We start from the raw sequence: 70,085 nt of genomic DNA, 5'->3' as shown, positions 1-70,085 counted from the left end.
GCCTGTGAATTGGCTGCACAGGGAAGGTGAAGACCAGCAGCAGCTTTCATTGCTGGCCCCTTCTTTGTGGGAGAAATGGCCGGACGTTTGGTATTTCGAAAAAAGTCTCTGCCAAGCACAGGAACGGTAAGATGCTACATCTGTGGTAAAGCAGGTATCCCCAGTGCTGTCGTGCCTGAGAATAGGCTGCACAGGGAAGGTGAAGACCAGCAGCATCTTTCAGGTCTGGCCCCTTCCTTGTTGGAGAAATAGCGGGATGTTTGGTATTTCGAAAAAAGGCTCTGGCGAGAACAAGAACGGTAGGACGCTACATCTGTGGGAAAGCAGGTATCCCCAGTGCTGTTGTGCCTGTGAATAGTATGCACAGGGAAGATGAAGAGCAGCAGTAGCTTTCAGGGCTGGACCTTTCCTTGTGCGAGAAATAGCCGGACGTTTGGTATTTCGGAAAAAGGCTCTGCCGAGCACGAGAACGGTGAGATGCTACATCTGTGGGAAAGCAGGTATCCCCAGTGCTGTTGTGCCTGTGAATAGGCTGCACAGGGAAGGTGAAGACACGCACCAGCTTTCATTACTGGCCCCTTCTTTGTGGGAGAAATGGCCGGACGTTTGGTATTTCGGAAAAAGGCTCTGCCGAGAACAAGAACGGTGAGATGCTACATCTGTGGGAAAGCAGGTATCCCCAGTGCTGTTGTGCCTGTGAATAGGCTGCACAGGGAAGGTGAAGACCAGCACCAGCTTTCAGGGCTGGCCCCTTCTTTGTGGGAGAAATAGCCGGACGTTTGGTATTTCGGAAAAAGTCACTGCCGAGCACGAGAACGGTGAGATGCTACATCTGTGGGAAAGCAGGTATCCCCAGTGTTGTTGTGCCTGTGAAAAGGCTGCCCAATTACGGTGAAGACCAGCAGCATCTTTCAGGGCTGGACCTTTCCTTGTGGGAGAAATAGCCGGACGTTTTGTATTTCGGAAAAAGGCTCTGCCGAGCACGAGAATGGTGAGATGCTACATCTGTGGGAAAGCAGGTATCCCGAGTGCTGTCGTGCTTGTGAATAGCATGCACAGGGAAGATGAAGAGCAGCAGTAGCTTTCAGGGATGGACCTTTCCTTGTGGGAGAAATGTCCGGACATTTGGTATTTCGGAAAAAGGCTCTGCCGAGCACGAGAACGGTGAGATGCTACATCTGTGGGAAAGCAGGTATCCCCAGTGCTGTTGTGCCTGTGAATAGGCTGCCCAGTTAAGGTGAAGACCAGCAGCAGCTTTCATTGCTGCCCCCTTCTTTGTGGGAGAAATAGCAGGACGTTTGGTTTTTCGGAAAAAGGCTCTGGCGAGAACAAGAACGGTAGGACGCTACATCTGTGGGAAAGCAGGTATCCCCAGAGCTGTCATGCCTGTGAATAGGCTGCAAAGGGAAGGTGAAGACCAGCAGCATCTTTCATTGCTGGCCCCTTCTTTGTGGGAGAAATAGCCGGAGATTTTGTATTTCGGAAAAAGACTCTGCCGAGCACGAGAACAGTGAGATGCTACATCTGTGGGAAAGCAGGTATCCCCAGTGCTGTTGTGCCTGTGAATAGGCTGCACAGGGAAGGTGAAGACCAGCAGCAGCTTTCCGGGATGGACCTTTCCTTCTGGCAGAAATGGCCGGAAATTTGGTATTTTGGAAAAAGGCTCTGCCAAGCACTATAACGGTGAGATGGTACATCTGTGGTAAAGCAGGTATCCCCAGTGCTGTTGTGCCTGTGAATAGGCTGCACAAGGAAGGTGAAGACGAGCAGCAGCTTTCATTGCTGGCCCCTTCTTTGTGGGAGAAATAGCCGGACGTTTGGTATTTCGGAAAAAGGCTCTGCCGAGCACGAGAACGGTGAGATGCTACATTTCTGGGAAAGCAGGTATCCCCAGTGCTGTTGCGCCTGAGAATAGGCTGCACAGGGAAGGTGAAGACCAGCAGCATCTTTCATTACTGGCCCCTACTTTGCGGGAGAAATAGCCGGACGTTTGGTATTTCGGAAAAAGGCTCTGCCGAGCACGAGAACGGTGAGATGCTACATCTGTGGGAAAGCAGGTATCCCCAGTGCTGTCGTGCCTGTGAATAATATGCACAGGGAAGATGAAGAGCAGCCGTAGCTTTCCGGGATGGACCTTTCCTTCTGGCAGAAATGGCTGGATGTTTGGTATTTTGGAAAAAGGCTCTGCCGAGCACGAGAACGGTGAGATGCTACATCTGTGGTAAAGCAGGTATCCCCAGAGCTGTCATACCTGTGAATAGGCTGCACAGGGAAGGTGAAGACCAGCAGCAGCTTTCATTGCTGGCCCCTTCTTTGTGGGAGAAATAGCCAGACATTTGGTATTTCGGAAAAAGGCTCTGCCGAGCACGAGAACGGTTACATGCTACATCTGAGGGAAAGCAGGTATCCCCAGTGCTGTTGTGCCTGTGAATAGGCTGCACAGGGAAGGTGAAGACCAGCAGCAGCTTTCATTGCTGGCCCCTTCTTTGTGGGAGAAATGGCCGGACGTTTGGTATTTCGGAAAAAGTCTCTGCCGAGCACGAGAACGGTGAGATGCTACATTTCTCGGAAAGCAGGTATCCCCAGTGCTGTCGTGCCTGTGAATAGGCTGCACAGGGAAGGTGAAGACCAGCAGCAGCTTTCATTGCTGGCCCCTTCTTTGTGGGAGCAATAGCTGGACGTTTGGTTTTTCGGAAAAAGGGTCTGCCGAGCACGAGAACGGTGAGATGCTACATTTCTCGGAAAGCAGGTATCCCCAGTGCTGTCGTGCCTGTGAATAGGCTGCACAGGGAAGGTGAAGACCAGCAGCAGCTTTCATTGCTGGCCCCTTCTTTGTGGGAGCAATAGCTGGACGTTTGGTTTTTCGGAAAAAGGGTCTGCCGAGCACGAGAACGGTGAGATGCTACATCTGTGGGAAAGCAGGTATCCCCAGTGCTGTTGTGCCTGTGAATAGGCTGCACAGGGAAGGCGAAGACCAGCAGCATCTTTCAGGACTGGCCCCTTCCTTGTGGGAGAAATAGCGGGATGATTTGCATTTCGAAAAAAGGCTCTGGCGAGAACAAGAACGGTAGGACGCTACATCTGTGGGAAAGCAGGTATCCCCAGTGCTGTTGTGCCTGTGAATAGGCTGCACAGGGAAGGTGAAGACCAGCAGCATCTTTCAGGGCTGGCCCCTTCTTTGTGGGAGCAATAGCCGGACGTTTGGTATTTCGGAAAAAGGCTCTGGCGAGCATGAGAACGGTGAGATGCTATATCTGTGGGAAAGCAGGTATCCCCAGTGCTGTTGTGCCTGTGAATAGGCTGCCCAGTTAAGGTGAAGACCAGCAGCAGCTTTCATTTCTGGCCCCTTCTTTGTGGGAGAAATAGCCGGACGTTTGGTATTTCGAAAAAAGGCTCTGCCGAGCACAGGAACGGTGAGATGCTACATCTGTGGGAAAGCAGGTATACCCAGTGCTGTAGTGCCTGTGAATAGGCTGCACAGGGAAGGTGAAGACCAGCAGCATCTTTCAGGTCTGGCCCCTTCCTTGTTGGAGAAATGGCCGGATGTTTGGTATTTCTAAAAAAGGCTCTGGCGAGAACAAGAACTGTAGGACGCTACATCTGTGGGAAAGCAGGTATCCCCAGTGCTGTTGTGCCTGTGAATAGGCTGCACAGGGAAGGTGAAGACCAGCAGCAGCTTTGAGGGCTGGCCCCTTCATTGTGGGAGAAATAGCCGGACGTTTTGTATTTCGGAAAAAGGCTCTGCCGAGCACAAGAACGGTGAGATGCTACATCTGTGGGAAAGCAGGTATCCCCAGTGCTGTTGTGCCTGTGAATAGGCTGCACAGGGAAGGTGAAGACCAGCAGCACCTTTCATTGCTGGCCCCTTCTTTGTGGGAGAAATGGCCGGACGTTTGGTATTTCGGAAAAAGGCTCTGCCGAGCACGAGAACGGTGAGATGCTACATCTGTGGGAAAGCAGGTATCCCCAGTGCTGTTGTGCCTGTGAATAGGCTGCACAGGGAAGGTTAAGACCCGCAGCAGCTTTCATTGCTGGCCCCTTCTTAGTGGGAGAAATAGCCGGACGTTTGGTATTTCGGAAAAAGTCTCTGCCGAGCATGAGAATGGTGAGATGCTACATCTGTGGGAAAGCAGGTATCCCCAGTGCTGTCGTGCCTGTGAATAGCATGCACAGGGAACATGAAGAGCAGCAGTAGCTTTCAGGGATGGACCTTTCCTTGTGGGAGAAATGTCCGGACATTTGGTATTTCGGAAAAAGGCTCTGACGAGCACGAGAACGGTGAGATGCTACATCTGTGGGAAAGCAGGTATCCCCAGTGCTGTTGTGCCTGTGAATAGGCTGCCCAGTTAAGGTGAAGACCAGCAGCAGCTTTCATTGCTGCCCCCTTCTTTGTGGGAGAAATAGCAGAACGTTTGGTTTTTCGGAAAAAGGCTCTGGCGAGAACAAGAACGGTAGGACGCTACATCTGTGGGAAAGCAGGTATCCCCAGAGCTGTCATGCCTGTGAATAGGCTGCAAAGGGAAGGTGAAGACCAGCAGCATCTTTCATTGCTGGCCCCTTCTTTGTGGGAGAAATAGCCGGAGATTTTGTATTTTGGAAAAAGGCTCTGCCGAGCACGATAACGGTGAGATGGTACATCTGTGGTAAAGCAGGTATCCCCAGTGCTGTTGTGCCTGTGAATAGGCTGCACAGGGAAGGTGAAGACCAGCAGCAGCTTTCATTGCTGGCCCCTTCTTTGTGGGAGAAATAGCCGGAGGTTTGGTATTTCGGAAAAAGGCTCTGCCGAGCACGAGAACGGTGAGATGCTACATTTCTGGGAAAGCAGGTATCCCCAGTGCTGTTGCGCCTGTGAATAGGCTGCACAGGGAAGGTGAAGACCAGCAGCATCTTTCATTACTGGCCCCTACTTTGCGGGAGAAATAGCCGGACGTTTGGTATTTCGGAAAAAGGCTCTTCCGATCACGAGAAAGGTGAGATGCTACATTTCTGGGAAAGCAGGTATCCCCAGTGCTGTTGTGCCTGTGAATAGGCTGCACAGGGAAGGTGAAGACCAGCAGCATCTTTCAGGTCTGGCCCCTTCCTTGTTGGAGAAATAGCGGGATGTTTGGTGTTTCGAAAAAAGGCTCTGGCGAGAACAAGAACGGTAGGACGCTACATCTGTGGGAAAGCAGGTATCCCCAGTGCTGTTGTGCCTGTGAATAGTATGCACAGGGAAGGTGAAGACCAGCAGCAGCTTTTAGGGCTGGCCCCTTCTTTGTGGGAGAAATAGCCGGACGTTTGTTATTTCGGAAAAAGGCTCTGCCGAGCACGAAAACGGTGAGATGCTACATCTGTGGGAAAGCAGGTATCCCCAGTGCTGTTGTGCCTGTGAATAGGCTGCCCAGTTAAGGTGAAGACCAGCAGCATCTTTCATTGCTGGCCCCTTCTTTGTGGGAGAAATAGCCGGACGTTTGGTATTTCGGAAATAGTCTCTGCCGAGCACGACAACGGTGAGATGCTACATTTCTGGGAAAGCAGGTATCCCCAGTGCTGTTGTGCCTGTGAATAGGCTGCACAGGGAAGGTGAAGACCAGCAGCAGCTTTCATTACTGGCCCCTTCTTTGTGGGAGTAATGGCCGGACGTTTGGTATTTCGGAAAAAGGCTCTGCCGAGCACGAGAACAGTGAGATGCTACATTTCTGGGAAAGCAGGTATCCCCAGTGCTGTCGTGCCTGTGAATAGGCTGCACAGGGAAGGTGAAGACCAGCAGCAGCTTTCATTGCTGGCCCCTTCTTTGTGGGAGCAATAGCTGGACGTTTGGTTTTTCGGAAAAAGGGTCTGCCGAGCACGAGAACGGTGAGATGCTACATCTGTGGGAAAGCAGGTATCCCCAGTGCTGTTGTGCCTGTGAATAGGCTGCACAGGGAAGGCGAAGACCAGCAGCATCTTTCAGGACTGGCCCCTTCCTTGTGGGAGAAATAGCGGGATGATTTGCATTTCGAAAAAAGGCTCTGGCGAGAACAATAACGGTAGGACGCTACATCTGTGGGAAAACAGGTATCCCCAGTGCTGTTGAGCCTGTGAATAGGCTGCCCAGGGAAGGTGAAGACCAGCAGCATCTTTCAGGGCTGGCCCCTTCTTTGTGGGAGCAATAGCCGGACGTTTGGTATTTCGGAAAAAGGCTCTAGCGAGCATGAGAACGGTGAGATGCTACATCTGTGGGAAAGCAGGTATCCCCAGTGCTGTTGTGCCTGTGAATAGGCTGCCCAGTTAAGGTGAAGACCAGCAGCAGCTTTCATTTCTGGCCCCTTCTTTGTGGGAGAAATAGCCGGACGTTTGGTATTTCGAAAAAAGGCTCTGCCGAGCACAGGAACGGTGAGATGCTACATCTGTGGGAAAGCAGGTATCCCCAGTGCTGTTGTGCCTGTGAATAGGCTGCACAGGGAAGGTGAAGACCAGCAGCATCTTTCATTGCTGGCCCCTTCTTTGTGGGAGAAATAGCCGGACGTTTGGTATTTCGCAAAAAGGCTCTGCCGAGCACGAGAACGGTGAGATGCTACATCTGTGGGAAAGCAGGTATCCCCAGTGCTGTCGTGCCTGTGAATAGTATGCACAGGGAAGATGAAGAGCAGCAGTAGCTTTCAGGGATGGACCTTTCCTTGTGGGAGAAATGTCCGGACATTTGGTATTTCGGAAAAAGGCTCTGCCGAGAACGAGAATGGTGAGATGCTACATCTGTGGGAAAGCAGGTATCCCCAGTGCTGTTGTGCCTGTGAATAGGCTGCACAGGGAAGGCGAAGACCAGCAGCAGCTTTCATTGCTGGCCCCTTCTTTGTGGGAGAAATAGCGGGATGTTTGGTATTTCGAAAAAAGGCTCTGGCGAGAACAAGAACGGTAGGACGCTACATCTGTGGGAAAGCAGGTATCCCCAGTGCTGTTGTGCCTGTGAATAGGTTGCACAGGGAAGATGAAAAGCAGCAGTAGCTTTCAGGGCTGGACCTTTCCTTGTGGGAGAAATAGCCGGACGTTTGGTTTTTCGGAAAAAGGCTCTGGCGAGAACAAGAACGGTAGGACGCAACATCTGTGGTAAAGCAGGTATCCCCAGTGCTGTTGTGCCTGTGAATAGGCTGCACAGGGAAGGTGAAGACCAGCAGCAGCTTTAATTGCTGGCCCCTTCTTTGTGCGAGAAATAGCCAGACATTTGGTATTTTGAAAAAAGGCTCTGCTGAGCACGAAAACGGTGAGATGCTACATCTGTGGGAAAGCAGGTATCCCCAGTGCTGTTGAGCCTGTGAATAGGCTGCCCAGGGAAGGTGAAGACCAGCAGCAGCTTTCATTACTGGCCCCTACTTTGTGGGAGAAATGACCGGACGTTTGGTATTTCGGAAAAAGTCTCTGCCGAGAACGAGAACGGTGAGATGCTACATATGTGGGAAAGCAGGTATCCCCAGTGCTGTTGTGCCTGTGAATAGGCTGCACAGGGAAGGTGAAGACCAGCAGCATCTTTCAGGACTGGCCCCTTCCTTGTGGGAGAAATAGCGGGATGATTTGCATGTCGAAAAAAGGCTCTGGCGAGAACAAGAACGATAGGACGCTACATCTGTGGGAAAGCAGGTATCCCCAGTGCTGTTGTGCCTGTGAATAGTATGCACAGGGAAGATGAAGAGCAGCAGTTGCTTTCAGAGCTGGACCTTTCCTTGTGGGAGAAATAGCCGGACGTTTCGTATTTCGGAAAAAGGCTCTGCCAAGCACGAGAACGGTGAGATGCTACATCTGTGGGAAAGCAGGTATCCCCAGTGCTGTTGTGCCTGTGAATAGGCTGCACAGGGAAGGTGAAGACCAGCAGTAGCTTTCATTGCTGGCCCCTTCTTTGTGGGAGAAATAGCCGGACGTTTGGTATTTCGGAAAAAGGCTCTGCCGAGCACGAGAACGGTGAGATGCTACATCTGTGGGAAAGCAGGTATCCCCAGTGCTGTTGTGCCTGTGAATAGGCTGCACAGGAAGGTGAAGACCAGCAGCAGCTTTCATTGCTGGCCCTTTCTTTGTGGGAGAAATAGCTGGACGTTTGGTATTTCGGAAAAAGGCTCTGCCGAGCATGAGAACGGTGAGATGCTACATCTGTGGGAAAGCAGGTATCCCCAGTGCTGTTGTGCCTGTGAATAGGCTGCCCAGTTAAGGTGAAGACCAGCAGCAGCTTTCATTGCTGGCCCCTTCTTTGTGGGATAAATGGCCGGACGTTTGGTATTTCGGAAAAAGGCTATTCCGAGCACGAGAACGTTAGGACGCTACATCTGTGGTTAAGCAGGTATCCCCAGAGCTGTCATGCCTGTGAATAGGCTGCACAGGGAAGGTGAAGACCAGCAGCAGCTTTCAATGCTGGCCCCTTCTTTGTGGGAGAAATAGCCGGACGTTTGGTATTTCGGAAAAAGGCTCTGCCAAGCACGAGAACGGTGAGATGCTACATCTGTGGGAAAGCAGGTATCCCCAGTGCTGTTGTGCCTGTGAATAGGCTGCCCAGGGAAGGTGAAGACCAGCACCAGCTTTCATTGCTGGCCCCTTCTTTGTGGGAGAAATAGCCAGACATTTGGTATTTTGAAAGAAGGCTCTGCCGATCACTAGAACGGTGAGATGCTACATCTGTGGGAAAACAGGTATCCCCATGCTGTTGCACCTGTGAATACGCTGCCAAGTTAAGGTGAAGACCACCAGCAGCTTTCATTGCTGGCCCCTTCTTTCTGGAAGAAATAGCCGGACGATTGGTATTTCGGAAAAAGGCTCTGCCGAGCATGAGAACGGTGAGATGCTACATCTGTGGGAAAGCAGGTATCCCCAGTGCTGTCGTGCCTGTGAATAATATGCACAGGGAAGATGAAGAGAAGCAGTAGCTTTCCGGGATGGACCTTTCCTTCTGGCAGAAATGGCTGGACGTTTGGTATTTTGGAAAAAGGCTCTGCCGAGCACAGGAACGGTGAGATGCTACATCTGTGGTAAAGCAGGTATCCCCAGAGCTGTCATACCTGTGAATAGGCTGCACAGGGAAGGTGAAGACCAGCAGCAGCTTTCATTACTGGCCCCTTCTTTGTGGGAGAAATGGCCGGACGTTTGGTATTTCGGAAAAAGGCTCTGCCGAGCACGAGAACAGTGAGATGCTACATCTGTGGGAAAGCAGGTATCCCCAGTGCTGTTGTGCCTGTGAATAGGCTGCACAGGAAGGTGAAGACCAGCCGCAGCTTTCATTGCTGGCCCCTTCTTTGTGGGAGAAATAGCCGGACGTTTGGTATTTCGGAAAAAGGCCCTGCCGAGCACGAAAACGGTGAGATGCTACATCTGTGGGAAAGCAGGTATCCCCAGTGCTGTTGTGCCTGTGAATAGGCTGCACAGGGAAGGTGAAGACCAGCAGCAGCTTTCATTGCTGGCCCCTTCTTTGTGGGAGAAATAGCCGGACGATTGGTATTTCGGAAAAAGTCTCTGCCGAGCACGAGAACAGTGAGATGCTACATCTGTGGGAAAGCAGGTATCCCCAGTGCTGTTGAGCCTGTGAATAGGCTGCCCAGGGAAGGTGAAGACCAGCAGCAGCTTTCATTACTGGCCCCTACTTTGTGGGAGAAATGGCCGGACGTTTGGTATTTCGGAAAAAGGCTCTGCCGAGCACGAGAACAGTGAGATGCTACATCTGTGGAAAGCAGGTATCCCCAGTGCTGTTGTGCCTGTGAATAGGCTGCACAGGGAAGGTGAAGACCAGCAGCAGCTTTCCGGGATGGACCTTTCCTTTTGGCAGAAATGGCTGGACGTTTGGTATTTTGGAAAAAGGCTCTGCCGAGCACAGGAACGGTGAGATGCTACATCTGTGGGAAAACAGGTATCCCCAGTGCTGTTGTGCCTGTGAATAGGCTGCACAGGGAAGGTGAAGACCAGCAGCAGCTTTCATTACTGGCCCCTTCTTTGTGGCAGAAATGGCCGGACGTTTGGTATTTCGGAAAAAGGCTCTGCCGAGCACGAGAACGGTGAGATGCTACATCTGTGGGAAAGCAGGTATCCCCAGTGCTGTTGTGCCTGTGAATAGGCTGCACAGGGAAGGTGAAGACCAGCCGCAGCTTTCATTGCTGGCCCCTTCTTTGTGGGAGAAATAGCTGGACGTTTGGTATTTCGGAAAAAGTCACTGCCGAGCACGAGAACGGTGAGATGCTACATCTGTGGGAAAGCAGGTATCCCCAGTGCTGTTGTGCCTGTGAATAGGCTGCACAGGGAAGGTGAAGACCAGCAGCATCTTTCAGGGCTGGACCTTTCCTTCTGGGAGAAATGGCCGGACATTTGGTATTTCGGAAAAAGGCTCTGCCGAGAACGAGAACGGTGAGATGCTACATCTGTGGGAAAGCAGGTATCCCCAGTGCTGTTGTGCCTGTGAATAGGCTGCCCAGTTAAGGTGAAGACCAGCAGCAGCTTTCATTGCTGCCCCCTTCTTTGTGGGAGAAATAGCCGGACGTTTGGTATTTCGGAAAAAGGCTCTGGCGAGAACAAGAACGGTACGACGCTACATCTGTGGGAAAGCAGGTATCCCCAGAGCTGTCATGCCTGTGAATAGGCTGCAAAGGGAAGGTGAAGACCAGCAGCAGCTTTCAGGGCTGGACATTTCCTTGTGGGAGAAATGGCCAGACGTTTGGTATTTCGGTTAAGGCTCTGCCCATCACGAGAACGGTGAGATGCTACATCTGTGGGAAAACAGGTATCCCCAGTGCTGTCGAGCCTGTGAATAGGCTGCCCAGTTAAGGTGAAGACCACCAGCAGCTTTCATTGCTGGCCCCTCCTTTGTGGGAGAAATAGCCGGATGTTTGGTATTTCGAAAAAAGGCTCTGGCGAGAACAAGAACGGTAGGACGCTACATCTGTGGGAAAGCAGGTATCCCCAGTGCTGTTGTGCCTGTGAATAGGCTGCACAGGGAAGGTGAAGACCAGCAGCATCTTTCAGGACTGGCCCCTTCCTTGTGGGAGAAATAGCGGGATGATTTGCATGTCGAAAAAAGGCTCTGGCGAGAACAAGAACGGTAGGACGCTACATCTGTGGGAAAGCAGGTATCCCCAGTGCTGTTGTGCCTGTGAATAGTATGCACAGGGAAGATGAAGAGCAGCAGTTGCTTTCAGAGCTGGACCTTTCCTTGTGGGAGAAATAGCCGGACGTTTCGTATTTCGGAAAAAGGCTCTGCCAAGCACGAGAACGGTGAGATGCTACATCTGTGGGAAAGCAGGTATCCCCAGTGCTGTTGTGCCTGTGAATAGGCTGCACAGGGAAGGTGAAGACCAGCAGTAGCTTTCATTGCTGGCCCCTTCTTTGTGGGAGAAATAGCCGGACGTTTGGTATTTCGGAAAAAGGCTCTGCCGAGCACGAGAACGGTGAGATGCTACATCTGTGGGAAAGCAGGTATCCCCAGTGCTGTTGTGCCTGTGAATAGGCTGCACAGGAAGGTGAAGACCAGCAGCAGCTTTCATTGCTGGCCCTTTCTTTGTGGGAGAAATAGCTGGACGTTTGGTATTTCGGAAAAAGGCTCTGCCGAGCATGAGAACGGTGAGATGCTACATCTGTGGGAAAGCAGGTATCCCCAGTGCTGTTGTGCCTGTGAATAGGCTGCCCAGTTAAGGTGAAGACCAGCAGCAGCTTTCATTGCTGGCCCCTTCTTTGTGGGATAAATGGCCGGACGTTTGGTATTTCGGAAAAAGGCTATTCCGAGCACGAGAACGTTAGGACGCTACATCTGTGGTTAAGCAGGTATCCCCAGAGCTGTCATGCCTGTGAATAGGCTGCACAGGGAAGGTGAAGACCAGCAGCAGCTTTCAATGCTGGCCCCTTCTTTGTGGGAGAAATAGCCGGACGTTTGGTATTTCGGAAAAAGGCTCTGCCAAGCACGAGAACGGTGAGATGCTACATCTGTGGGAAAGCAGGTATCCCCAGTGCTGTTGTGCCTGTGATTACGCTGCCCAGGGAAGGTGAAGACCAGCACCAGCTTTCATTGCTGGCCCCTTCTTTGTGGGAGAAATAGCCAGACATTTGGTATTTTGAAAGAAGGCTCTGCCGATCACTAGAACGGTGAGATGCTACATCTGTGGGAAAACAGGTATCCCCATGCTGTTGCACCTGTGAATACGCTGCCAAGTTAAGGTGAAGACCACCAGCAGCTTTCATTGCTGGCCCCTTCTTTCTGGAAGAAATAGCCGGACGATTGGTATTTCGGAAAAAGGCTCTGCCGAGCACGAGAACGGTGAGATGCTACATTTCTGGGAAAGCAGGTGTCCCCAGTGCTGTTGAGCCTGAGAATAGGCTGCACAGGGAAGGTGAAGACCAGCAGCATCTTTCATTGCTGGCCCCTTCTTTGTGGGAGAAATAGCCAGATATTTGGTATGTCGGAAAAAGGCTCTGCCGAGCATGAGAACGGTGATATGCTACATCTGTGGGAAAGCAAGTATCCCCAGTGCTGTTGTGCCTGTGAATAGGCTGCACAGGGAAGGTGAAGACCAGCAGCAGCTTTCAGGGCTGGCCCCTTCTTTGTGGGAGAAATAGCCGGACGTTTGGTATTTCGGAAAAAGGCTCTGCCGAGCATGAGAACGGTGAGATGCTACATCTGTGGGAAAGCAGGTATCCCCAGAGCTGTCGTGCCTGTGAATAGGCTGCACAGGGAAGGTGAAGACCAGCAGCAGCTTTCATTGCTGGCCCCTTCTTTCTGGAAGAAATAGCCGGACGATTGGTATTTCGGAAAAAGGCTCTGCCGAGCACGAGAACGGTGAGATGCTACATTTCTGGGAAAGCAGGTATCCCCAGTGCTGTTGCGCCTGAGAATAGGCTGCACAGGGAAGGTGAAGACCAGCAGCATCTTTCATTGCTGGCCCCTTCTTTGTGGGAGAAATAGCCAGACATTTGGTATTTCGGAAAAAGGCTCTGCCGAGCACGAGAACGGTGATATGCTACATCTGTGGGAAAGCAAGTATCCCCAGTGCTGTTGTGCCTGTGAATAGGCTGCACAGGGAAGGTGAAGACCAGCAGCAGCTTTCAGGGCTGGCCCCTACTTTGTGGGAGAAATAGCCGGACGTTTGGTATTTCGGAAAAAGGCTCTGCCGAGCATGAGAACGGTGAGATGCTACATCTGTGGGAAAGCAGGTATCCCCAGTGCTGTCGTGCCTGTGAATAATATGCACAGGGAAGATGAAGAGAAGCAGTAGCTTTCCGGGATGGACCTTTCCTTCTGGCAGAAATGGCTGGACGTTTGGTATTTTGGAAAAAGGCTCTGCCGAGCACAGGAACGGTGAGATGCTACATCTGTGGTAAAGCAGGTATCCCCAGAGCTGTCATACCTGTGAATAGGCTGCACAGGGAAGGTGAAGACCAGCAGCAGCTTTCATTACTGGCCCCTTCTTTGTGGGAGAAATGGCCGGACGTTTGGTATTTCGGAAAAAGGCTCTGCCGAGCAAGAGAACAGTGAGATGCTACATCTGTGGGAAAGCAGGTATCCCCAGTGCTGTTGTGCCTGTGAATAGGCTGCACAGGAAGGTGAAGACCAGCCGCAGCTTTCATTGCTGGCCCCTTCTTTGTGGGAGAAATAGCCGGACGTTTGGTATTTCGGAAAAAGGCCCTGCCGAGCACGAAAACGGTGAGATGCTACATCTGTGGGAAAGCAGGTATCCCCAGTGCTGTTGTGCCTGTGAATAGGCTGCACAGGGAAGGTGAAGACCAGCAGCAGCTTTCATTGCTGGCCCCTTCTTTGTGGGAGAAATAGCCGGACGATTGGTATTTCGGAAAAAGTCTCTGCCGAGCACGAGAACAGTGAGATGCTACATCTGTGGGAAAGCAGGTATCCCCAGTGCTGTTGAGCCTGTGAATAGGCTGCCCAGGGAAGGTGAAGACCAGCAGCAGCTTTCATTACTGGCCCCTACTTTGTGGGAGAAATGGCCGGACGTTTGGTATTTCGGAAAAAGGCTCTGCCGAGCACGAGAACAGTGAGATGCTACATCTGTGGAAAGCAGGTATCCCCAGTGCTGTTGTGCCTGTGAATAGGCTGCACAGGGAAGGTGAAGACCAGCAGCAGCTTTCCGGGATGGACCTTTCCTTTTGGCAGAAATGGCTGGACGTTTGGTATTTTGGAAAAAGGCTCTGCCGAGCACAGGAACGGTGAGATGCTACATCTGTGGGAAAACAGGTATCCCCAGTGCTGTTGTGCCTGTGAATAGGCTGCACAGGGAAGGTGAAGACCAGCAGCAGCTTTCATTACTGGCCCCTTCTTTGTGGCAGAAATGGCCGGACGTTTGGTATTTCGGAAAAAGGCTCTGCCGAGCACGAGAACGGTGAGATGCTACATCTGTGGGAAAGCAGGTATCCCCAGTGCTGTTGTGCCTGTGAATAGGCTGCACAGGGAAGGTGAAGACCAGCCGCAGCTTTCATTGCTGGCCCCTTCTTTGTGGGAGAAATAGCTGGACGTTTGGTATTTCGGAAAAAGTCACTGCCGAGCACGAGAACGGTGAGATGCTACATCTGTGGGAAAGCAGGTATCCCCAGTGCTGTTGTGCCTGTGAATAGGCTGCACAGGGAAGGTGAAGACCAGCAGCATCTTTCAGGGCTGGACCTTTCCTTCTGGGAGAAATGGCCGGACATTTGGTATTTCGGAAAAAGGCTCTGCCGAGAACGAGAACGGTGAGATGCTACATCTGTGGGAAAGCAGGTATCCCCAGTGCTGTTGTGCCTGTGAATAGGCTGCCCAGTTAAGGTGAAGACCAGCAGCAGCTTTCATTGCTGCCCCCTTTTTGTGGGAGAAATAGCCGGACGTTTGGTATTTCGGAAAAAGGCTCTGGCGAGAACAAGAACGGTACGACGCTACATCTGTGGGAAAGCAGGTATCCCCAGAGCTGTCATGCCTGTGAATAGGCTGCAAAGGGAAGGTGAAGACCAGCAGCAGCTTTCAGGGCTGGACATTTCCTTGTGGGAGAAATGGCCAGACGTTTGGTATTTCGGTTAAGGCTCTGCCCATCACGAGAACGGTGAGATGCTACATCTGTGGGAAAACAGGTATCCCCAGTGCTGTCGAGCCTGTGAATAGGCTGCCCAGTTAAGGTGAAGACCACCAGCAGCTTTCATTGCTGGCCCCTCCTTTGTGGGAGAAATAGCCGGACGTTTGGTTTTTCGGAAAAAGGCTCTGCCGAGCACGAGAACAGTGAGATGCTACATCTGTGGGAAAGCAGGTATCCCCAGTGCTGTCGTGCCTGTGAATAGTATGCACAGGGAAGATGAAGAGCAGCAGTAGCTTTCAGGGATGGACCTTTCCTTGTGGGAGAAATGTCCGGACATTTGGTATTTCGGAAAAAGGCTCTGGCGAGAACGAGAATGGTGAGGTGCTACATCTGTGGGAAAGCAGGTATCCCCAGTGCTGTTGTGCCTGTGAATAGGCTGCCCAGTTAAGGTGAAGACCAGCAGCATCTTTCAGGTCTGGCCCCTTCCTTGTGGGAGAAATAGTGGGATGTTTGGTATTTCGAAAAAAGGCTCTGGCGAGAACAAGAACGGTAGGACGTTACATCTGTGGGAAAGCAGGTATCCCCAGTGCTGTTGTGCCTCTGAATAGTATGCACAGGGAAGATGAAGAGCAGCAGTAGCTTTCAGGGCTGGACCTTTCCTTGTCGAGATATAGCCTGACGTTTGGTATTTCGGAAAAAGGCTCTGCCGAGCACAAGAACGGTGAGATGCTACATCTGTGGGAAAGCAGGTATCCCCAGTGCTGTTGTGCCTGTGAATAGGCTGCCCAGTTAAGGTGAAGACCAGCAGCAGCTTTCATTGCTGGCCCCTTCTTTGTGGGAGAAATAGCCGGACGTTTGGTTTTTCGGAAAAAGGCTCTGCAGAGCACGAGAACGGTGAGATGCTACATCTGTGGGAAAGCAGGTATCCCCAGTGCTGTTGTGCCTGTGAATAGGCTGCACAGGGAAGGTGAAGACCACCAGCAGCTTTCATTGCTGGCCCCTTCTTTGTGGGAGAAATAGCCGGACGTTTGGTATTTCGGAAAAAGGCTCTGGCGAGAACAAGAACGGTAGGACGCAACATCTGTGGTAAAGCAGGTATCCCCAGTGCTGTTGTGCCTGTGAATAGGCTGCACAGGGAAGGTGAAGACCAGCACCAGCTTTCATTGCTGGCCCCTTCTTTGTGGGAGAAGTAGCCGGACGTTTGGTATTTCGGAAAAAGTCTCTGCCGAGCACGAGAACGGTGAGATGCTACATCTGTGGGAAAGCAGGTATCCCCAGTGCTGTTGTGCCTGTGAATAGGCTGCACAGGGAAGGTGAAGACCAGCAGCAGCTTTCATTACTGGCCCCTTCTTTGTGGCAGAAATGGCCGGACGTTTGGTATTTCGGAAAAAGGCTGTGCCGAGCACGAGAACAGTGAGATGCTACATCTGTGGGAAAGCAGGTATCCCCAGTGCTGTTGTGCCTGTGAATAGGCTGCCCAGTTAAGGTGAAGACCAGCAGCAGCTTTCATTGCTGGCCCCTTCTTTGTGGGAGAAATAGCCGGACGTTTGGTATTTCGAAAAAAGGCTCTGCCGAGCACAGGAACGGTGAGATGCTACATCTGTGGGAAAGCAGGTATCCCCAGTGCTGTTGTGCCTGTGAATAGGCTGCACAGGGAAGGTGAAGACCAGCAGCAGCTTTCAGGGCTGGCCCCTTCCTTGTTGGAGAAATGGCCGGATGTTTGGTATTTCGAAAAAAGGCTCTGGCGAGAACAAGAACTGTAGGACGATACATCTGTGGGAAAGCAGGTATCCCCAGTGCTGTTGTGCCTGTGAATAGGCTGCACAGGGAAGGTGAAGACCAGCAGTAGCTTTCATTGCTGGCCCCTTCTTTGTGGGAGAAATAGCCGGACGTTTGGTATTTCGCAAAAAGGCTCTGCCGAGCACGAGAACGGTGAGATGCTACATCTGTGGGAAAGCAGGTATCCCCAGTGCTGTCGTGCCTGTGAATAGTATGCACAGGGAAGATGAAGAGCAGCAGTAGCTTTCAGGGATGGACCTTTCCTTGTGGGAGAAATGTCCGGACATTTGGTATTTCGGAAAAAGGCTCTGCTGAGAACGAGAATGGTGAGATGCTACATCTGTGGGAAAGCAGGTATCCCCAGTGCTGTTGTGCCTGTGAATAGGCTGCACAGGGAAGGCGAAGACCAGCAGCATCTTTCATTGCTGGCCCCTTCTTTGTGGGAGAAATAGCGGGATGTTTGGTATTTCGAAAAAAGGCTCTGGCGAGAACAAGAACGGTAGGACGCTACATCTGTGGGAAAGCAGGTATCCCCAGTGCTGTTGTGCCTGTGAATAGGTTGCACAGGGAAGATGAAAAGCAGCAGTAGCTTTCAGGGCTGGACCTTTCCTTGTGGGAGAAATAGCCGGACGTTTGGTTTTTCGGAAAAAGGCTCTGGCGAGAACAAGAACGGTAGGACGCAACATCTGTGGTAAAGCAGGTATCCCCAGTGCTGTTGTGCCTGTGAATAGGCTGCACAGGGAAGGTGAAGACCAGCAGCAGCTTTCATTGCTGGCCCCTTCTTTGTGCGAGAAATAGCCAGACATTTGGTATTTTGAAAAAAGGCTCTGCCGAGCACGAAAACGGTGAGATGCTACATCTGTGGAAAGCAGGTATCCCCAGTGCTGTTGTGCCTGTGAATAGGCTGCACAGGGAAGGTGAAGACCAGCAGCAGCTTTCCGGGATGGACCTTTCCTTTTGGCAGAAATGGCTGGACGTTTGGTATTTTGGAAAAAGGCTCTGCCGAGCACAGGAACGGTGAGATGCTACATCTGTGGGAAAACAGGTATCCCCAGTGCTGTTGTGCCTGTGAATAGGCTGCACAGGGAAGGTGAAGACCAGCAGCAGCTTTCATTACTGGCCCCTTCTTTGTGGCAGAAATGGCCGGACGTTTGGTATTTCGGAAAAAGGCTGTGCCGAGCACGAGAACAGTGAGATGCTACATCTGTGGGAAAGCAGGTATCCCCAGTGCTGTTGTGCCTGTGAATAGGCTGCACAGGGAAGGTGAAGACCAGCCGCAGCTTTCATTGCTGGCCCCTTCTTTGTGGGAGAAATAGCTGGACGTTTGGTATTTCGGAAAAAGTCACTGCCGAGCACGAGAACGGTGAGATGCTACATCTGTGGGAAAGCAGGTATCCCCAGTGCTGTTGTGCCTGTGAATAGGCTGCACAGGGAAGGTGAAGACCAGCAGCATCTTTCAGGGCTGGACCTTTCCTTCTGGGAGAAATGGCCGGACATTTGGTATTTCGGAAAAAGGCTCTGCCGAGAACGAGAACGGTGAGATGCTACATCTGTGGGAAAGCAGGTATCCCCAGTGCTGTTGTGCCTGTGAATAGGCTGCCCAGTTAAGGTGAAGACCAGCAGCAGCTTTCATTGCTGCCCCCTTCTTTGTGGGAGAAATAGCCGGACGTTTGGTATTTCGGAAAAAGGCTCTGGCGAGAACAAGAACGGTACGACGCTACATCTGTGGGAAAGCAGGTATCCCCAGAGCTGTCATGCCTGTGAATAGGCTGCAAAGGGAAGGTGAAGACCAGCAGCAGCTTTCAGGGCTGGACATTTCCTTGTGGGAGAAATGGCCAGACGTTTGGTATTTCGGTTAAGGCTCTGCCCATCACGAGAACGGTGAGATGCTACATCTGTGGGAAAACAGGTATCCCCAGTGCTGTCGAGCCTGTGAATAGGCTGCCCAGTTAAGGTGAAGACCACCAGCAGCTTTCATTGCTGGCCCCTCCTTTGTGGGAGAAATAGCCGGACGTTTGGTTTTTCGGAAAAAGGCTCTGCCGAGCACGAGAACAGTGAGATGCTACATCTGTGGGAAAGCAGGTATCCCCAGTGCTGTCGTGCCTGTGAATAGTATGCACAGGGAAGATGAAGAGCAGCAGTAGCTTTCAGGGATGGACCTTTCCTTGTGGGAGAAATGTCCGGACATTTGGTATTTCGGAAAAAGGCTCTGGCGAGAACGAGAATGGTGAGGTGCTACATCTGTGGGAAAGCAGGTATCCCCAGTGCTGTTGTGCCTGTGAATAGGCTGCCCAGTTAAGGTGAAGACCAGCAGCATCTTTCAGGTCTGGCCCCTTCCTTGTGGGAGAAATAGTGGGATGTTTGGTATTTCGAAAAAAGGCTCTGGCGAGAACAAGAACGGTAGGACGTTACATCTGTGGGAAAGCAGGTATCCCCAGTGCTGTTGTGCCTCTGAATAGTATGCACAGGGAAGATGAAGAGCAGCAGTAGCTTTCAGGGCTGGACCTTTCCTTGTCGAGATATAGCCTGACGTTTGGTATTTCGGAAAAAGGCTCTGCCGAGCACAAGAACGGTGAGATGCTACATCTGTGGGAAAGCAGGTATCCCCAGTGCTGTTGTGCCTGTGAATAGGCTGCCCAGTTAAGGTGAAGACCAGCAGCAGCTTTCATTGCTGGCCCCTTCTTTGTGGGAGAAATAGCCGGACGTTTGGTTTTTCGGAAAAAGGCTCTGCAGAGCACGAGAACGGTGAGATGCTACATCTGTGGGAAAGCAGGTATCCCCAGTGCTGTTGTGCCTGTGAATAGGCTGCACAGGGAAGGTGAAGACCACCAGCAGCTTTCATTGCTGGCCCCTTCTTTGTGGGAGAAGTAGCCGGACGTTTGGTATTTCGGAAAAAGTCTCTGCCGAGCACGAGAACGGTGAGATGCTACATCTGTGGGAAAGCAGGTATCCCCAGTGCTGTTGTGCCTGTGAATAGGCTGCACAGGGAAGGTGAAGACCAGCAGCAGCTTTCATTACTGGCCCCTTCTTTGTGGCAGAAATGGCCGGACGTTTGGTATTTCGGAAAAAGGCTGTGCCGAGCACGAGAACAGTGAGATGCTACATCTGTGGGAAAGCAGGTATCCCCAGTGCTGTTGTGCCTGTGAATAGGCTGCCCAGTTAAGGTGAAGACCAGCAGCAGCTTTCATTGCTGGCCCCTTCTTTGTGGGAGAAATAGCCGGACGTTTGGTATTTCGAAAAAAGGCTCTGCCGACCACAGGAACGGTGAGATGCTACATCTGTGGGAAAGCAGGTATCCCCAGTGCTGTTGTGCCTGTGAATAGGCTGCACAGGGAAGGTGAAGACCAGCAGCAGCTTTCAGGTCTGGCCCCTTCCTTGTTGGAGAAATGGCCGGATGTTTGGTATTTCGAAAAAAGGCTCTGGCGAGAACAAGAACTGTAGGACGCTACATCTGTGGGAAAGCAGGTATCCCCAGTGCTGTTGTGCCTGTGAATAGGCTGCACAGGGAAGGTGAAGACCAGCAGTAGCTTTCATTGCTGGCCCCTTCTTTGTGGGAGAAATAGCCGGACGTTTGGTATTTCGCAAAAAGGCTCTGCCGAGCACGAGAACGGTGAGATGCTACATCTGTGGGAAAGCAGGTATCCCCAGTGCTGTCGTGCCTGTGAATAGTATGCACAGGGAAGATGAAGAGCAGCAGTAGCTTTCAGGGATGGACCTTTCCTTGTGGGAGAAATGTCCGGACATTTGGTATTTCGGAAAAAGGCTCTGCCGAGAACGAGAATGGTGAGATGCTACATCTGTGGGAAAGCAGGTATCCCCAGTGCTGTTGTGCCTGTGAATAGGCTGCACAGGGAAGGCGAAGACCAGCAGCATCTTTCATTGCTGGCCCCTTCTTTGTGGGAGAAATAGCGGGATGTTTGGTATTTCGAAAAAAGGCTCTGGCGAGAACAAGAACGGTAGGACGCTACATCTGTGGGAAAGCAGGTATCCCCAGTGCTGTTGTGCCTGTGAATAGGTTGCACAGGGAAGATGAAAAGCAGCAGTAGCTTTCAGGGCTGGACCTTTCCTTGTGGGAGAAATAGCCGGACGTTTGGTTTTTTGGAAAAAGGCTCTGGCGAGAACAAGAACGGTAGGACGCAACATCTGTGGTAAAGCAGGTATCCCCAGTGCTGTTGTGCCTGTGAATAGGCTGCACAGGGAAGGTGAAGACCAGCAGCAGCTTTCATTGCTGGCCCCTTCTTTGTGCGAGAAATAGCCAGACATTTGGTATTTTGAAAAAAGGCTCTGCCGAGCACGAAAACGGTGAGATGCTACATCTGTGGGAAAGCAGGTATCCCCAGTGCTGTTGAGCCTGTGAATAGGCTGCCCAGGGAAGGTGAAGACCAGCAGCAGCTTTCATTACTGGCCCCTACTTTGTGGGAGAAATGACCGGACGTTTGGTATTTCGGAAAAAGTCTCTGCCGAGAACGAGAACGGTGAGATGCTACATATGTGGGAAAGCAGGTATCCCCAGTGCTGTTGTGCCTGTGAATAGGCTGCACAGGGAAGGTGAAGACCAGCAGCATCTTTCAGGACTGGCCCCTTCCTTGTGGGAGAAATAGCGGGATGATTTGCATGTCGAAAAAAGGCTCTGGCGAGAACAAGAACGGTAGGACGCTACATCTGTGGGAAAGCAGGTATCCCCAGTGCTGTTGTGCCTGTGAATAGTATGCACAGGGAAGATGAAGAGCAGCAGTTGCTTTCAGAGCTGGACCTTTCCTTGTGGGAGAAATAGCCGGACGTTTCGTATTTCGGAAAAAGGCTCTGCCGAGCACGAGAACGGTGAGATGCTACATCTGTGGGAAAGCAGGTATCCCCAGTGCTGTTGTGCCTGTGAATAGGCTGCACAGGGAAGGTGAAGACCAGCAGTAGCTTTCATTGCTGGCCCCTTCTTTGTGGGAGAAATAGCCGGACGTTTGGTATTTCGGAAAAAGTCTCTGCCGAGCACGAGAACGGTGAGATGCTACATCTGTGGGAAAGCAGGTATCCCCAGTGCTGTTGTGCCTGTGAATAGGCTGCACAGGAAGGTGAAGACCAGCAGCACCTTTCATTGCTGGCCCTTTCTTTGTGGGAGAAATAGCTGGACGTTTGGTATTTCGGAAAAAGGCTCTGCCGAGCATGAGAACGGTGAGATGCTACATCTGTGGGAAAGCAGGTATCCCCAGTGCTGTTGTGCCTGTGAATAGGCTGCCCAGTTAAGGTGAAGACCAGCAGCAGCTTTCATTGCTGGCCCCTTCTTTGTGGGATAAATGGCCGGACGTTTGGTATTTCGGAAAAAGGCTATTCCGAGCACGAGAACGTTAGGACGCAACATCTGTGGTTAAGCAGGTATCCCCAGAGCTGTCATGCCTGTGAATAGGCTGCACAGGGAAGGTGAAGACCAGCAGCAGCTTTCATTGCTGGCCCCTTCTTTGTGGGAGAAATAGCCGGACGTTTGGTATTTCGGAAAAAGGCTCTGCCGAGCACGAGAACGGTGAGATGCTACATCTGTGGGAAAGCAGGTATCCCCAGTGCTGTTGTGCCTGTGAATAGGCTGCCCAGGGAAGGTGAAGACCAGCACCAGCTTTCATTGCTGGCCCCTTCTTTGTGGGAGAAATAGCCAGACATTTGGTATTTTGAAAGAAGGCTCTGCCGATCACTAGAACGGTGAGATGCTACATCTGTGGGAAAACAGGTATCCCCATGCTGTTGCACCTGTGAATACGCTGCCAAGTTAAGGTGAAGACCACCAGCAGCTTTCATTGCTGGCCCCTTCTTTCTGGAAGAAATAGCCGGACGATTGGTATTTCGGAAAAAGGCTCTGCCGAGCACGAGAACGGTGAGATGCTACATTTCTGGGAAAGCAGGTGTCCCCAGTGCTGTTGCGCCTGAGAATAGGCTGCACAGGGAAGGTGAAGACCAGCAGCATCTTTCATTGCTGGCCCCTTCTTTGTGGGAGAAATAGCCAGATATTTGGTAGGTCGGAAAAAGGCTCTGCCGAGCACGAGAACGGTGATATGCTACATCTGTGGGAAAGCAAGTATCCCCAGTGCTGTTGTGCCTGTGAATAGGCTGCACAGGGAAGGTGAAGACCAGCAGCAGCTTTCAGGGCTGGCCCCTTCTTTGTGGGAGAAATAGCCGGACGTTTGGTATTTCGGAAAAAGGCTCTGCCGAGCATGAGAACGGTGAGATGCTACATCTGTGGGAAAGCAGGTATCCCCAGTGCTGTCGTGCCTGTGAATAATATGCACAGGGAAGATGAAGAGCAGCAGTAGCTTTCCGGGATGGACCTTTCCTTCTGGCAGAAATGGCTGGACGTTTGGTATTTTGGAAAAAGGCTCTGCCGAGCACGAGAACGGTGAGATGCTACATCTGTGGTAAAGCAGGTATCCCCAGAGCTGTCATACCTGTGAATAGGCTGCACAGGGAAGGTGAAGACCAGCAGCATCTTTCATTGCTGGCCCCTTCTTTCTGGAAGAAATAGCCGGACGATTGGTATTTCGGAAAAAGGCTCTGCCGAGCACGAGAACGGTGAGATGCTACATTTCTGGGAAAGCAGGTATCCCCAGTGCTCTTGCGCCTGAGAATAGGCTGCACAGGGAAGGTGAAGACCAGCAGCATCTTTCATTGCTGGCCCCTTCTTTGTGGGAGAAATAGCCAGACATTTGGTATTTCGGAAAAAGGCTCTGCCGAGCACGAGAACGGTGATATGCTACATCTGTGGGAAAGCAAGTATCCCCAGTGCTGTTGTGCCTGTGAATAGGCTGCACAGGGAAGGTGAAGACCAGCAGCAGCTTTCAGGGCTGGCCCCTACTTTGTGGGAGAAATAGCCGGACGTTTGGTATTTCGGAAAAAGGCTCTGCCGAGCATGAGAACGGTGAGATGCTACATCTGTGGGAAAGCAGGTATCCCCAGTGCTGTCGTGCCTGTGAATAATATGCACAGGGAAGATGAAGAGAAGCAGTAGCTTTCCGGGATGGACCTTTCCTTCTGGCAGAAATGGCTGGACGTTTGGTATTTTGGAAAAAGGCTCTGCCGAGCACGAGAACGGTGAGATGCTACATCTGTGGTAAAGCAGGTATCCCCAGAGCTGTCATACCTGTGAATAGGCTGCACAGGGAAGGTGAAGACCAGCAGCAGCTTTCATTACTGGCCCCTTCTTTGTGGGAGAAATGGCCGGACGTTTGGAATTTCGGAAAAAGGCTCTGCCGAGCACGAGAACAGTGAGATGCTACATCTGTGGGAAAGCAGGTATCCCCAGTGCTGTTGTGCCTGTGAATAGGCTGCACAGGAAGGTGAAGACCAGCCGCAGCTTTCATTGCTGGCCCCTTCTTTGTGGGAGAAATAGCCGGACGTTTGGTATTTCGGAAAAAGTCACTGCCGAGCACGAAAACGGTGAGATGCTACATCTGTGGGAAAGCAGGTATCCCCAGTGCTGTTGTGCCTGTGAATAGGCTGCACAGGGAAGGTGAAGACCAGCAGCAGCTTTCATTGCTGGCCCCTTCTTTGTGGGAGAAATAGCCGGACGATTGGTATTTCGGAAAAAGTCTCTGCCGAGCACGAGAACAGTGAGATGCTACATCTGTGGGAAAGCAGGTATCCCCAGTGCTGTTGAGCCTGTGAATAGGCTGCCCAGGGAAGGTGAAGACCAGCAGCAGCTTTCATTACTGGCCCCTACTTTGTGGGAGAAATGGCCAGACGTTTGGTATTTCGGAAAAAGGCTCTGCCGAGCACGAGAACAGTGAGATGCTACATCTGTGGAAAGCAGGTATCCCCAGTGCTGTTGTGCCTGTGAATAGGCTGCACAGGGAAGGTGAAGACCAGCAGCAGCTTTCCGGGATGGACCTTTCCTTTTGGCAGAAATGGCTGGACGTTTGGTATTTTGGAAAAAGGCTCTGCCGAGCACAGGAACGGTGAGATGCTACATCTGTGGGAAAACAGGTATCCCCAGTGCTGTTGTGCCTGTGAATAGGCTGCACAGGGAAGGTGAAGACCAGCAGCAGCTTTCATTACTGGCCCCTTCTTTGTGGCAGAAATGGCCGGACGTTTGGTATTTCGGAAAAAGGCTGTGCCGAGCACGAGAACAGTGAGATGCTACATCTGTGGGAAAGCAGGTATCCCCAGTGCTGTTGTGCCTGTGAATAGGCTGCACAGGGAAGGTGAAGACCAGCCGCAGCTTTCATTGCTGGCCCCTTCTTTGTGGGAGAAATAGCTGGACGTTTGGTATTTCGGAAAAAGTCACTGCCGAGCACTAGAACGGTGAGATGCTACATCTGTGGGAAAGCAGGTATCCCCAGTGCTGTTGTGCCTGTGAATAGGCTGCACAGGGAAGGTGAAGACCAGCAGCATCTTTCAGGGCTGGACCTTTCCTTGTGGGAGAAATGGCCGGACATTTGGTATTTCGGAAAAAGGCTCTGCCGAGAACGAGAACGGTGAGATGCTACATCTGTGGGAAAGCAGGTATCCCCAGTGCTGTTGTGCCTGTGAATAGGCTGCCCAGTTAAGGTGAAGACCAGCAGCAGCTTTCATTGCTGCCCCCTTCTTTGTGGGAGAAATAGCCGGACGTTTGGTATTTCGGAAAAAGGCTCTGGCGAGAACAAGAACGGTACGACGCTACATCTGTGGGAAAGCAGGTATCCCCAGAGCTGTCATGCCTGTGAATAGGCTGCAAAGGGAAGGTGAAGACCAGCAGCAGCTTTCAGGGCTGGACATTTCCTTGTGGGAGAAATGGCCAGACGTTTGGTATTTCGGTTAAGGCTCTGCCCATCACGAGAACGGTGAGATGCTACATCTGTGGGAAAACAGGTATCCCCAGTGCTGTCGAGCCTGTGAATAGGCTGCCCAGTTAAGGTGAAGACCACCAGCAGCTTTCATTGCTGGCCCCTCCTTTGTGGGAGAAATAGCCGGACGTTTGGTTTTTCGGAAAAAGGCTCTGCCGAGCACGAGAAAAGTGAGATGCTACATCTGTGGGAAAGCAGGTATCCCCAGTGCTGTCGTGCCTGTGAATAGTATGCACAGGGAAGATGAAGAGCAGCAGTAGCTTTCAGGGATGGACCTTTCCTTGTGGGAGAAATGTCCGGACATTTGGTATTTCGGAAAAAGGCTCTGGCGAGAACGAGAATGGTGAGGTGCTACATCTGTGGGAAAGCAGGTATCCCCAGTGCTGTTGTGCCTGTGAATAGGCTGCCCAGTTAAGGTGAAGACCAGCAGCATCTTTCAGGTCTGGCCCCTTCCTTGTGGGAGAAATAGTGGGATGTTTGGTATTTCGAAAAAAGGCTCTGGCGAGAACAAGAACGGTAGGACGTTACATCTGTGGGAAAGCAGGTATCCCCAGTGCTGTTGTGCCTCTGAATAGTATGCACAGGGAAGATGAAGAGCAGCAGTAGCTTTCAGGGCTGGACCTTTCCTTGTCGAGATATAGCCTGACGTTTGGTATTTCGGAAAAAGGCTCTGCCGAGCACAAGAACGGTGAGATGCTACATCTGTGGGAAAGCAGGTATCCCCAGTGCTGTTGTGCCTGTGAATAGGCTGCCCAGTTAAGGTGAAGACCAGCAGCAGCTTTCATTGCTGGCCCCTTCTTTGTGGGAGAAATAGCCGGACGTTTGGTTTTTCGGAAAAAGGCTCTGCAGAGCACGAGAACGGTGAGATGCTACATCTGTGGGAAAGCAGGTATCCCCAGTGCTGTTGTGCCTGTGAATAGGCTGCACAGGGAAGGTGAAGACCACCAGCAGCTTTCATTGCTGGCCCCTTCTTTGTGTGAGAAATAGCCGGACGTTTGGTATTTCGGAAAAAGGCTCTGGCGAGAACAAGAACGGTAGGACGCAACATCTGTGGTAAAGCAGGTATCCCCAGTGCTGTTGTGCCTGTGAATAGGCTGCACAGGGAAGGTGAAGACCAGCACCAGCTTTCATTGCTGGCCCCTTCTTTGTGGGAGAAGTAGCCGGACGTTTGGTATTTCGGAAAAAGTCTCTGCCGAGCACGAGAACGGTGAGATGCTACATCTGTGGGAAAGCAGGTATCCCCAGTGCTGTTGTGCCTGTGAATAGGCTGCACAGGGAAGGTGAAGACCAGCAGCAGCTTTCATTACTGGCCCCTTCTTTGTGGCAGAAATGGCCGGACGTTTGGTATTTCGGAAAAAGGCTGTGCCGAGCACGAGAACAGTGAGATGCTACATCTGTGGGAAAGCAGGTATCCCCAGTGCTGTTGTGCCTGTGAATAGGCTGCCCAGTTAAGGTGAAGACCAGCAGCAGCTTTCATTGCTGCCCCCTTCTTTGTGGGAGAAATAGCTGGACGTTTGGTTTTTCGGAAAAAGGCTCTGGCGAGAACAAGAACGGTACGACGCTACATCTGTGGGAAAGCAGGTATCCCCAGAGCTGTCATGCCTGTGAATAGGCTGCAAAGGGAAGTTGAAGACCAGCAGCAGCTTTCAGGGCTGGACATTTCCTTGTGGGAGAAATGGCCAGACGTTTGGTATTTCGGTTAAGGCTTTGCCCATCACGAGAACGGTGAGATGCTACATCTGTGGGAAAACAGGTATCCACAGTGCTGTTGAGCCTGTGAATAGGCTGCCCAGTTAAGGTGAAGACCACCAGCAGCTTTCATTGCTGGCCCCTCCTTTGTGGGAGAAATAGCCGGACGTTTGGTTTTTCGGAAAAAGGCTCTGCCGAGCACGAGAACAGTGAGATGCTACATCTGTGGGAAAGCAGGTATCCCCAGTGCTGTCGTGCCTGTGAATAGTATGCACAGGGAAGATGAAGAGCAGCAGTAGCTTTCAGGGATGGACCTTTCCTTGTGGGAGAAATGTCCGGACATTTGGTATTTTGGAAAAAGGCTCTGGCGAGAACGAGAATGGTGAGGTGCTACATCTGTGGGAAAGCAGGTATCCCCAGTGCTGTTGTGCCTGTGAATAGGCTGCCCAGTTAAGGTGAAGACCAGCAGCATCTTTCAGGTCTGGCCCCTTCCTTGTGGGAGAAATAGTGGGATGTTTGGTATTTCGAAAAAAGGCTCTGGCGAGAACAAGAACGGTAGGACGTTACATCTGTGGGAAAGCAGGTATCCCCAGTGCTGTTGTGCCTCTGAATAGGCTGCACAGGGAAGATGAAGAGCAGCAGTAGCTTTCAGGGCTGGACCTTTCCTTGTCGAGATATAGCCTGACGTTTGGTATTTCGGAAAAAGGCTCTGCCGAGCACAAGAACGGTGAGATGCTACATCTGTGGGAAAGCAGGTATCCCCAGTGCTGTTGTGCCTGTGAATAGGCTGCCCAGTTAAGGTGAAGACCAGCAGCAGCTTTCATTGCTGGCCCCTTCTTTGTGGGAGAAATAGCCGGACGTTTGGTTTTTCGGAAAAAGGCTCTGCAGAGCACGAGAACGGTGAGATGCTACATCTGTGGGAAAGCAGGTATCCCCAGTGCTGTTGTGCCTGTGAATAGGCTGCACAGGGAAGGTGAAGACCAGCAGCAGCTTTCATTGCTGGCCCCTTCTTTGTGGGAGAAATAGCCGGACGTTTGGTATTTCGGAAAAAGGCTCTGGCGAGAAAAAGAACGGTAGGACGCAACATCTGTGGGAAAGCAGGTATCCCCAGTGCTGTTGTGCCTGTGAATAGGCTGCACAGGGAAGGTGAAGACCAGCAGCACCTTTCATTGCTGGCCCCTTCTTTGTGGGAGAAATAGCCAGATATTTGGTATTTTGAAAAAAGGCTCTGCTGAGCACGAAAACGGTGAGATGCTATATCTGTGGGAAAGCAGGTATCCCCAGTGCTGTTGTGCCTGTGAATAGGCTGCACAGGGAAGGTGAAGACCAGCAGCATCTTTCAGGGCTGGACCTTTACTTCTGGGAGAAATAGCCGGACGTTTGGTATTTCGGAAAAAGGCTCTGCCGAGCACGAGAACGGTGAGATGCTACATCTGTGGGAAATCAGGTATCCCCAGTGCTGTTGTGCCTGTGAATAGGCTGCACAGGGAAGGTGAAGACCAGCAGCAGCTTTGAGGGCTGGCCCCTTCCTTGTGGGAGAAATAGCCGGACGTTTGGTATTTCGGAAAAAGGCTCTGCCGAGCACGAGAACGGTGAGATGCTACATCTGTGGGAAAGCAGGTATCCCCAGTGCTGCTGTGCCTGTGAATAGGCTGCACAGGGAAGGTGAAGACCAGCAGCAGCTTTCATTGCTGGCCCCTTCTTTGTGGGAGAAATGGCCAGACGTTTGGTATTTCGGAAAAAGGCTCTGCCGAGCACGAGAACGGTGAGATGCTACATCTGTGGGAAAGCAGGTATCCCCAGTGCTGTTGTGCCTGTGAATAGGCTGCACAGGGAAGGTGAAGACCACCAGCAGCTTTCATTGCTGGCCCCTTCTTTGTGGGAGAAATAGCCGGACGTTTGGTATTTTGGAAAAAGGCTCTGCCGAGCACGATAACGGTGAGATGCTACATCTGTGGGAAAGCAGGTATCCCCAGTGCTGTTGTGCCTGTGAATAGGCTGCCCAGGGAAGGTGAAGACCAGCAGCAGCTTTCATTACTGGCCCCTTCTTTGTGGGAGAAGTAGCCGGACGTTTGGTATTTCGGAAAAAGTCTCTGCCGAGCACGAGAACGGTGAGATGCTACATCTGTGGGAAAGCAGGTATCCCCAGTGCTGTTGTGCCTGTGAATAGGCTGCACAGGGAAGGTGAAGACCAGCAGCAGCTTTCATTACTGGCCCCTTCTTTGTGGCAGAAATGGCCGGACGTTTGGTATTTCGGAAAAAGGCTCTGCCGAGCACGAGAACAGTGAGATGCTACATCTGTGGGAAAGCAGGTATCCCCAGTGCTGTTGTGCCTGTGAATAGGCTGCACAGGGAAGGTGAAGACCAGCCGCAGATTTCATTGCTGGCCCCTTCTTTGTGGGAGAAATAGCTGGACGTTTGGTATTTCGGAAAAAGTCACTGCCGAGCACGAGAATGGTGAGATGCTACATCTGTGGGAAAGCAGGTATCCCCAGTGCTGTTGTGCCTGTGAATAGGCTGCACAGGGAAGGTGAAGACCAGCAGCATCTTTCAGGGCTGGACCTTTCCTTGTGGGAGAAATGGCCGGACATTTGGTATTTCGGAAAAAGGCTCTGCCGGGAACGAGAACAGTGAGATGCTACATCTGTGGGAAAGCAGGTATCCCCAGTGCTGTTGTGCCTGTGAATAGGCTGCCCAGTTAAGGTGAAGACCAGCAGCAGCTTTCAGGGCTGGCCCATTCTCTGTGGGAGAAATAGCAGGACGTTTGGTTTTTCGGAAAAAGGCTCTGGCGAGAACAAGAACGGTACGACGCTACATCTGTGGGAAAGCAGGTATCCCCAGAGCTGTCATGCCTGTGAATAGGCTGCAAAGGGAAGGTGAAGACCAGCAGCAGCTTTCAGGGCTGGACATTTCCTTGTGGGAGAAATGGCCAGACGTTTGGTATTTCGGTTAAGGCTCTGCCCATCACGAGAACGGTGAGATGCTACATCTGTGGGAAAACAGGTATCCCCAGTGCTGTTGAGCCTGTGAATAGGCTGCCCAGTTAAGGTGAAGACCACCAGCAGCTTTCATTGCTGGCCCCTCCTTTGTGGGAGAAATAGCCGGACGTTTGGTTTTTCGGAAAAAGGCTCTGCCGAGCACGAGAACAGTGAGATGCTACATCTGTGGGAAAGCAGGTATCCCCAGTGCTGTCGTGCCTGTGAATAGTATGCACAGGGAAGATGAAGAGCAGCAGTAGCTTTCAGGGATGGACCTTTCCTTGTGGGAGAAATGTCCGGACATTTGGTATTTCGGAAAAAGGCTCTGGCGAGAACGAGAATGGTGAGGTGCTACATCTGTGGGAAAGCAGGTATCCCCAGTGCTGTTGTGCCTGTGAATAGGCTGCCCAGTTAAGGTGAAGACCAGCAGCTTCTTTCAGGTCTGGCCCCTTCCTTGTGGGAGAAATAGCGGGATGTTTGGTATTTCGAAAAAAGGCTCTGGCGAGAACAAGAACGGTAGGACGCTACATCTGTGGGAAAGCAGGTATCCCCAGTGCTGTTGTGCCTCTGAATAGTATGCACAGGGAAGATGAAGAGCAGCAGTAGCTTTCAGGGCTGGACCTTTCCTTGTCGAGATATAGCCTGACGTTTGGTATTTCGGAAAAAGGCTCTGCCGAGCACGAGAACGGTGAGATGCTACATCTGTGGGAAAGCAGGTATCCCCAGTGCTGTTGTGCCTGTGAATAGGCTGCCCAGTTAAGGTGAAGACCAGCAGCAGCTTTCATTGCTGGCCCCTTCTTTGTGGGAGAAATAGCCGGACGTTTGGTATTTCGGAAAAAGGCTCTGCAGAGCACGAGAACGGTGAGATGCTACATCTGTGGGAAAGCAGGTATCCCCAGTGCTGTTGTGCCTGTGAATAGGCTGCACAGGGAAGGTGAAGACCAGCAGCAGCTTTCATTGCTGGCCCCTTCTTTGTGGGAGAAATAGCCGGACGTTTGGTATTTCGGAAAAAGGCTCTGGCGAGAACAAGAACGGTAGGACGCAACATCTGTGGGAAAGCAGGTATCCCCAGTGCTGTTGTGCCTGTGAATAGGCTGCACAGGGAAGGTGAAGACCAGCAGCAGCTTTCATTGCTGGCCCCTTCTTTGTGGGAGAAATAGCCCGACGTTTGGTATTTTGGAAAAAGTCACTGCCGAGCACGAGAACGGTGAGATGCTACATCTGTGGGAAAGCAGGTATCCCCAGTGCTGTTGTGCCTGTGAATAGGCTGCACAGGGAAGGTGAAGACCAGCACCAGCTTTCATTGCTGGCCCCTTCTTTGTGGGAGAAGTAGCCGGACGTTTGGTATTTCGGAAAAAGTCTCTGCCGAGCACGAGAACGGTGAGATGCTACATCTGTGGGAAAGCAGGTATCCCCAGTGCTGTTGTGCCTGTGAATAGGCTGCACAGGGAAGGTGAAGACCAGCAGCAGCTTTCATTACTGGCCCCTTCTTTGTGGCAGAAATGGCCGGACGTTTGGTATTTCGGAAAAAGGCTGTGCCGAGCACGAGAACAGTGAGATGCTACATCTGTGGGAAAGCAGGTATCCCCAGTGCTGTTGTGCCTGTGAATAGGCTGCACAGGGAAGGTGAAGACCAGCCGCAGCTTTCATTGCTGGCCCCTTCTTTGTGGGAGAAATAGCTGGACGTTTGGTATTTCGGAAAAAGTCACTGCCGAGCACGAGAACGGTGAGATGCTACATCTGTGGGAAAGCAGGTATCCCCAGTGCTGTTGTGCCTGTGAATAGGCTGCACAGGGAAGGTGAAGACCAGCAGCATCTTTCAGGGCTGGACCTTTCCTTGTGGGAGAAATGGCCGGACATTTGGTATTTCGGAAAAAGGCTCTGCCGAGAACGAGAACGGTGAGATGCTACATCTGTGGGAAAGCAGGTATCCCCAGTGCTGTTGTGCCTGTGAATAGGCTGCCCAGTTAAGGTGAAGACCAGCAGCAGCTTTCATTGCTGCCCCCTTCTTTGTGGGAGAAATAGCAGGACGTTTGGTTTTTCGGAAAAAGGCTCTGGCGAGGACAAGAACGGTACGACGCTACATCTGTGGGAAAGCAGGTATCCCCAGAGCTGTCATGCCTGTGAATAGGCTGCAAAGGGAAGGTGAAGACCAGCAGCAGCTTTCAGGGCTGGACATTTCCTTGTGGGAGAAATGGCCAGACGTTTGGTATTTCGGTTAAGGCTCTGCCCATCACGAGAACGGTGAGATGCTACATCTGTGGGAAAACAGGTATCCCCAGTGCTGTTGAGCCTGTGAATAGGCTGCCCAGTTAAGGTGAAGACCACCAGCAGCTTTCATTGCTGGCCCCTCCTTTGTGGGAGAAATAGCCGGACGTTTGGTTTTTCGGAAAAAGGCTCTGCCGAGCACGAGAACAGTGAGATGCTACATCTGTGGGAAAGCAGGTATCCCCAGTGCTGTCGTGCCTGTGAATAGTATGCACAGGGAAGATGAAGAGCAGCAGTAGCTTTCAGGGATGGACCTTTCCTTGTGGGAGAAATGTCCGGACATTTGGTATTTCGGAAAAAGGCTCTGGCGAGAACGAGAATGGTGAGGTGCTACATCTGTGGGAAAGCAGGTATCCCCAGTGCTGTTGTGCCTGTGAATAGGCTGCCCAGTTAAGGTGAAGACCAGCAGCATCTTTCAGGTCTGGCCCCTTCCTTGTGGGAGAAATAGTGGGATGTTTGGTATTTCGAAAAAAGGCTCTGGCGAGAACAAGAACGGTAGGACGTTACATCTGTGGGAAAGCAGGTATCCCCAGTGCTGTTGTGCCTCTGAATAGTATGCACAGGGAAGATGAAGAGCAGCAGTAGCTTTCAGGGCTGGACCTTTCCTTGTCGAGATATAGCCTGACGTTTGGTATTTCGGAAAAAGGCTCTGCCGAGCACAAGAACGGTGAGATGCTACATCTGTGGGAAAGCAGGTATCCCCAGTGCTGTTGTGCCTGTGAATAGGCTGACCAGTTAAGGTGAAGACCAGCAGCAGCTTTCATTGCTGGCCCCTTCTTTGTGGGAGAAATAGCCGGACGTTTGGTTTTTCGGAAAAAGGCTCTGCCGAGCACGAGAACGGTGAGATGCTACATCTGTGGGAAAGCAGGTATCCCCAGTGCTGTTGTGCCTGTGAATAGGCTGCACAGGGAAGGTGAAGACCAGCAGCAGCTTTCATTGCTGGCCCCTTCTTTGTGGGAGAAATAGCCGGACGTTTGGTATTTCGGAAAAAGGCTCTGCCGAGCACGAGAACTGTGAGATGCTACATCTGTGGGAAATCAGGTATCCCCAGTGCTGTTGTGCCTGTGAATAGGCTGCACAGGGAAGGTGAAGACCAGCAGCAGCTTTGAGGGCTGGCCCCTTCCTTGTGGGAGAAATAGCCGGACGTTTGGTATTTCGGAAAAAGGCTCTGCCGAGCACAAGAACGGTGAGATGCTACATCTGTGGGAAAGCAGGTATCCCCAGTGCTGTTGTGCCTGTGAATAGGCTGCCCAGTTAAGGTGAAGACCAGCAGCAGCTTTCATTGCTGGCCCCTTCTTTGTGGGAGAAATAGCCGGACGTTTGGTTTTTCGGAAAAAGGCTCTGCAGAGCACGAGAACGGTGAGATGCTACATCTGTGGGAAAGCAGGTATCCCCAGTGCTGTTGTGCCTGTGAATAGGCTGCACAGGGAAGGTGAAGACCAGCAGCAGCTTTCATTGCTGGCCCCTTCTTTGTGGGAGAAATAGCCGGACGTTTGGTATTTCGGAAAAAGGCTCTGCCGAGCACAGGAACGGTGAGATGCTACATCTGTGGGAAAGCAGGTATCCCCAGTGCTGTTGTGCCTGTGAATAGGCTGCACAGGGAAGGTGAAGACCAGCAGCACCTTTCATTGCTGGCCCCTTCTTTGTGGGAGAAATAGCCAGATATTTGGTATTTTGAAAAAAGGCTCTGCTGAGCACGAAAACGGTGAGATGCTATATCTGTGGGAAAGCAGGTATCCCCAGTGCTGTTGTGCCTGTGAATAGGCTGCACAGGGAAGGTGAAGACCAGCAGCATCTTTCAGGGCTGGACCTTTCCTTGTGGGAGAAATAGCCGGACTTTTGGTATTTCGGAAAAAGGCTCTGCCGAGCACGAGAACTGTGAGATGCTACATCTGTGGGAAATCAGGTATCCTCAGTGCTGTTGTGCCTGTGAATAGGCTGCACAGGGAAGGTGAAGACCAGCAGCAGCTTTGAGGGCTGGCCCCTTCCTTGTGGGAGAAATAGCCGGACGTTTGGTATTTCGGAATAAGGCTCTGCCGAGCACGAGAACGGTGAGATGCTACATCTGTGGGAAAGCAGGTATCCCCAGTGCTGTTGTGCCTGTGAATAGGCTGCACAGGGAAGGTGAAGACCAGCAGCAGCTTTCATTGCTGGCCCCTTCTTTGTGGGAGAAATGGCCAGACGTTTGGTATTTCGGAAAAAGGCTCTGCCGAGCACGAGAACGGTGAGATGCTACATCTGTGGGAAAGCAGCTATCCCCAGTGCTGTTGTGCCTGTGAATAGGCTGCACAGGGAAGGTGAAGACCAGCAGCAGCTTTCATTGCTGGCCCCTTCTTTGTGGGAGAAATAGCCGGACGTTTGGTATTTCGGAAAAAGGCTCTGCCGAGCACGATAACGGTGAGATGCTACATCTGTGGGAAAGCAGGTATCCCCAGTGCTGTTGTGCCTGTGAATAGGCTGCACAGGGAAGGTGAAGACCAGCAGCAGCTTTCATTGCTGGCCCCTTCTTTGTGGGAGAAGTAGCCGGACGTTTGGTATTTCGGAAAAAGTCTCTGCCGAGCACGAGAACGGTGAGATGCTACATCTGTGGGAAAGCAGGTATCCCCAGTGCTGTTGTGCCTGTGAATAGGCTGCACAGGGAAGGTGAAGACCAGCAGCAGCTTTCATTACTGGCCCCTTCTTTGTGGCAGAAATGGCCGGACGTTTGGTATTTCGGAAAAAGGCTCTGCCGAGCACGAGAACAGTGAGATGCTACATCTGTGGGAAAGCAGGTATCCCCAGTGCTGTTGTGCCTGTGAATAGGCTGCACAGGGAAGGTGAAGACCAGCCGCAGCTTTCATTGCTGGCCCCTTCTTTGTGGGAGAAATAGCTGGACGTTTGGTATTTCGGAAAAAGTCACTGCCGAGCACGAGAACGGTGAGATGCTACATCTGTGGGAAAGCAGGTATCCCCAGTGCTGTTGTGCCTGAGAATAGGCTGCCCAGGGAAGGTGAAGACCAGCAGTAGCTTTCAGGGATGGACCTTTCCTTGTGGGAGAAATGTCCGGACATTTGGTATGTCGGAAAAAGGCTCTGCCGAGAACGAGAACGGTGAGATGCTACATCTGTGGGAAAGCAGGTATCCCCAGTGCTGTTGTGCCTGTGAATAGGCTGCCCAGTTAAGGTGAAGACCAGCAGCAGCTTTCATTGCTGCCCCCTTCTTTGTGGGAGAAATAGCAGGACGTTTGGTTTTTCGGAAAAAGGCTCTTGCGAGAACTAGAACGGTAGGACGCTACATCTGTGGGAAAGCAGGTATCCCCAGAGCTGTCATGCCTGTGAATAGGCTGCAAAGGGAAGGTGAAGACCAGCAGCAGCTTTCATTGCTGGCCCCTTTTTTGTGGGAGAAATAGCCGGACGTTTGGTATTTCGGAAAAAGGCTCTGCCGAGCATGAGAACGGTGAGATGCTACATCTGTGGGAAAGCAGGTATCCCCAGTGCTGTTGTGCCTGTGAATAGGCTGCCCAGTTAAGGTGAAGACCAGCAGCAGCTTTCATTGCTGGCCCCTTCTTTGTGGGAGAAATGGCCTGACTTTTGGTTTTTCGAAAAAAGGCTCTGCCGAGCACAGGAACGGTGAGATGCTACATCTGTGGGAAAGCAGGTATCCCCAGTGCTGTTGTGCCTGTGAATAGGCTGCACAGGGAAGCTGAAGGCCAGCAGCATCTTTCAGGTCTGGCCCCTTCCTTGTTGGAGAAATAGCGGGATGTTTGGTATTTCGAAAAAAGGCTCTGGCGAGAACAAGAACGGTAGGACGCTACATCTGTGGGAAAGCAGGTATCCCCAGTGCTGTTGTGCCTGTGAATAGTATGCACAGGGAAGGTGAAGACCAGCAGTAGCTTTCAGGGCTGGACCTTTCCTTGTGGGAGAAATGGCCGGACGTTTGGTATTTCCGAAAAAGGCTCTGCCGAGGACGAGAACGGTGAGATGCTACATCTGTGGGAAAGCAGGTATCCCCAGTGCTGTTGTGCCTGTGAATAGGCTGCCCAGTTAAGGTGAAGACCAGCAGCAGCTTTCATTGCTGGCCCCTTCTTTGTGGGAGAAATAGCCGGACGTTTGGTATTTCGGAAAAAGGCTCTGCCGAGCACAGGAATGGTGAGATGCTACATCTGTGGGAAAGCAGGTATCCCCAGTGCTGTTGTGCCTGTGAATAGGCTGCCCAGTTAAGGTGAAGACCAGCAGCAGCTTTCATTGCTGGCCCCTTCTTTGTGGGAGAAATAGCAGGACGTTTGGTTTTTCGGAAAAAGGCTCTGGCGAGAACAAGAACGGTAGGATGCTACATCTGTGGGAAAGCAGGTATCCCCAGTGCTGTCATGCCTGTGAATAGGCTGCACAGGGAAGGTGAAGACCAGCAGCATCTTTCAGGGCTGGACCTTTCCTTGTGGGAGAAATAGCCGGACGTTTGGTATTTCGGAAAAAGGCTCTGCCGAGCACGAGAACGGTGAGATGCTACATCTGTGGGAAAGCAGGTATCCCCAGTGCTGTTGTGCCTGTGAATAGGCTGCACAGGGAAGGTGAAGACCAGCAGCAGCTTTGAGGGCTGGCCCCTTCCTTGTGGGAGAAATAGCCGGACGTTTGCTATTTCGGAAAAAGGCTCTGCCGAGCACGAGAACGGTGAGATGCTACATCTGTGGGAAAGCAGGTATCCCCAGTGCTGTTGTGCCTATGAATAGGCTGCACAGGGAAGGTGAAGACCAGCAGCAGCTTTCATTGCTGGCCCCTTCTTTGTGGGAGAAATGGCCAGACGTTTGGTATTTCGGAAAAAGGCTCTGCCGAGCACGAGAACGGTGAGATGCTACATCTGTGGGAAAGCAGCTATCCCCAGTGCTGTTGTGCCTGTGAATAGGCTGCACAGGGAAGGTGAAGACCAGCAGCAGCTTTCATTGCTGGCCCCTTCTTTGTGGGAGAAATAGCCGGACGTTTGGTATTTCGGAAAAAGGCTCTGCCGAGCACGATAACGGTGAGATGCTACATCTGTGGGAAAGCAGGTATCCCCAGTGCTGTTGTGCCTGTGAATAGGCTGCACAGGGAAGGTGAAGACCAGCAGCAGCTTTCATTGCTGGCCCCTTCTTTGTGGGAGAAGTAGCCGGACGTTTGGTATTTCGGAAAAAGTCTCTGCCGAGCACGAGAACGGTGAGATGCTACATCTGTGGGAAAGCAGGTATCCCCAGTGCTGTTGTGCCTGTGAATAGGCTGCCCAGGGAAGGTGAAGACCAGCAGCAGGTTTCATTCCTGGCCCCTTCTTTGTGGGAGAAATAGCAGGACGTTTGGTATTTCGGAAAAAGGCTCTGCCGAGCACGAGAACGGTGAGATGCTACATCTGTGGGAAAGCAGGTATCCCCAGTGCTGTTGTGCCTGTGAATAGGCTGCACAGGGAAGGTGAAGACCAGCAGCAGCTTTCATTGCTGGCCCCTTCTTTGTGGGAGAAATATCTGGACGTTTGGTATTTCGGAAAAAGTCACTGCCGAGCACGAGAACGGTGAGATGCTACATCTGTGGGAAAGCAGGTATCCCCAGTGCTGTCGTGCCTGTGAATAGTATGCACAGGGAACATGAAGAGCAGCAGTAGCTTTCAGGGATGGACTTTTCCTTGTGGGAGAAATGTCCGGACATTTGGTATTTCGGAAAAAGGCTCTGGCGAGAACGAGAATGGTGAGGTGCTACATCTGTGGGAAAGCAGGTATCCCCAGTGCTGTTGTGCCTGTGAATAGGCTGCCCAGTTAAGGTGAAGACCAGCAGCAGCTTTCATTGCTGGCCCCTTCTTTGTGGGAGAAATAGCCGGACGTTTGTTTTTTCGGAAAAAGGCTCTGCAGAGCACGAGAACGGTGAGATGCTACATCTGTGGGAAAGCAGGTATCCCCAGTGCTGTTGTGCCTGTGAATAGGCTGCACAGGGAAGGTGAAGACCAGCAGCAGCTTTCATTGCTGGCCCCTTCTTTGTGGGAGAAATAGCCCGACGTTTGGTATTTCGGAAAAAGGCTCTGGCGAGAACAAGAACGGTAGGACGCAACATCTGTGGGAAAGCAGGTATCCCCAGTGCTGTTGTGCCTGTGAATAGGCTGCACAGGGAAGGTGAAGACCAGCAGCACCTTTCATTGCTGGCCCCTTCTTTGTGGGAGAAATAGCCAGATATTTGGTATTTTGAAAAAAGGCTCTGCTGAGCACGAAAACGGTGAGATGTATATCTGTGGGAAAGCAGGTATCCCCAGTGCTGTTGTGCCTGTGAATAGGCTGCACAGGGAAGGTGAAGACCAGCAGCATCTTTCAGGGCTGGACCTTTCCTTGTGGGAGAAATAGCCGGACGTTTGGTATTTCGGAAAAAGGCTCTGCCGAGCACGAGAACTGTGAGATGCTACATCTGTGGGAAATCAGGTATCCCCAGTGCTGTTGTGCCTGTGAATAGGCTGCGCAGGGAAGGTGAAGACCAGCAGCAGCTTTGAGGGCTGGCCCCTTCCTTGTGGGAGAAATAGCCGGACGTTTGGTATTTCGGAAAAAGTCTCTGCCGAGCACAAGAACGGTGAGATGCTACATCTGTGGGAAAGCAGGTATCCCCAGTGCTGTTGTGCCTGTGAATAGGCTGCCCAGTTAAGGTGAAGACCACCAGCAGCTTTCATTGCTGGCCCCTTCTTTGTGGGAGAAATAGCCGGACGTTTGGTTTTTCGGAAAAAGGCTCTGCAGAGCACGAGAACGGTGAGATGCTACATCTGTGGGAAAGCAGGTATCCCCAGTGCTGTTGTGCCTGTGAATAGGCTGCACAGGGAAGGTGAAGACCAGCAGCAGCTTTCATTGCTGGCCCCTTCTTTGTGGGAGAAATAGCCGGACGTTTGGTATTTCGGAAAAAGGCTCTGGCGAGAACAAGAACGGTAGGACGCAACATCTGTGGTAAAGCAGGTATCCCCAGTGCTGTTGTGCCTGTGAATAGGCTGCACAGGGAAGGTGAAGACCAGCAGCACCTTTCATTGCTGGCCCCTTCTTTGTGGGAGAAATAGCCAGATATTTGGTATTTTGAAAAAAGGCTCTGCTGAGCACGAAAACGGTGAGATGCTATATCTGTGGGAAAGCAGGTATCCCCAGTGCTGTTGTGCCTGTGAATAGGCTGCACAGGGAAGGTGAAGACCAGCAGCATCTTTCAGGGCTGGACCTTTCCTTGTGGGAGAAATAGCCGGACGTTTGGTATTTCGGAAAAAGGCTCTGCCGAGCACGAGAACTGTGAGATGCTACATCTGTGGGAAATCAGGTATCCTCAGTGCTGTTGTGCCTGTGAATAGGCTGCACAGGGAAGGTGAAGACCAGCAGCAGCTTTGAGGGCTGGCCCCTTCCTTGTGGGAGAAATAGCCGGACGTTTGGTATTTCGGAAAAAGGCTCTGCCGAGCACGAGAACGGTGAGATGCTACATCTGTGGGAAAGCAGGTATCCCCAGTGCTGTTGTGCCTGTGAATAGGCTGCACAGGGAAGGTGAAGACCAGCAGCAGCTTTCATTGCTGGCCCCTTCTTTGTGGGAGAAATGGCCAGACGTTTGGTATTTCGGAAAAAGGCTCTGCCGAGCACGAGAACGGTGAGATGCTACATCTGTGGGAAAGCAGCTATCCCCAGTGCTGTTGTGCCTGTGAATAGGCTGCACAGGGAAGGTGAAGACCAGCAGCAGCTTTCATTGCTGGCCCCTTCTTTGTGGGAGAAATAGCCGGACGTTTGGTATTTCGGAAAAAGGCTCTGCCGAGCACGAGAACGGTGAGATGCTACATCTGTGGGAAAGCAGGTATCCCCAGTGCTGTTGTGCCTGTGAATAGGCTGCACAGGGAAGGTGAAGACCAGCAGCAGCTTTCATTGCTGGCCCCTTCTTTGTGGGAGAAGTAGCCGGACGTTTGGTATTTCGGAAAAAGTCTCTGCCGAGCACGAGAACGGTGAGATGCTACATCTGTGGGAAAGCAGGTATCCCCAGTGCTGTTGTGCCTGTGAATAGGCTGCACAGGGAAGGTGAAGACCAGCAGCAGCTTTCATCACTGGCCCCTTCTTTGTGGCAGAAATGGCCGGACGTTTGGTATTTCGGAAAAAGGCTCTGCTGAGCACGAGAACAGTGAGATGCTACATCTGTGGGAAAGCAGGTATCCCCAGTGCTGTTGTGCCTGTGAATAGGCTGCACAGGGAAGGTGAAGACCAGCCGCAGCTTTCATTGCTGGCCCCTTCTTTGTGGGAGAAATAGCTGGACGTTTGGTATTTCGGAAAAAGTCACTGCCGAGCACGAGAACGGTGAGATGCTACATTTCTGGGAAAGCAGGTATCCCCAGTGCTGTTGTGCCTGTGAATAGGCTGCACAGGGAAGGTGAGGACCAGCAGCAGCTTTCATTGCTGGCCCCTTCTTTGTGGGAGAAATGGCCGGACGTTTGGTATTTCGGAAAAAGGCTCTGCCGAGCACGAGAACGGTGAGATGCTACATCTGTGGGAAAGCAGGTATCCCCAGTGCTGTTGTGCCTGTGAATAGGCTGCACAGGGAAGGTGAAGACCAGCAGCAGCTTTCATTGCTGCCCCCTTCTTTGTGGGAGAAATAGCAGGATGTTTGGTTTTTCGAAAAAAGGCTCTGGCGAGAAAAAGAACGGTAGGACGCTACATCTGTGGTAAAGCAGGTATCCCCAGTGCTGTTGTGCCTGTGAGTAGTATGCACAGGGAAGGTGAAGACCAGCAGCAGCTTTCATTGCTGGCCCCTTCTTTGTGGGAGAAATAGCCGGATGTTTGGTATTTCGAAAAAGTCTCTGCCGAGCACGAGAACGTTGAGATGCTACATCTGTGGGAAAGCAGGTATCCCCAGTGCTGTTGTGCCTGTGAATAGGCTGCCCAGTTAAGGTGAAGACCAGCAGCATCTTTCATTGCTGGCCCCTTCTTTGTGGGAGAAATAGCCGGACGTTTGGTATTTCGGAAGAAGTCTCTGCCGAGCACGAGAACGGTGAGATGCTACATTGCTGGGAAAGCAGGTATCCCCAGTGCTGTTGTGCCTGTGAATAGGCTGCACAGGGAAGGTGAAGACCAGCAGCATCTTTCAGGTCTCGCCCCTTCCTTGTTGGAGAAATAGCGGGATGTTTGGTATTTTGAAAAAAGGCTCTGCCGAGCACGGGAACGGTGAGATGCTACATCTGTGGGAAAGCAGGTATCCCCAGTGCTGTTGTGCCTGTGAATAGGCTGCACAGGGAAGGTGAGGACCAGCAGCAGCTTTCATTGCTGGCCCCTTCTTTGTGGGAGAAATAGCCGGACGTTTGGTATTTCGGAAAAAGGCTCTGCCGAGCACGAGAACAGTGAGATGCTACATCTGTGGGAAAGCAGATATCCCCAGTGCTGTTGTGCCTGAGAATAGGCTGCCCAGGGAAGGTGAAGACCAGCAGTAGCTTTCAGGGATGGACCTTTCCTTGTGGGAGAAATGTCCGGACATTTGGTATTTCGGAAAAAGGCTCTGCCGAGAACGAGAACGGTGAGATGCTACATCTGTGGGAAAGCAGGTATCCCCAGTGCTGTTGTGCCTGTGAATAGGCTGCCCAGTTAAGGTGAAGACCAGCAGCAGCTTTCATTGCTGGCCCCTTCTTTGTGGGAGAAATAGCAGGACGTTTGGTTTTTCGGAAAAAGGCTCTTGCGAGAACTAGAACGGTAGGACGCTACATCTGTGGGAAAGCAGGTATCCCCAGAGCTGTCATGCCTGTGAATAGGCTGCAAAGGGAAGGTGAAGACCAGCAGCAGCTTTCATTGCTGGCCCCTTCTTTGTGGGAGAAATAGCCGGACGTTTGGTATTTCGGAAAAAGGCTCTGCCGAGCATGAGAACGGTGAGATGCTACATCTGTGGGAAAGCAGGTATCCCCAGTGCTGTTGTGCCTGTGAATAGGCTGCCCAGTTAAGGTGAAGACCAGCAGCAGCTTTCATTGCTGGCCCCTTCTTTGTGGGAGAAATGGCCTGACTTTTGGTATTTCGAAAAAAGGCTCTGCCGAGCACAGGAACGGTGAGATGCTACATCTGTGGGAAAGCAGGTATCCCCAGTGCTGTTGTGCCTGTGAATAGGCTGCACAGGGAAGGTGAAGGCCAGCAGCATCTTTCAGGTCTGGCCCCTTCCTTGTTGGAGAAATAGCGGGATGTTTGGTATTTCGAAAAAAGGCTCTGGCGAGAACAAGAACGGTAGGACGCTACATCTGTGGGAAAGCAGGTATCCCCAGTGCTGTTGTGCCTGTGAATAGTATGCACAGGGAAGGTGAAGAGCAGCAGTAGCTTTCAGGGCTGGACCTTTCCTTGTGGGAGAAATAGCCGGACGTTTGGTATTTCCGAAAAAGGCTCTGCCGAGGACGAGAACGGTGAGATGCTACATCTGTGGGAAAGCAGGTATCCCCAGTGCTGTTGTGCCTGTGAATAGGCTGCCCAGTTAAGGTGAAGACCAGCAGCAGCTTTCATTGCTGGCCCCTTCTTTGTGGGAGAAATAGCCGGACGTTTGGTATTTCGGAAAAAGGCTCTGCCGAGCACAGGAACGGTGAGATGCTACATCTGTGGGAAAGCAGGTATCCCCAGTGCTGTTGTGCCTGTGAATAGGCTGCCCAGTTAAGGTGAAGACCAGCAGCAGCTTTCATTTCTGGCCCCTTCTTTGTGGGAGAAATAGCAGGACGTTTGGTTTTTCGGAAAAAGGCTCTGGCGAGAACAAGAACGGTAGGACGCTACATCTGTGGGAAAGCAGGTATCCCCAGAGCTGTCATGCCTGTGAATAGGCTGCAAAGGGAAGGTGAAGACCAGCAGCATCTTTCAGGGCTGGACCTTTCCTTGTGGGAGAAATAGCCGGACGTTTGGTATTTCGGAAAAAGGCTCTGCCAAGCACGAGAACTGTGAGATGCTACATCTGTGGGAAATCAGGTATCCTCAGTGCTGTTGTGCCTGTGAATAGGCTGCACAGGGAAGGTGAAGACCAGCAGCAGCTTTGAGGGCTGGCCCCTTCCTTGTGGGAGAAATAGCCGGACGTTTGCTATTTCGGAAAAAGGCTCTGCCGAGCACGAGAACAGTGAGATGCTACATCTGTGGGAAAGCAGGTATCCCCAGTGCTGTTGTGCCTATGAATAGGCTGCACAGGGAAGGTGAAGACCAGCAGCAGCTTTCATTGCTGGCCCCTTCTTTGTGGGAGAAATGGCCAGACGTTTGGTATTTCGGAAAAAGGCTCTGCCGAGCACGAGAACGGTGAGATGCTACATCTGTGGGAAAGCAGCTATCCCCAGTGCTGTTGTGCCTGTGAATAGGCTGCACAGGGAAGGTGAAGACCAGCAGAGCTTTCATTGCTGGCCCCTTCTTTGTGGGAGAAATAGCCGGACGTTTGGTATTTCGGAAAAAGGCTCTGCCGAGCACGAGAACGGTGAGATGCTACATCTGTGGGAAAGCAGGTATCCCCAGTGCTGTTGTGCCTGTGAATAGGCTGCACAGGGAAGGTGAAGACCAGCAGCAGCTTTCATTGCTGGCCCCTTCTTTGTGGGAGAAGTAGCCGGACGTTTGGTATTTCGGAAAAAGTCTCTGCCGAGCACGAGAACGGTGAGATGCTACATCTGTGGGAAAGCAGGTATCCCCAGTGCTGTTGTGCCTGTGAATAGGCTGCACAGGGAAGGTGAAGACCAGCAGCAGCTTTCATTACTGGCCCCTTCTTTGTGGCAGAAATGGCCGGACGTTTGGTATTTCGGAAAAAGGCTCTGCCGAGCACGAGAACAGTGAGATGCTACATCTGTGGGAAAGCAGGTATCCCCAGTGCTGTTGTGCCTGTGAATAGGCTGCACAGGGAAGGTGAAGACCAGCCGCAGCTTTCATTGCTGGCCCCTTCTTTGTGGGAGAAATATCTGGACGTTTGGTATTTCGGAAAAAGTCACTGCCGAGCACGAGAACGGTGAGATGCTACATCTGTGGGAAAGCAGGTATCCCCAGTGCTGTTGTGCCTGTGAATAGGCTGCACAGGGAAGGTGAAGACCAGCAGCATCTTTCAGGGCTGGACCTTTCCTTGTGGGAGAAATGGCCGGACATTTGGTATTTCGGAAAAAGGCTCTGCCGAGCACGAGAACGGTGAGATGCTACATCTGTGGGAAAGCAGGTATCCCCAGTGCTGTTGTGCCTGTGAATAGGCTGCCCAGTTAAGGTGAAGACCACCAGCAGCTTTCATTGCTGCCCCCTTCTTTGTGGGAGAAATAGCAGGACGTTTGGTTTTTCGGAAAAAGGCTCTGGCGAGAACAAGAACGGTACGACGCTACATCTGTGGGAAAGCAGGTATCCCCAGAGCTGTCATGCCTGTGAATAGGCTGCAAAGGGAAGGTGAAGACCAGCAGCAGCTTTCAGGGCTGGACATTTCCTTGTGGGAGAAACGGCCAGACGTTTGGTATTTCGGTTAAGGCTCTGCCCATCACGAGAACGGTGAGATGCTACATCTGTGGGAAAACAGGTATCCCCAGTGCTGTTGAGCCTGTGAATAGGCTGCCCAGTTAAGGTGAAGACCACCAGCAGCTTTCATTGCTGGCCCCTCCTTTGTGGGAGAAATAGCCGGACGTTTGGTTTTTCGGAAAAAGGCTCTGCCGAGCACGAGAACAGTGAGATGCTACATCTGTGGGAAAGCAGGTATCCCCAGTGCTGTCGTGCCTGTGAATAGTATGCACAGGGAAGATGAAGAGCAGCAGTAGCTTTCAGGGATGGACCTTTCCTTGTGGGAGAAATGTCCGGACATTTGGTATTTCGGAAAAAGGCTCTGGCGAGAACGAGAATGGTGAGGTGCTACATCTGTGGGAAAGCAGGTATCCCCAGTGCTGTTGTGCCTGTGAATAGGCTGCCCAGTTAAGTTGAAGACCAGCAGCATCTTTCAGGTCTGGCCCCTTCCTTGTGGGAGAAATAGCGGGATGTTTGGTATTTCGAAAAAAGGCTCTGGCGAGAACAAGAACGGTAGGACGCTACATCTGTGGGAAAGCAGGTATCCCCAGTGCTGTTGTGCCTCTGAATAGTATGCACAGGGAAGATGAAGAGCAGCAGTAGCTTTCAGGGCTGGACCTTTCCTTGTCGAGATATAGCCTGACGTTTGGTATTTCGGAAAAAGGCTCTGCCGAGCACAAGAACGGTGAGATGCTACATCTGTGGGAAAGCAGGTATCCCCAGTGCTGTTGTGCCTGTGAATAGGCTGCCCAGTTAAGGTGAAGACCAGCAGCAGCTTTCATTGCTGGCCCCTTCTTTGTGGGAGAAATAGCCGGACGTTTGGTTTTTCGGAAAAAGGCTCTGCATAGCACGAGAACGGTGAGATGCTACATCTGTGGGAAAGCAGGTATCCCCAGTGCTGTTGTGCCTGTGAATAGGCTGCACAGGGAAGGTGAAGACCAGCAGCAGCTTTCATTGCTGGCCCCTTCTTTGTGGGAGAAATAGCCGGACGTTTGGTATTTCGGAAAAAGGCTCTGGCGAGAACAAGAACGGTAGGACGCAACATCTGTGGTAAAGCAGGTATCCCCAGTGCTGTTGTGCCTGTGAATAGGCTGCACAGGGAAGGTGAAGACCAGCAGCATCTTTCAGGGCTGGACCTTTCCTTGTGGGAGAAATAGCCGGACGTTTGGTATTTCGGAAAAAGGCTCTGCCGAGCACGAGAACTGTGAGATGCTACATCTGTGGGAAATCAGGTAACCCCAGTGCTGTTGTGCCTGTGAATAGGCTGCACAGGGAAGGTGAAGACCAGCAGCAGCTTTCAGGGCTGGACCTTTCCTTGTGGGAGAAATGGCTGGACGTTTGGTATTTTGGAAAAAGGCTCTGGAGAGAACAAGAACGGTGAGATGGTACATCTGTGGTAAAGCAGGTATCCCCAGAGCTGTCATACCTGTGAATAGGCTGCACAGGGAAGGTGAAGAGCAGCAGCATCTTTCATTGCTGGCCCCTTCTTTGTGGGAGAAATAGCCGGACGTTTGGTATTTCGGAAAAAGTCACTGCCGAGCACGAGAACGGTGAGATGCTACATCTGTGGGAAAGCAGGTATCCCCAGTGCTGTTGTGCCTGTGAATAGGCTGCACAGGGAAGGTGAGGATCAGCAGCAGCTTTCATTGCTGGCCCCTTCTTTGTGGGAGAAATGGCCGGACGTTTGGTATTTCGGAAAAAGGCTCTGCCGAGCACGAGAACGGTGAGATGCTACATCTGTGGTAAAGCAGGTATCCCCAGTGCTGTTGTGCCTGTGAGTAGTATGCACAGGGAAGGTGAAGACCAGCAGCAGCTTTCATTGCTGGCCCCTTCTTTGTGGGAGAAATAGCCGGACGTTTGGTATTTCGAAAAAGTCTCTGCCGAGCACGAGAACGTTGAGATGCTACATCTGTGGGAAAGCAGGTATCCCAAGTGCTGTTGTGCCTGTGAATAGGCTGCCCAGTTAAGGTGAAGACCAGCAGCATCTTTCATTGCTGGCCCCTTCTTTGTGGGAGAAATAGCCGGACGTTTGGTATTTCGGAAAAAGTCTCTGCCGAGCACGAGAACGGTGAGATGCTACATTGCTGGGAAAGCAGGTATCCCCAGTGCTGTTGTGCCTGTGAATAGGCTGCACAGGGAAGGTGAAGACCAGCAGCAGCTTTCAGGTCTCGCCCCTTCCTTGTTGGAGAAATAGCGGGATGTTTGGTATTTTGAAAAAAGGCTCTGCCGAGCACGAGAACGGTGAGATGCTACATCTGTGGGAAAGCAGGTATCCCCAGTGCTGTCATGCCTGTGAATAGGCTGCACAGGGAAGGTGAAGACCAGCAGCATCTTTCAGGGCTGGACCTTTCCTTGTGGGAGAAATAGCCGGACGTTTGGTATTTCGGAAAAAGGCTCTGCCGAGCACGATAACGGTGAGATGCTACATCTGTGGGAAAGCAGGTATCCCCAGTGCTGTTGTGCCTGTGAATAGGCTGCACAGGGAAGGTGAAGACCAGCAGCAGCTTTCATTGCTGGCCCCTTCTTTGTGGGAGAAGTAGCCGGACGTTTGGTATTTCGGAAAAAGTCTCTGCCGAGCACGAGAACGGTGAGATGCTACATCTGTGGGAAAGCAGGTATCCCCAGTGCTGTTGTGCCTGTGAATAGGCTGCACAGGGAAGGTGAAGACCAGCAGCAGCTTTCATTACTGGCCCCTTCTTTGTGGCAAAAATGGCCGGACGTTTGGTATTTCGGAAAAAGGCTCTGCCGAGCACGAGAACAGTGAGATGCTACATCTGTGGGAAAGCAGGTATCCCCAGTGCTGTTGTGCCTGTGAATAGGCTGCACAGGGAAGGTGAAGACCAGCAGCAGCTTTCATTGCTGGCCCCTTCTTTGTGGGAGAAATAGCTGGACGTTTGGTATTTCGGAAAAAGTCACTGCCGAGCACGAGAACGGTGAGATGCTACATCTGTGGGAAAGCAGGTATCCCCAGTGCTGTTGTGCCTGTGAATAGGCTGCACAGGGAAGGTGAAGACCAGCAGCATCTTTCAGGGCTGGACCTTTCCTTGTGGGAGAAATGGCCGGACATTTGGTATTTCGGAAAAAGGCTCTGCCGAGAACGAGAACGGTGAGATGCTACATCTGTGGGAAAGCAGGTATCCCCAGTGCTGTTGTGCCTGTGAATAGGCTGCAAAGGGAAGGTGAAGACCAGCAGCAGCTTTCAGGGCTGGACATTTCCTTGTGGGAGAAATGGCCAGACGTTTGGTATTTCGGTTAAGGCTCTGCCCATCACGAGAACGGTGAGATGCTACATCTGTGGGAAAACAGGTATCCCCAGTGCTGTTGAGCCTGTGAATAGGCTGCCCAGTTAAGGTGAAGACCACCAGCAGCTTTCATTGCTGGCCCCTCCTTTGTGGGAGAAATAGCCGGACGTTTGGTTTTTCGGAAAAAGGCTCTGCCGAGCACGAGAACAGTGAGATGCTACATCTGTGGGAAAGCAGGTATCCCCAGTGCTGTCGTGCCTGTGAATAGTATGCACAGGGAAGATGAAGAGCAGCAGTAGCTTTCAGGGATGGACCTTTCCTTGTGGGAGAAATGTCCGGACATTTGGTATTTCGGAAAAAGGCTCTGGCGAGAACGAGAATGGTGAGGTGCTACATCTGTGGGAAAGCAGGTATCCCCAGTGCTGTTGTGCCTGTGAATAGGCTGCCCAGTTAAGGTGAAGACCAGCAGCATCTTTCAGGTCTGGCCCCTTCCTTGTGGGAGAAATAGTGGGATGTTTGGTATTTCGAAAAAAGGCTCTGGCGAGAACAAGAACGGTAGGACGCTACATCTGTGGGAAAGCAGGTATCCCCAGTGCTGTTGTGCCTCTGAATAGTATGCACAGGGAAGATGAAGAGCAGCAGTAGCTTTCAGGGCTGGACCTTTCCTTGTCGAGATATAGCCTGACGTTTGGTATTTCGGAAAAAGGCTCTGCCGAGCACAAGAACGGTGAGATGCTACATCTGTGGGAAAGCAGGTATCCCCAGTGCTGTTGTGCCTGTGAATAGGCTGCCCAGTTAAGGTGAAGACCAGCAGCAGCTTTCATTGCTGGCCCCTTCTTTGTGGGAGAAATAGCCGGACGTTTGGTTTTTCGGAAAAAGGCTCTGCCGAGCACGAGAACGGTGAGATGCTACATCTGTGGGAAAGCAGGTATCCCCAGTGCTGTTGTGCCTGTGAATAGGCTGCACAGGGAAGGTGAAGACCAGCAGCATCTTTCATTGCTGGCCCCTTCTTTGTGGGAGAAATAGCCGGACGTTTGGTATTTCGGAAAAAGGCTCTGCCGAGCACGAGAACGGTGAGATGCTACATTTCTGGGAAAGCAGGTATCCCCAGTGCTGTTGTGCCTGTGAATAGGCTGCACAGGGAAGGTGAAGACCAGCACCAGCTTTCATTGCTGGCCCCTTCTTTGTGGGAGAAATAGCCGGACGTTTGGTATTTCGGAAAAAGGCTCTTCCGTTCACGAGAACGGTTAGATGCTACATTTCTGGGAAAGCAGGTATCCCCAGTGCTGTTGTGCCTGAGAATAGGCTGACCAGTTAAGGTGAAGACCACCAGCAGCTTTCATTACTGGCCCCTTCTTTGTGGGAGAAATAGCCGGACGTTTGGTTTTTCGGAAAAAGGCTCTGCCGAGCACGAGAACAGTGAGATGCTACATCTGTGGGAAAGCAGGTATCCCCAGTGCTGTCGTGCCTGTGAATAGTATGCACAGGGAAGATGAAGAGCAGCAGTAGCTTTCAGGGATGGACCTTTCCTTGTGGGAGAAATGTCCGGACATTTGGTATTTCGGAAAAAGGCTCTGGCGAGAACGAGAATGGTGAGATGCTACATCTGTGGGAAAGCAGGTATCCCCAGTGCTGTTGTGCCTGTGAATAGGCTGCACAGGGAAGGCGAAGACCAGCAGCATCTTTCAGATCTGGCCCCTTCCTTGTGGGAGAAATAGCGGGATGTATGGTATTTCGAAAAAAAGCTCTGGCAAGAACAAGAACGGTAGGACGCTACATCTGTGGGAAAGCAGGTATCCCCAGTGCTGTTTTGCCTGTGAATAGGCTGCACAGGGAAGGTGAAGACCAGCAGCATCTTTCAGGGCTGGACCTTTCCTTGTGGGTGAAATGGCCGGACATTTGGTATTTCGGAAAAAGGCTCTGCCGAGCACGATAACGGTGAGATGCTACATCTGTGGGAAAGCAGGTATCCCCAGTGCTGTTGTGCCTGTGAATAGGCTGCACGGGGAAGGTGAAGACCAGCAGCAGCTTTCATTGCTGGCCCCTTCTTTGTGGGAGAAGTAGCCGGACGTTTGGTATTTCGGAAAAAGTCTCTGCCGAGCACGAGAACGGTGAGATGCTACATCTGTGGGAAATCAGGTATCCCCAGTGCTGTTGTGCCTGTGAATAGGCTGCACAGGGAAGGTGAAGACCAGCAGCAGCTTTCATTACTGGCCCCTTCTTTGTGGCAGAAATGGCCGGACGTTTGGTATTTCGGAAAAAGGCTCTGCCGAGCACGAGAACAGTGAGATGCTACATCTGTGGGAAAGCAGGTATCCCCAGTGCTGTTGTGCCTGTGAATAGGCTGCACAGGGAAGGTGAAGACCAGCCGCAGCTTTCATTGCTGGCCCCTTCTTTGTGGGAGAAATAGCTGGACGTTTGGTATTTCGGAAAAAGTCACTGCCGAGCACGAGAACGGTGAGATGCTACATCTGTGGGAAAGCAGGTATCCCCAGTGCTGTTGTGCCTGTGAATAGGCTGCACAGGGAAGGTGAAGACCAGCAGCATCTTTCAGGGCTGGACCTTTCCTTGTGGGAGAAATGGCCGGACATTTGGTATTTCGGAAAAAGGCTCTGCCGAGAACGAGAACGGTGAGATGCTACATCTGTGGGAAAGCAGGTATCCCCAGTGCTGTTGTGCCTGTGAATAGGCTGCCCAGTTAAGGTGAAGACCAGCAGCAGCTTTCATTGCTGCCCCCTTCTTTGTGGGAGAAATAGCAGGACGTTTGGTTTTTCGGAAAAAGGCTCTGGCGAGAACATGAACGGTACGACGCTACATCTGTGGGAAAGCAGGTATCCCCAGAGCTGTCATGCCTGTGAATAGGCTGCAAAGGGAAGGTGAAGACCAGCAGCAGCTTTCAGGGCTGGACATTTCCTTGTGGGAGAAACGGCCAGACGTTTGGTATTTCGGTTAAGGCTCTGCCCATCACGAGAACGGTGAGATGCTACATCTGTGGGAAAACAGGTATCCCCAGTGCTGTTGAGCCTGTGAATAGGCTGCCCAGTTAAGGTGAAGACCACCAGCAGCTTTCATTGCTGGCCCCTCCTTTGTGGGAGAAATAGCCGGACGTTTGGTTTTTCGGAAAAAGGCTCTGCCGAGCACGAGAACAGTGAGATGCTACATCTGTGGGAAAGCAGGTATCCCCAGTGCTGTCGTGCCTGTGAATAGTATGCACAGGGAAGATGAAGAGCAGCAGTAGCTTTCAGGGATGGACCTTTCCTTGTGGGAGAAATGTCCGGACATTTGGTATTTCGGAAAAAGGCTCTGCCGAGAACGAGAATGGTGAGGTGCTACATCTGTGGGAAAGCAGGTATCCCCAGTGCTGTTGTGCCTGTGAATAGGCTGCCCAGTTAAGGTGAAGACCAGCAGCATCTTTCAGGTCTGGCCCCTTCCTTGTGGGAGAAATAGCGGGATGTTTGGTATTTCGAAAAAAGGCTCTGGCGAGAACAAGAACGGTAGGACGCTACATCTGTGGGAAAGCAGGTATCCCCAGTGCTGTTGTGCCTCTGAATAGTATGCACAGGGAAGATGAAGAGCAGCAGTAGCTTTCAGGGCTGGACCTTTCCTTGTCGAGATATAGCCTGACGTTTGGTATTTCGGAAAAAGGCTCTGCCGAGCACAAGAACGGTGAGATGCTACATCTGTGGGAAAGCAGGTATCCCCAGTGCTGTTGTGCCTGTGAATAGGCTGCCCAGTTAAGGTGAAGACCAGCAGCAGCTTTCATTGCTGGCCCCTTCTTTGTGGGAGAAATAGCCGGACGTTTGGTTTTTCGGAAAAAGGCTCTGCCGAGCACGAGAACGGTGAGATGCTACATCTGTGGGAAAGCAGGTATCCCCAGTGCTGTTGTGCCTGTGAATAGGCTGCACAGGGAAGGTGAAGACCAGCAGCATCTTTCAATGCTGGCCCCTTCTTTGTGGGAGAAATAGCCGGACGTTTGGTATTTCGGAAAAAGACTCTTCCGATCACGAGAACGGTGAGATGCTACATTTCTGGGAAAGCAGGTATCCCCAGTGCTGTTGTGCCTGAGAATAGGCTGCCCAGTTAAGGTGAAGACCACCAGCAGCTTTCATTGCTTGCCCCTTCTTTGTGGGAGAAATAGCCGGACGTTTGGTTTTTCGGAAAAAGGCTCTGCCGAGCACGAGAACAGTGAGATGCTACATCTGTGGGAAAGCAGGTATCCCCAGTGCTGTCGTGCCTGTGAATAGTATGCACAGGGAAGATGAAGAGCAGCAGTAGCTTTCAGGGATGGACCTTTCCTTGTGGGAGAAATGTCCGGACATTTGGTATTTCGGAAAAAGGCTCTGGCGAGAACGAGAATGGTGAGATGCTACATCTGTGGGAAAGCAGGTATCCCCAGTGCTGTTGTGCCTGTGAATAGTCTGCACAGGGAAGGCGAAGACCAGCAGCATCTTTCAGATCTGGCCCCTTCCTTGTGGGAGAAATAGCGGGATGTATGGTATTTCGAAAAAAGGCTCTGGCAAGAACAAGAACGGTAGGACGCTACATCTGTGGGAAAGCAGGTATCCCCAGTGCTGTTGTGCCTGTGAATAGGCTGCACAGGGAAGGTGAAGACCAGCAGCATCTTTCAGGGCTGGACCTTTCCTTGTGGGAGAAATGGCCGGACGTTTGGTATTTCGGAAAAAGGCGTTGCCGAGCACGAGAACAATGAGATGCTACATCTGTGGGAAAGCAGGTATCCCCAGTGCTGTTGTTCCTGTGAATAGGCTGCACAGGGAAGGTGAAGACCAGCACCAGCTTTCATTGCTGGCCCCTTCTTTGTGGGAGAAGTAGCCGGACGTTTGGTATTTCGGAAAAAGTCTCTGCCGAGCACGAGAACGGTGAGATGCTACATCTGTGGGAAAGCAGGTATCCCCAGTGCTGTTGTGCCTGTGAATAGGCTGCACAGGGAAGGTGAAGACCAGCAGCAGCTTTCATTACTGGCCCCTTCTTTGTGGCAGAAATGGCCGGACGTTTGGTATTTCGGAAAAAGGCTCTGCCGAGCACGAGAACAGTGAGATGCTACATCTGTGGGAAAGCAGGTATCCCCAGTGCTGTTGTGCCTGTGAATAGACTGCACAGGGAAGGTGAAGACCAGCCGCAGCTTTCATTGCTGGCCCCTTCTTTGTGGGAGAAATAGCTGGACGTTTGGTATTTCGGAAAAAGTCACTGCCGAGCACGAGAACGGTGAGATGCTACATCTGTGGGAAAGCAGGTATCCCCAGTGCTGTTGTGCCTGTGAATAGGCTGCACAGGGAAGGTGAAGACCAGCAGCATCTTTCAGGGCTGGACCTTTCCTTGTGGGAGAAATGGCCGGACATTTGGTATTTCGGAAAAAGGCTCTGCCGAGAACGAGAACGGTGAGATGCTACATCTGTGGGAAAGCAGGTATCCCCAGTGCTGTTGTGCCTGTGAATAGGCTGCCCAGTTAAGGTGAAGACCAGCAGCAGCTTTCATTGCTGCCCCCTTCTTTGTGGGAGAAATAGCAGGACGTTTGGTTTTTCGGAAAAAGGCTCTGGCGAGAACATGAACGGTACGACGCTACATCTGTGGGAAAGCAGGTATCCCCAGAGCTGTCATGCCTGTGAATAGGCTGCAAAGGGAAGGTGAAGACCAGCAGCAGCTTTCAGGGCTGGACATTTCCTTGTGGGAGAAATGGCCAGACGTTTGGTATTTCGGTTAAGGCTCTGCCCATCACGAGAACGGTGAGATGCTACATCTGTGGGAAAACAGGTATCCCCAGTGCTGTTGAGCCTGTGAATAGGCTGCCCAGTTAAGGTGAAGACCACCAGCAGCTTTCATTGCTGGCCCCTCCTTTGTGGGAGAAATAGCCGGACGTTTGGTTTTTCGGAAAAAGGCTCTGCCGAGCACGAGAACAGTGAGATGCTACATCTGTGGGAAAGCAGGTATCCCCAGTGCTGTCGTGCCTGTGAATAGTATGCACAGGGAAGATGAAGAGCAGCAGTAGCTTTCAGGGATGGACCTTTCCTTGTGGGAGAAATGTCCGGACATTTGGTATTTCGGAAAAAGGCTCTGCCGAGAACGAGAATGGTGAGGTGCTACATCTGTGGGAAAGCAGGTATCCCCAGTGCTGTTGTGCCTGTGAATAGGCTGCCCAGTTAAGGTGAAGACCAGCAGCATCTTTCAGGTCTGGCCCCTTCCTTGTGGGAGAAATAGCGGGATGTTTGGTATTTCGAAAAAAGGCTCTGGCGAGAACAAGAACGGTAGGACGCTACATCTGTGGGAAAGCAGGTATCCCCAGTGCTGTTGTGCCTCTGAATAGTATGCACAGGGAAGATGAAGAGCAGCAGTAGCTTTCAGGGCTGGACCTTTCCTTGTCGAGATATAGCCTGACGTTTGGTATTTCGGAAAAAGGCTCTGCCGAGCACAAGAACGGTGAGATGCTACATCTGTGGGAAAGCAGGTATCCCCAGTGCTGTTGTGCCTGTGAATAGGCTGCCCAGTTAAGGTGAAGACCAGCAGCAGCTTTCATTGCTGGCCCCTTCTTTGTGGGAGAAATAGCCGGACGTTTGGTTTTTCGGAAAAAGGCTCTGCCGAGCACGAGAACGGTGAGATGCTACATCTGTGGGAAAGCAGGTATCCCCAGTGCTGTTGTGCCTGTGAATAGGCTGCACAGGGAAGGTGAAGACCAGCAGCAGCTTTCATTGCTGGCCCCTTCTTTGTGGGAGAAATAGCCGGACGTTTGGTATTTCGGAAAAAGGCTCTTCCGAGCACGAGAACGGTGAGATGCTACATTTCTGGGAAAGCAGGTATCCCCAGTGCTGTTGTGCCTGTGAATAGGCTGCACAGGGAAGGTGAAGACCAGCAGCATCTTTCATTGCTGGCCCCTTCTTTGTGGGAGAAATGTCCGGACATTTGGTATTTCGGAAAAAGGCTCTGGCGAGAACGAGAATGGTGAGATGCTACATCTGTGGGAAAGCAGGTATCCCCAGTGCTGTTGTGCCTGTGAATAGTCTGCACAGGGAAGGCGAAGACCAGCAGCATCTTTCAGATCTGGCCCCTTCCTTGTGGGAGAAATAGCGGGATGTATGGTATTTCGAAAAAAGGCTCTGGCAAGAACAAGAACGGTAGGACGCTACATCTGTGGGAAAGCAGGTATCCCCAGTGCTGTTGTGCCTGTGAATAGGCTGCACAGGGAAGGTGAAGACCAGCAGCATCTTTCAGGGCTGGACCTTTCCTTGTGGGAGAAATGGCCGGACGTTTGGTATTTCGGAAAAAGGCGTTGCCGAGCACGAGAACAATGAGATGCTACATCTGTGGGAAAGCAGGTATCCCCAGTGCTGTTGTTCCTGTGAATAGGCTGCACAGGGAAGGTGAAGACCAGCACCAGCTTTCATTGCTGGCCCCTTCTTTGTGGGAGAAATAGCAGGACGTTTGGTTTTTCGGAAAAAGGCTCTGCCGAGCACAGGAACGGTGAGATGCTACATCTGTGGGAAATCAGGTATCCCCAGTGCTGTTGTGCCTGTGAATAGGCTGCACAGGGAAGGCGAAGACCAGCAGCAGCTTTCATTGCTGGCCCCTTCCTTGTGGGAGAAATAGCCAGACATTTGGTATTTTGAAAAAAGGCTCTGCCGAGCACGAAAACGGTGAGATGCTACATCTGTGGGAAAGCAGGTATCCCCAGTGCTGTTGTGCCTGTGAATAGGCTGCACAGGGAAGATGAAGACCAGCAGCAGCTTTCAGGGCTGGCCCCTTCTTTGTGGGAGAAATAGCCGGACGTTTGGTATTTCGGAAAAAGGCTCTTCCGAGCACGAGAACGGTGAGATGCTACATTTCTGGGAAAGCAGGTATCCCCAGTGCTGTTGCGCCTGTGAATAGGCTGCACAGGGAAGGTGAAGACCAGCAGCATCTTTCAGGTCTGGCCCCTTCCTTCTGAGAGAAATAGCGGGATGTTTGGTATATCGGAAAAAGGCTTTGGCGAGACCAAGAACGGTAGGACGCTACATCTGTGGGAAAGCAGGTATCCCCAGTGCTGTTGTGCCTGTGAATAGGCTGCACAGGGAAGGTGAAGACCAGCAGCAGCTTTCAGGGCTGGACCTTTCCTTGTGGGAGAAATGGCCGGACGTTTGGTATTTCGGAAAAAGGCGCTGCCGAGCACGAGAACGGTGAGATGCTACATCTGTGGGAAAGCAGGTATCCCCAGTGCTGTTGTGCCTGTGAATAGGCTGCACAGGGAAGGTGAAGACCAGCAGCAGCTTTGAGGTCTGGCCCCTTCATTGTGGGAGAAATAGCCGGACGTTTGGTATTTCGGAAAAAGGCTCTGCCGAGCACGAGAACGGTGAGATGCTACATCTGTGGGAAAGCAGGTATCCCCAGTGCTGTTGTGCCTGTGAATAGGCTGCACAGGGAAGGTGAAGACCAGCAGCAGCTTTCATTGCTGGCCCCTTCTTTGTGGGAGAAATAGCCGGACGTTTGGTATTTCGGAAAAAGTCACTGCCGAGCACGAGAACGGTGAGATGCTACATTTCTGGGAAAACAGGTATCCCCAGTGCTGTTGTGCCTGAGAATAGGCTGCACAGGGAAGGTGAAGACCAGCAGCATCTTTCAGGGCTGGCCCCTTCTTTGTGGGAGAAATAGCCGGACGTTTGGTATTTCGTAAAAAGGCTCTGCCGAGCACGAGAACAGTAGGAGGCTACATCTGTGGGAAAGCAGGTATCCCCAGTGCTGTTGTGCCTGTGAATAGGCTGCACAGGGAAGGTGAAGACCAGCAGCAGCTTTCATTGCTGGCCCCTTCTTTGTGGGAGAAATAGCCGGACGTTTGGTATTTCGGAAAAAGTCTCTGCCGAGCACGAGAACGGTGAGATGCTACATATGTGGGAAAGCAGGTATCCCCAGTGCTGTCGTGCCTGTGAATAGTATGCACAGGGAAGATGAAGAGCAGCAGTAGCTTTCAGGGATGGACCTTTCCTTGTGGGAGAAATGTCCGGACATTTGCTATTACGGAAAAAGTCTCTGCCGAGAACGAGAACGGTGAGATGCTACATCTGTGGGAAAACAGGTATCCCCAGTGCTGTTGAGCCTGTGAATAGGCTGCCCAGTTAAGGTGAAGACCACCAGCAGCTTTCATTGCTGGCCCCTTCTTTGTGGGAGAAATAGCCGGACGTTTGGTTTTTCGGAAAAAGGCTCTGCCGAGCACGAGAACAGTGAGATGCTACATCTGTGGGAAAGCAGGTATCCCCAGTGCTGTCGTGCCTGTGAATAGTATGCACAGGGAAGATGAAGAGCAGCAGTAGCTTTCAGGGATGGACCTTTCCTTGTGGGAGAAATGTCCGGACATTTGGTATTTCGGAAAAAGGCTCTGGCGAGAACAAGAATGGTGAGATGCTACATCTGTGGGAAAGCAGGTATCCCCAGTGCTGTTGTGCCTGTGAATAGGCTGCACAGGGAAGATGAAGACCAGCAGCAGCTTTCATTGCTGGCCCCTTCTTTGTGGGAGAAATAGCCGGACGTTTGGTATTTCGGAAAAAGGCTCTTCCGAGCACGAGAACGGTGAGATGCTACATTTCTGGGAAAGCAGGTATCCCCAGTGCTGTTGCGCCTGTGAATAGGCTGCACAGGGAAGGTGAAGACCAGCAGCAGCTTTCAGGTCTGGCCCCTTCCTTCTGAGAGAAATAGCGGGACGTTTGGTATTTCGGAAAAAGGCTCTGCCGAGCACGAGAACGGTGAGATGCTACATCTGTGGGAAAGCAGGTATCCCCAGTGCTGTTGTGCCTGTGAATAGGCTGCACAGGGAAGGTGAAGACCAGCAGCAGCTTTCATTGCTGGCCCCTTCTTTGTGGGAGAAATAGCCGGACGTTTGGTATTTCGGAAAAAGGCTCTTCCGAGCACGAGAACGGTGAGATGCTACATTTCTGGGAAAGCAGGTATCCCCAGTGCTGTTGTGCCTGTGAATAGGCTGCACAGGGAAGGTGAAGACCAGCAGCATCTTTCATTGCTGGCCCCTTCTTTGTGGGAGAAATAGCCGGACGTTTGGTATTTCGGAAAAAGGCTCTTCCGATCACGAGAACGGTGAGATGCTACATTTCTGGGAAAGCAGGTATCCCCAGTGCTGTTGTGCCTGAGAATAGGCTGCCCAGTTAAGGTGAAGACCACCAGCAGCTTTCATTGCTGGCCCCTTCTTTGTGGGAGAAATAGCCGGACGTTTGGTTTTTCGGAAAAAGTCTCTGCCGAGCACGAGAACAGTGAGATGCTACATCTGTGGGAAAGCAGGTATCCCCAGTGCTGTCGTGCCTGTGAATAGTATGCACAGGGAAGATGAAGAGCAGCAGTAGCTTTCAGGGATGGACCTTTCCTTGTGGGAGAAATGTCCGGACATTTGGTATTTCGGAAAAAGGCTCTGGCGAGAACGAGAATGGTGAGATGCTACATCTGTGGGAAATCAGGTATCCCCAGTGCTGTTGTGCCTGTGAATAGGCTGCACAGGGAAGGCGAAGACCAGCAGCATCTTTCAGGTCTGGCCCCTTCCTTGTGGGAGAAATAGCGGATGATTTGCATTTCGAAAAAAGGCTCTGGCGAGAACAAGAACGGTAGGACGCTACATCTGTGATAAAGCAGGTATCCCCAGAGCTGTCATGCCTGTGAATAGGCTGCACAGGGAAGGTGAAGACCAGCAGCAGCTTTCATTGCTGGCCCCTTCCTTGTGGGAGAAATAGCCAGACATTTGGTATTTTGAAAAAAGGCTCTGCCGAGCACGAAAACGGTGAGATGCTACATCTGTGGGAAAGCAGGTATCCCCAGTGCTGTTGTGCCTGTGAATAGGCTGCACAGGGAAGATGAAGACCAGCAGCAGCTTTCATTGCTGGCCCCTTCTTTGTGGGAGAAATAGCCGGACGTTTGGTATTTCGGAAAAAGGCTCTTCCGAGCACGAGAACGGTGAGATGCTACATTTCTGGGAAAGCAGGTATCCCCAGTGCTGTTGCGCCTGTGAATAGGCTGCACAGGGAAGGTGAAGACCAGCAGCAGCTTTCAGGTCTGGCCCCTTCCTTCTGAGAGAAATAGCGGGATGTTTGGTATTTCGGAAAAAGGCTTTGGCGAGACCAAGAACGGTAGGACGCTACATCTGTGGGAAAGCAGGTATCCCCAGTGCTGTTGTGCCTGTGAATAGGCTGCACAGGGAAGGTGAAGACCAGCAGCAGCTTTCAGGGCTGGACCTTTCCTTGTGGGAGAAATGGCCGGACGTTTGGTATTTCGGAAAAAGGCGCTGCCGAGCACGAGAACGGTGAGATGCTACATCTGTGGGAAAGCAGGTATCCCCAGTGCTGTTGTGCCTGTGAATAGGCTGCCCAGTTAAGGTGAAGACCAGCAGCAGCTTTGAGGGCTGGCCCCTTCATTGTGGGAGAAATAGCAGGACGTTTGGTATTTCGGAAAAAGGCTCTGCCGAGCACGAGAACGGTGAGATGCTACATCTGTGGGAAAGCAGGTATCCCCAGTGCTGTTGTGCCTGTGAATAGGCTGCACAGGGAAGGTGAAGACCAGCAGCAGCTTTCATTGCTGGCCCCTTCTTTGTGGGAGAAATAGCCGGACGTTTGGTATTTCGGAAAAAGGCTCTTCCGAGCACGAGAACGGTGAGATGCTACATTTCTGGGAAAGCAGGTATCCCCAGTGCTGTTGTGCCTGAGAATAGGCTGCACAGGGAAGGTGAAGACCAGCAGCATCTTTCAGGGCTGGCCCCTTCTTTGTGGGAGAAATAGCCGGACGTTTGGTATTTCGTAAAAAGGCTCTGCCGAGCACGAGAACAGTAGGAGGCTACATCTGTGGGAAAGCAGGTATCCCCAGTGCTGTTGTGCCTGTGAATAGGCTGCACAGGGAAGGTGAAGACCAGCAGCAGCTTTCATTGCTGGCCCCTTCTTTGTGGGAGAAATAGCTGGACGTTTGGTATTTCGGAAAAAGTCTCTGCCGAGCACGTGAACGGTGAGATGCTACATATGTGGGAAAGCAGGTATCCCCAGTGCTGTCGTGCCTGTGAATAGTATGCACAGGGAAGATGAAGAGCAGCAGTAGCTTTCAGGGATGGACCTTTCCTTGTGGGAGAAATGTCCGGACATTTGGTATTTCGGAAAAAGGCTCTGGCGAGAACGAGAATGGTGAGATGCTACATCTGTGGGAAATCAGGTATCCCCAGTGCTGTTGTGCCTGTGAATAGGCTGCACAGGGAAGGCGAAGACCAGCAGCATCTTTCAGGTCTGGCCCCTTCCTTGTGGGAGAAATAGCGGATGACTTGCATTTCGAAAAAAGGCTCTGGCGAGAACAAGAACGGTAGGACGCTACATCTGTGATAAAGCAGGTATCCCCAGAGCTGTCATGCCTGTGAATAGGCTGCACAGGGAAGGTGAAGACCAGCAGCAGCTTTCATTGCTGGCCCCTTCCTTGTGGGAGAAATAGCCGGACGTTTGGTATTTCGGAAAAAGGCTCTGCCGAGCACGAAAACGGTGAGATGCTACATCTGTGGGAAAGCAGGTATCCCCAGTGCTGTTGTGCCTGTGAATAGGCTGCACAGGGAAGATGAAGACCAGCAGCAGCTTTCATTGCTGGCCCCTTCTTTGTGGGAGAAATAGCCGGACGTTTGGTATTTCGGAAAAAGGCTCTTCCGAGCACGAGAACGGTGAGATGCTACATTTCTGGGAAAGCAGGTATCCCCAGTGCTGTTGCGCCTGTGAATAGGCTGCACAGGGAAGGTGAAGACCAGCAGCAGCTTTCAGGTCTGGCCCCTTCCTTCTGAGAGAAATAGCGGGATGTTTGGTATTTCGGAAAAAGGCTTTGGCGAGACCAAGAACGGTAGGACGCTACATCTGTGGGAAAGCAGGTATCCCCAGTGCTGTTGTGCCTGTGAATAGGCTGCACAGGGAAGGTGAAGACCAGCAGCAGCTTTCAGGGCTGGACCTTTCCTTGTGGGAGAAATGGCCGGACGTTTGGTATTTCGGAAAAAGGCTCTGCCGAGCACGAGAACGGTGAGATGCTACATCTGTGGGAAAGCAGGTATCCCCAGTGCTGTTGTGCCTGTGAATAGGCTGCACAGGGAAGGTGAAGACCAGCAGCAGCTTTGAGGGCTGGCCCCTTCATTGTGGGAGAAATAGCAGGACGTTTGGTATTTCGGAAAAAGGCTCTTCCGATCACGAGAACGGTGAGATGCTACATCTGTGGGAAAGCAGGTATCCCCAGTGCTGTTGTGCCTGTGAATAGGCTGCACAGGGAAGGTGAAGACCAGCAGCAGCTTTCATTGCTGGCCCCTTCTTTGTGGGAGAAATAGCCGGACGTTTGGTATTTCGGAAAAAGGCTCTTCCGAGCACGAGAACGGTGAGATGCTACATTTCTGGGAAAGCAGGTATCCCCAGTGCTGTTGTGCCTGAGAATAGGCTGCACAGGGAAGGTGAAGACCAGCAGCATCTTTCAGGGCTGGCCCCTTCTTTGTGGGAGAAATAGCCGGACGTTTGGTATTTCGTAAAAAGGCTCTGCCGAGCACGAGAACAGTAGGAGGCTACATCTGTGGGAAAGCAGGTATCCCCAGTGCTGTTGTGCCTGTGAATAGGCTGCACAGGGAAGGTGAAGACCAGCAGCAGCTTTCATTGCTGGCCCCTTCTTTGTGGGAGAAATAGCTGGACGTTTGGTATTTCGGAAAAAGTCTCTGCCGAGCACGAGAACGGTGAGATGCTACATATGTGGGAAAGCAGGTATCCCCAGTGCTGTCGTGCCTGTGAATAGTATGCACAGGGAAGATGAAGAGCAGCAGTAGCTTTCAGGAATGGACCTTTCCTTGTGGGAGAAATGTCCGGACATTTGCTATTACGGAAAAAGTCTCTGCCGAGAACGAGAACGGTGAGATGCTACATCTGTGGGAAAACAGGTATCCCCAGTGCTGTTGCGCCTGTGAATAGGCTGCCCAGTTAAGGTGAAGACCACCAGCAGCTTTCATTGCTGGCCCCTTCTTTGTGGGAGAAATAGCCGGACGTTTGGTTTTTCGGAAAAAGTCTCTGGCGAGCACGAGAACAGTGAGATGCTACATCTGTGGGAAATCAGGTATCCCCAGTGCTGTCGTGCCTGTGAATAGTATGCACAGGGAAGATGAAGAGCAGCAGTAGCTTTCAGGGATGGACCTTTCCTTGTGGGAGAAATGTCCGGACATTTGGTATTTCGGAAAAAGGCTCTGGCGAGAACGAGAATGGTGAGATGCTACATCTGTGGGAAATCAGGTATCCCCAGTGCTGTTGTGCCTGTGAATAGGCTGCACAGGGAAGGCGAAGACCAGCAGCATCTTTCAGGTCTGGCCCCTTCCTTGTGGGAGAAATAGCGGATGATTTGCATTTCGAAAAAAGGCTCTGGCGAGAACAAGAACGGTAGGACGCTACATCTGTGATAAAGCAGGTATCCCCAGAGCTGTCATGCCTGTGAATAGGCTGCACAGGGAAGGTGAAGACCAGCAGCAGCTTTCATTGCTGGCCCCTTCCTTGTGGGAGAAATAGCCAGACATTTGGTATTTTGAAAAAAGGCTCTGCCGAGCACGAAAACGGTGAGATGCTACATCTGTGGGAAAGCAGGTATCCCCAGTGCTGTTGTGCCTGTGAATAGGCTGCACAGGGAAGATGAAGACCAGCAGCAGCTTTCATTGCTGGCCCCTTCTTTGTGGGAGAAATAGCCGGACGTTTGGTATTTCGGAAAAAGGCTCTTCCGAGCACGAGAACGGTGAGATGCTACATTTCTGGGAAAGCAGGTATCCCCAGTGCTGTTGCGCCTGTGAATAGGCTGCACAGGGAAGGTGAAGACCAGCAGCAGCTTTCAGGTCTGGCCCCTTCCTTCTGAGAGAAATAGCGGGATGTTTGGTATTTCGGAAAAAGGCTTTGGCGAGACCAAGAACGGTAGGACGCTACATCTGTGGGAAAGCAGGTATCCCCAGTGCTGTTGTGCCTGTGAATAGGCTGCACAGGGAAGGTGAAGACCAGCAGCAGCTTTCAGGGCTGGACCTTTCCTTGTGGGAGAAATGGCCGGACGTTTGGTATTTCGGAAAAAGGCGCTGCCGAGCACGAGAACGGTGAGCTGATACATCTGTGGGAAAGCAGGTATCCCCAGTGCTGTTGTGCCTGTGAATAGGCTGCACAGGGAAGGTGAAGACCAGCAGCAGCTTTGAGGGCTGGCCCCTTCATTGTGGGAGAAATAGCAGGACGTTTGGTATTTCGGAAAAAGGCTCTGCCGAGCACGAGAACGGTGAGATGCTACATCTGTGGGAAAGCAGGTATCCCCAGTGCTGTTGTGCCTGTGAATAGGCTGCACAGGGAAGGTGAAGACCAGCAGCAGCTTTCATTGCTGGCCCCTTCTTTGTGGGAGAAATAGCCGGACGTTTGGTATTTCGGAAAAAGGCTCTTCCGAGCACGAGAACGGTGAGATGCTACATTTCTGGGAAAGCAGGTATCCCCAGTGCTGTTGCGCCTGTGAATAGGCTGCACAGGGAAGGTGAAGACCAGCAGCAGCTTTCATTGCTGGCCCCTTCTTTGTGGGAGAAATAGCCGGACGTTTGGTATTTCGGAAAAAGGCTCTGCCGAGCACGAGAACGGTGAGATGCTACATATGTGGGAAAGCAGGTATCCCCAGTGCTGTCGTGCCTGTGAATAGTATGCACAGGGAAGATGAAGAGCAGCAGTAGCTTTCAGGGATGGACCTTTCCTTGTGGGAGAAATGTCCGGACATTTGCTATTACAGAAAAAGTCTCTGCCGAGAACGAGAACGGTGAGATGCTACATCTGTGGGAAAACAGGTATCCCCAGTGCTGTTGAGCCTGTGAATAGGCTGCCCAGTTAAGGTGAAGACCACCAGCAGCTTTCATTGCTGGCCCCTTCTTTGTGGGAGAAATAGCCGGACGTTTGGTTTTTCGGAAAAAGGCTCTGCCGAGCACGAGAACAGTGAGATGCTACATCTGTGGGAAAGCAGGTATCCCCAGTGCTGTCGTGCCTGTGAATAGTATGCACAGGGAAGATGAAGAGCAGCAGTAGCTTTCAGGGATGGACCTTTCCTTGTGGGAGAAATGTCCGGACATTTGGTATTTCGGAAAAAGGGTCTGCCGAGCACGAGAACGGTGAGATGCTACATCTGTGGGAAAGCAGGTATCCCCAGTGCTGTTGTGCCTGTGAATAGGCTGCACAGGGAAGGCGAAGACCAGCAGCATCTTTCAGGTCTGGCCCCTTCCTTGTGGGAGAAATAGCGGGATGTTTGGTATTTCGAAAAAAGGCTCTGGCAAGAACAAGAACGGTAGGACGCTACATCTGTGGGAAAGCAGGTATCCCCAGTGCTGTTGTGCCTGTGAATAGGCTGCACAGGGAAGGTGAAGACCAGCAGTAGCTTTCAGGGCTGGACCTTTCCTTGTGGGAGAAATAGCCGGACGTTTGGTATTTCGGAAAAAGGCTCTGCCGAGCACGAGAACGGTGAGATGCTACATCTGTGGGAAAGCAGGTATCCCCAGTGCTGTTGTGCCTGTGAATAGGCTGCCCAGTTAAGGTGAAGACCAGCAGCAGCTTTCATTGCTGGCCCCTTCTTTGTGGGAGAAATAGCCGGACATTTGGTATTTCGGAAAAAGGCTCTGCAGAGCACGAGAACGGTGAGATGCTACATCTGTGGGAAAGCAGGTATCCCCAGTGCTGTTGTGCCTGTGAATAGGCTGCACAGGGAAGGTGAAGACCAGCAGCAGCTTTCATTGCTGGCCCCTTCTTTGTGGGAGAACTAGCCAGACATTTGGTATTTTGAAAAAAGGCTCTGCCGAGCACGAAAACGGTGAGATGATACATCTGTGGGAAAGCACGTATCCCCAGTGCTGTTGTGCCTGTGAATAGGCTGCACAGGGAAGGTGAAGACCAGCAGCAGCTTTCATTGCTGGCCCCTTCTTTGTGGGAGAAATAGCCGGATGTTTGGTATTTCGGAAAAAGTCACTGCCGAGCACGAGAACGGTGAGATGCTACATCTGTGGGAAAGCAGGTATCCCCAGTGCTGTTGTGCCTGTGAATAGGCTGCACAGGGAAGGGGAAGACCAGCAGCAGCTTTGAGGGCTGGCCCCTTCATTGTGGGAGAAATAGCCGGACGTTTGGTATTTCGGAAAAAGGCTCTGCCGAGCACGAGAACGGTGAGATGCTACATCTGTGGGAAAGCAGGTATCCCCAGTGCTGTTGTGCCTGTGAATAGGCTGCACAGGGAAGGTGAAGACCAGCAGCAGCTTTCATTGCTGGCCCCTTCTTTGTGGGAGAAATAGCCGGACGTTTGGAATTTCGGAAAAAGTCACTGCCGAGCACGAGAACGGTGAGATGCAACATTTCTGGGAAAGCAGGTATCCCCAGTGCTGTTGTGCCTGTGAATAGGCTGCACAGGGAAGGTGAAGACCAGCAGCAACTTTGAGGGCTGGCCCCTTCATTGTGGGAGAAATAGCCGGACGTTTTGTATTTCGGAAAAAGTCTCTGCCGAGCACGAGAACGGTGAGATGCTACATCTGTGGGAAAGCAGGTATCCCCAGTGCTGTTGTGCCTGTGAATAGGCTGCACAGGGAAGGTGAAGACCAGCAGCAGGTTTCATTGCTGGCCCCTTCTTTGTGGGAGAAATAGCCGGACGTTTGGTATTTCGGAAAAAGGCTCTTCCGATCACGAGAACGGTGAGATGCTACATTTCTGGGAAAGCAGGTATCCCCAGTGCTGTTGTGCCTGTGAATAGGCTGCACAGGGAAGGTGAACACCAGCAGCAGCTTTCATTGCTGGCCCCTTCTTTGTGGGAGAAATAGCCGGACGTTTGGTATTTCGGAAAAAGTCTCAGCTGAGCACGAGAACGGTGAGATGCTACATATGTGGGAAAGCAGGTATCCCAAGTGCTGTCGTGCCTGTGAATAGTATGCACAGGGAAGATGAAGAGCAGCAGTAGCTTTCAGGGATGGACCTTTCCTTGTAGGAGAAATGTCCGGACATTTGCTATTACGGAAAAAGGCTCTGCCGAGCACGAGAACGGTGAGATGCTACATCTGTGGGAAAGCAGGTATCCCCAGTGCTGTTGAGCCTGTGAATAGGCTGCCCAGTTAAGGTGAAGACCACCAGCAGCTTTTATTGCTGGCCCCTTCTTTGTGGGAGAAATAGCCGGACGTTTGGTTTTTCGGAAAAAGTCTCTGCCGAGCACGAGAACAGTGAGATGCTACATCTGTGGGAAAGCAGGTATCCCCAGTGCTGTCGTGCCTGTGAATAGTATGCACAGGGAAGATGAAGAGCAGCAGTAGCTTTCAGGGATGGACCTTTCCTTGTGGGAGAAATGTCCGGACATTTGGTATTTCGGAAAAAGGCTCTGCCGAGCACGAGAATGGTGAGATGCTACATCTGTGGGAAAGCAGGTATCCCCAGTGCTGTTGTGCCTGTGAATAGGCTGCACAGGGAAGGCGAAGACCAGCAGCATCTTTCAGGTCTGGCCCCTTCCTTGTGGGAGAAATAGCGGGATGTATGGTATTTCGAAAAAAGGCTCTGGCAAGAACAAGAACGGTAGGACGCTACATCTGTGGGAAAGCAGGTATCCCCAGTGCTGTTGTGCCTGTGAATAGTATGCACAGGGAAGATGAAGAGCAGCAGTAGATTTCAGGGATGGACCTTTCCTTGTGAGAGAAATAGCCGGACGTTTGGTATTTCGGAAAAAGGCTCTGCCGAGCACGAGAACGGTGAGATGCTACATCTGTGGGAAAGCAGGTATCCCCAGTGCTGTTGTGCCTGTGAATAGGCTGCCCAGTTAAGGTGAAGACCAGCAGCAGCTTTCATTGCTGGCCCCTTCTTTGTGGGAGAAATAGCCGGACATTTGGTATTTCGGAAAAAGGCTCTGCAGAGCACGAGAACGGTGAGATGCTACATCTGTGGGAAAGCAGGTATCCCCAGTGCTGTTGTGCCTGTGAATAGGCTGCACAGGGAAGGTGAAGACCAGCAGCAGCTTTCATTGCTGGCCCCTTCTTTGTGGGAGAACTAGCCAGACATTTGGTATTTTGAAAAAAGGCTCTGCCGAGCACGAAAACGGTGAGATGATACATCTGTGGGAAAGCACGTATCCCCAGTGCTGTTGTGCCTGTGAATAGGCTGCACAGGGAAGGTGAAGACCAGCAGCAGCTTTCATTGCTGGCCCCTTCTTTGTGGGAGAAATAGCCGGATGTTTGGTATTTCGGAAAAAGTCACTGCCGAGCACGAGAACGGTGAGATGCTACATCTGTGGGAAAGCAGGTATCCCCAGTGCTGTTGTGCCTGTGAATAGGCTGCACAGGGAAGGGGAAGACCAGCAGCAGCTTTGAGGGCTGGCCCCTTCATTGTGGGAGAAATAGCCGGACGTTTGGTATTTCGGAAAAAGGCTCTGCCGAGCACGAGAACGGTGAGATGCTACATCTGTGGGAAAGCAGGTATCCCCAGTGCTGTTGTGCCTGTGAATAGGCTGCACAGGGAAGGTGAAGACCAGCAGCAGCTTTCATTGCTGGCCCCTTCTTTGTGGGAGAAATAGCCGGACGTTTGGAATTTCGGAAAAAGTCACTGCCGAGCACGAGAACGGTGAGATGCAACATTTCTGGGAAAGCAGGTATCCCCAGTGCTGTTGTGCCTGTGAATAGGCTGCACAGGGAAGGTGAAGACCAGCAGCAACTTTGAGGGCTGGCCCCTTCATTGTGGGAGAAATAGCCGGACGTTTTGTATTTCGGAAAAAGTCTCTGCCGAGCACGAGAACGGTGAGATGCTACATCTGTGGGAAAGCAGGTATCCCCAGTGCTGTTGTGCCTGTGAATAGGCTGCACAGGGAAGGTGAAGACCAGCAGCAGGTTTCATTGCTGGCCCCTTCTTTGTGGGAGAAATAGCCGGACGTTTGGTATTTCGGAAAAAGGCTCTTCCGATCACGAGAACGGTGAGATGCTACATTTCTGGGAAAGCAGGTATCCCCAGTGCTGTTGTGCCTGTGAATAGGCTGCACAGGGAAGGTGAACACCAGCAGCAGCTTTCATTGCTGGCCCCTTCTTTGTGGGAGAAATAGCCGGACGTTTGGTATTTCGGAAAAAGTCTCAGCTGAGCACGAGAACGGTGAGATGCTACATATGTGGGAAAGCAGGTATCCCAAGTGCTGTCGTGCCTGTGAATAGTATGCACAGGGAAGATGAAGAGCAGCAGTAGCTTTCAGGGATGGACCTTTCCTTGTAGGAGAAATGTCCGGACATTTGCTATTACGGAAAAAGGCTCTGCCGAGCACGAGAACGGTGAGATGCTACATCTGTGGGAAAGCAGGTATCCCCAGTGCTGTTGAGCCTGTGAATAGGCTGCCCAGTTAAGGTGAAGACCACCAGCAGCTTTTATTGCTGGCCCCTTCTTTGTGGGAGAAATAGCCGGACGTTTGGTTTTTCGGAAAAAGTCTCTGCCGAGCACGAGAACAGTGAGATGCTACATCTGTGGGAAAGCAGGTATCCCCAGTGCTGTCGTGCCTGTGAATAGTATGCACAGGGAAGATGAAGAGCAGCAGTAGCTTTCAGGGATGGACCTTTCCTTGTGGGAGAAATGTCCGGACATTTGGTATTTCGGAAAAAGGCTCTGCCGAGCACGAGAATGGTGAGATGCTACATCTGTGGGAAAGCAGGTATCCCCAGTGCTGTTGTGCCTGTGAATAGGCTGCACAGGGAAGGCGAAGACCAGCAGCATCTTTCAGGTCTGGCCCCTTCCTTGTGGGAGAAATAGCGGGATGTATGGTATTTCGAAAAAAGGCTCTGGCAAGAACAAGAACGGTAGGACGCTACATCTGTGGGAAAGCAGGTATCCCCAGTGCTGTTGTGCCTGTGAATAGTATGCACAGGGAAGATGAAGAGCAGCAGTAGATTTCAGGGATGGACCTTTCCTTGTGAGAGAAATAGCCGGACGTTTGGTATTTCGGAAAAAGGCTCTGCCGAGCACGAGAACGGTGAGATGCTACATCTGTGGGAAAGCAGGTATCCCCAGTGCTGTTGTGCCTGTGAATAGGCTGCACAGGGAAGGTGAAGACCAGCAGCAGCTTTCATTGCTGGCCCCTTCTTTGTGGGAGAAATAGCCGGACGTTTGGTATTTCGGAAAAAGGCTCTGCCGAGCACGAGAACGGTGAGATGCTACATCTGTGGGAAAGCAGGTATCCCCAGTGCTGTCGTGCCTGTGAATAGTATGCACAGGGAAGATGAAGAGCAGCAGTAGCTTTCAGGGATGGACCTTTCCTTGTGGGAGAAATGTCCGGACGTTTGGTATTTCGAAAAAAGGCTCTAGCGAGAACGAGAATGGTGAGATGCTACATCTATGGGAAAGCAGGTATCCCCAGTGCTGTTGTGCCTGTGAATAGGCTGCACAGGGAAGGCGAAGACCAGCAGCATCTTTCATTTTGGCCCCTTCTTTGTGGGAGAAATAGCAGGACGTTTGGTATTTCGGAAAAAGGCTCTGCCGAGCACGAGAACGGTGAGATGCTACATCTGTGGGAAAGCAGGTATCCCCAGTGCTGTTGTGCCTGTGAATAGGCTGCACAGGGAAGGTGAAGACCAGCAGCAGCTTTCATTGCTGGCCCCTTCTTTGTGGGAGAAATGGCCGGACGTTTGGTATTTCGGAAAAAGGCTCTGCCGAGCACGAGAACGGTGAGATGCTACATCTGTGGGAAAGCAGGTATCCCCAGTGCTGTTGTGCCTGTGAATAGGCTGCACAGGGAAGGCGAAGACCAGCAGCATCTTTCAGGTCTGGCCCCTTCCTTGTGGGAGAAATAGCGGGATGTTTGGTATTTCGAAAAAAGGCTCTGGCAAGAACAAGAACGGTAGGACGCTACATCTGTGGGAAAGCAGGTATCCCCAGTGCTGTTGTGCCTGTGAATAGGCTGCACAGGGAAGATGAAGAGCAGCAGTAGCTTTCAGGGCTGGACCTTCC

Source organism: Harpia harpyja, chromosome 5 (assembly GCF_026419915.1).
Source record: "Harpia harpyja isolate bHarHar1 chromosome 5, bHarHar1 primary haplotype, whole genome shotgun sequence".
Lineage (NCBI taxonomy): Eukaryota > Metazoa > Chordata > Aves > Accipitriformes > Accipitridae > Harpia > Harpia harpyja.
The sequence above is the reverse complement of the archived record's forward strand: the minus strand, read 5'-3'. Positions refer to the sequence as shown.